This window comes from Cebidichthys violaceus, unplaced genomic scaffold (genome assembly GCF_023349555.1).
Source record: "Cebidichthys violaceus isolate CVI_PGR_0920_01 unplaced genomic scaffold, fCebVio1.0.p SCAF_17, whole genome shotgun sequence".
NCBI lineage: Eukaryota > Metazoa > Chordata > Actinopteri > Perciformes > Stichaeidae > Cebidichthys > Cebidichthys violaceus.
The window spans coordinates 8033499-8105587 of record NW_027176340.1 but is presented as its reverse complement, the minus strand read 5'-3'; the positions used below and the strand labels follow the sequence as shown (position 1 = coordinate 8105587).

General features: G+C 39.9%; 4 protein-coding genes across 6 annotated transcripts in view; 2 read left to right on the top strand and 2 right to left on the bottom strand.

Moving 5' to 3' along the window:
* The window catches only part of eya2 (EYA transcriptional coactivator and phosphatase 2), a 27139-nt gene extending 25997 nt beyond the window's left edge, over nt 1-1142 (bottom strand). The window contains exon 1 of the mRNA XM_068712445.1: nt 843-1142. The gene's annotated coding sequence lies outside the window, so the exon portion shown is untranslated. The remainder of the gene's footprint in view (nt 1-842) is intronic.
* Nucleotides 1143-31653: 30511 nt separating this feature from the next.
* Nucleotides 31654-50198, top strand: rtf2 (replication termination factor 2). Its single transcript, XM_068712444.1, has 9 exons — nt 31654-31826; nt 32224-32318; nt 32453-32546; nt 33220-33359; nt 33662-33740; nt 46723-46833; nt 47023-47077; nt 48526-48597; nt 48960-50198. Exons 1-9 carry the CDS (start codon nt 31758-31760, stop codon nt 49154-49156), a joined length of 912 nt encoding a protein of 303 aa, XP_068568545.1. The 5' UTR covers nt 31654-31757; the 3' UTR covers nt 49157-50198.
* On the bottom strand, nt 37950-44395 carry gcnt7 (glucosaminyl (N-acetyl) transferase family member 7). Of its 2 annotated transcripts, none has more exons than XM_068712443.1 (5): nt 43507-44395; nt 41532-41787; nt 40662-41403; nt 39167-39259; nt 37950-38587 (listed from the first exon to the last, which is right to left on the bottom strand). In XM_068712443.1, exons 2-5 carry the CDS (start codon nt 41736-41738, stop codon nt 38346-38348), a joined length of 1284 nt encoding a protein of 427 aa, XP_068568544.1. In that variant the 5' UTR covers nt 41739-41787; nt 43507-44395; the 3' UTR covers nt 37950-38345. The 2 variants fall into 2 exon arrangements, with proteins under 2 accessions (XP_068568544.1, XP_068568543.1); XM_068712442.1 differs by having other exon boundaries at nt 39167-39262; nt 43507-44393.
* Nucleotides 50199-55137: 4939 nt separating the features above from the next.
* Nucleotides 55138-63985, top strand: tfap2c (transcription factor AP-2 gamma (activating enhancer binding protein 2 gamma)). 2 transcript variants are annotated; one of them, XM_068711738.1, is made up of 8 exons: nt 55138-55541; nt 56196-56651; nt 57118-57169; nt 58463-58534; nt 59091-59313; nt 60534-60652; nt 61958-62099; nt 62333-63985. In XM_068711738.1, exons 1-8 carry the CDS (start codon nt 55494-55496, stop codon nt 62625-62627), a joined length of 1407 nt encoding a protein of 468 aa, XP_068567839.1. In that variant the 5' UTR covers nt 55138-55493; the 3' UTR covers nt 62628-63985. The 2 variants fall into 2 exon arrangements, with proteins under 2 accessions (XP_068567839.1, XP_068567838.1); XM_068711737.1 differs by lacking the exon at nt 58463-58534.
* Nucleotides 63986-72089: the final 8104 nt, after the last annotated feature.

The window sequence follows — 72089 nt, the reverse complement described above, 5'->3', positions numbered from 1 at the left end:
AAGGAGCGCGATGTAAGAGAAGGTGCCTCACACACTTTCCACCTCCACATCTTTTAAAGGTCTCAGGGAGAAACAAATAACTAATTTGTTGATGGTGGATTTGGGGGTTTTCTGCCCCTAATGAAGAATCGTACAATGATTTTAAATAAATAAAAGAAAGTTATCCTGAATAGTGAAGAAGAAAATGATATGATAGTATCCGCAGCTGACAAGAAGGTTTCCAACACACTGAAAAGGGAAAATATTTACTTTTACATTGGCCTACAACTATTTCTGCATTACAATATAATTTGGGTATACTGTACAAATGGATTCAACACGCGTTTTGTGATTGTATGAGGCCTTTATAGTTTATTTTCCCCTCAAGGATTAAGGTAATAATGTACGTCTGGTATTGTTGTCTCAAATACTCACACATATATGAAAACACATTTTTTCAATTATGGTCATTATTGTATTAGCCTAATATTTATATTAATTAGCTGAAGTTATTAAAATCAATTGGAAATGTTTGTACATGCAATACAATAGAATATTTAGTCTCATGTTTATTTTTTTTTATTGTAGACGTACTATGAGTTGATATTTGATTTGATGGCACATATAATTAAAAAACATACAGGAGTGGCAGCGATTTATTTAGAGGCCATTGTTCTGATATAATTGTGGATTAGATGTGATGTTTATTTACAAGATTATCTAAATCGAACACCAACACAGCTGAACACAAATATTTCCGGATGAGCTCGTGAGGATATTTGATAAAATATAATGCTTTGACCAGAAAAACAAACAAACATGCTATATATAAACCTTTAGAGGCTGGAGTATTTCCCACTTACCATTATTCAGAAAGCAAGGGGGGGAAAAATCCGATTATCAGTCAGAGCGGTTGTCTCTCCATGCCCAGAGGACTCCGCAGACTTCTCACAAGTGTCCCGGACTAAATCAGTGACAAAGTGAGCGCTCCCGATGACTCGCAGTTCCTGAGAATAAAGAAGAGGAGGAAGAGGACGAAGAGGACGAAGAGGCACAAGCTCTCGGTCGAGAGGCTCCAGGTGCTGACAGCTTTCTGCAGACACTCACTCACTCACTCACTCACGTCGATATCGCTTCTCTTCCTCTGCAGCTTCAGGAGCGTGTTTGCTTTCCCGGCGGTGGGGAAGTGATGTTAAGTAAATGAGGGAAGATTTCTGGTTCCTCCTCCTCCTCCTCTCGAGACTTGCGCGCGCTGCACGCAGCCTGAACGTCTGTATGTGTATGTGTATATGTGTGTGTGTGTGTGTGTGTGTGTGTGTGTGTGTGTGTGTGTGTGCGTGTGTATGTACGACAGAGCGTGCTCCCTTATCTCAAACACTCTAATTTATTCCGTCAGAAGAACTGCTTCGCTTCTCAGCGTCCTCTTCTACTTCTTCTGTACCTCCGCTTTAAGTCTTTGTTTGGTCAAGGGCTCTTCTTTGCGTTTGTTTACACAACGACCCGCAAACTATTCAGTGCGCCTTTCTGAAGCTGCGGATTCTCTGTATGCAGTCTAGATAGGAGGATTTGTTAGTTTGTGGTAAATAACTGCAGGCTATTGACAGTTTTATCAAGAGTGGCTGCTGTGAGTGTAGATGTGTTGGGGGGGGGGGGGGGGGGGGGAGACGACGACAACATTCATTATTTCCATTCCTCCCTCGCTTGATAAAACCTAATAAAAGCTAACTAACTTGGCAGGTGCAATTTCTGTGTTTGAACCAATACACAGCCACATTTTGCAGACATGTTAATCGTATATATGCACATATAGCAGCAATAGGCTAAATATCTAAAGTGAGAAGTAAAAAAATTCAATATGCAAAAAATCTTGCATTAAATAATTGTAATTAAGTAAACATGCCCAAAAAGTACACAGGCATTCAGCAAAACATACTAAATATTAAAATTTAACTTATTAGTAATGCAAAATGTTCCCTGTGTTAAATGATACCTATTAGCCGCTGGTTGTATAGCTACAGTAATTAATAATAATATAGTTTAATTGATAACAATGCATCATGTTTTAAAAGCTCATATATTCTGTATGTATAATCTCACGCAGTTTTTCAAGTAAATGTAGTGGATTAAAAAAGCTTAATACTTCACCGATCTACAACTATAAAGTAACACAAATTGAAAATACTAAGTGACTCAAAAAGTGCAGTTAATTATACTTTCCACTGCTGATTATTAATTGTTAAAAAAAGAGAGGCAGAAGACATCTCTTGAATACGGAATAAACAGCTGTATACTGTTTCAAATATTACAATATAGTCCAATTGATCTGAACTGCTCATGGAAGTTCCATGTCCATTAAATAACACATATTCATATGTTACTGTTTGTAAAGCTAAATCAGTCTATTCTTTAAAATCTGCTTGACATTAGGATTATTTTTCACAGCCCTAAACTCATCTGGAAGCTCCAATAATAGCTGTAAAATTATATTTTGACTTACTTAGTTTGAAGGCCAATAATGATGATACTGACACCTAGACGTTGTCCTTTTCCCACATTACCTATAGGCCTTCGTAAATATTTCACTTTCTTTCTGACATTTCCAGAATATATTATCAGGTATCAAATCCATTTTTAGATTCTATCTTAGATTCCCATTTTTAACCCAATGCCTAGAGCACATCACCTGCTCCTGGTTGTGTATATGGGAAATGTCAAAGATCTTTCAAGGTTGCCATAACAGGTCATGTGGTTGTGTAGTCCTAACAGCACCTGCTGAACTTAAGAAAAGCAATATTTGACAGTTGTGTCTGCCTGAGCGCAACCATCATTTTACCCTGAAACGGAGAAGGCACAATGCAGGTGTCTCATCCTCTGTCTGCCTGTTTGTTAATATTATGAGAACATATGTGTGCTTGTGCCTGCTTCATGTGTGCCCAACTCATGTGCCATTGTCTCTCTGTGTATTCTGTAACATGAGGAAGAGTGTGTCGGAGCTGGGAGCTGTGACTCAGAAGGAAACAGGTTCTCCTGAGCGGAGGGACAACAGGATGCCCTCGCTGACACCAGCTCAACACTCGCAGACATGGATATGCGAGGGCACCTGGGGGAGACTCATGCCACTATGCATATGGGCTAGTGTCGGCGTGACCTTTCCAAATAAGAGAAAAGAACATCCTCGATGATGATGTGGCTTTCAAAAAAGCTGGATAACAACACGTGTCCTGGATGAAAAGGTGTTTTCTTTTCAACACTGTGGAATTAAACTGGTTGCTTCCACATCTAGTTATTCATCTATAAATAACAACAAACCAGAGGCAAATGAGGAAACGTACATCTCAAATGTCTGTTAAACATTCATAGGCATCAGCCAGATAGCAAAGATGCAACTCATTAGGAGGTAAAGGAACCAAAAACATTACAATTGTTGCACAAAGATGGAGGCCTCTTATGAATTTAATGGAAAAATCTACTTTCTTATTCTAAAAATGATTTCCATGGGTGAATTCAAGTTGTTATTTTGTGCAGAAAATGGTGTAATTCACTACTTTATTTCCTTGACCCAATTTATCAAGAATTACTTCAGCTAATAAATTCCTAGTTTACCTATAATTACTTCCAAAATCTCCCAAAGAATGTGTCTCGACCTGTTGCATTTGGCACATGTCAGCTGTATGAGAGAACATCTTCCAGTCCAAGAAATTAATTACGGCGCTCACTCAACACACAGCATGGCTTGTGGGACGAGCAATGCATTCTGGTCTACTGAGGCTACTGTTATTGGAGAAACTGGTATCTCTAACTTATATAATGAGTAATGACAATTATCAATGTTATTATTATTATTATTATTATCATTACTACTACTACTACTATTATAATAAACAAAGTGTTATGATGACTTAATTTGACAAAGCTATTAAAGCTTTGTTTCAATATGAGTACGTTAATATATTTACAAAAATGTCCAGAACCTCATTGTTTATTTTTTATATATTTTATTTTCATTTCATGTCCTGATATAAAAAATGTTAATGTTCACTTTTACTGCACTGAAAAATCATATCATTTTCAGACATTATGTCATGTGATCATGTGCTGTGGCACATATTGGTAAAATTGCAATCATCAAGTAACCATCATCAACAAATAAACAATGGATTATTATATACAATTTTTGTCCTCAGTTCCACTCCAGTTACCTTTCAATACCACTGTGACACAAAACCTCAAACGTTTGATCTGACGATGAAAAATTCAGAGTAACAAAAATATGCCATAAAACAACGTGCGCCCAGAAATAGTTCATTGGCTGTAGAAGTTTCGGTTTACCATTTGTTATGCACAAAGAGAAATACAAATGTAAACAAAAGAGGCCATTGTTTTTGTTATAGGTGTATTTAATATCAACTGCCGTGACCTTATGAGCTCAGTTTCAGTGACATGACAACAAGGGTGTCACAAGAGCTCCGCCAATAATCAATACCAAACATTCACACTTTGCCAGTGATACCAGACTCAAAGTATATGTTAATGATGCATTTATTTAGGAGAAATGTGGTCTCTTTTGGTGTTAATTGAATAAAAATAATTAATGAAATATTTATATAGACATGTTGGAAAAACCCTTTATTGTGACAATACAGCCCTGAGGTGTGAAATGACAATGGCTCTGGGAAGTACCGTGACCCAGACACGATGAACTAGTCTGCCTCGGGTTCAAACAGCAGGCGGGCAGCCCAACGCCTCTCTTCCACTGGAATGTGTGGTGGAGAAACAAAAGCTGCCATTGTCTGTCTCTTCCTCAGTTGGGCTCAGTTGGCTGCCTGTCTCTCCTCATGCCAGCTGCTGATATCTGCTGACACAGAGTTACTGTCACGATGTGTCACCGGCGTTCCTCCCATCAGGATACAGGAACATTTTGCCTCTTGAGTTTGCGGAGGTACATTTGTACCTCAACTCTGCTTTCGGAGACTCTTATGAGAAGCGGTTCAAGATTTAAAGTTTAACATTTTGTTGTGCGGAGCAGAGATGTGAATGTCATATAAGCATTATTATTCCCATGCTGAGGGATACTGAGAGAACTCGGGAAAGGAAGGGAGAGAGATTATAAACACGAGGAGTATATTAATGTAATATTATACTTCACAGAGCTTATGTGAAAGGAAGCGAGAGCCCCATAACCACCACATCTGCTTTTAGATGCCCCTTTATACAACCCCCAAAAAGCATAAACCTCAGCTTGCCCGGGCGTTCACACCCCATCTGCCCCATGGCATCACCTCCATCTTCAAAATCATACACCTCTCTCTGCAGAAAACCTCTCTAAAGTCATACAAACCTGCAGCTTTCAAGTCTCCTTGACTCCACAACAGTCCTCAACATCTGTCCACTTGTTCCTCTTAATTCCCATCTCCCTCTTTCTCCCACGCTTTACTTTATATTACAATCACTTCCCTTGACACTACTGTTTTTTCTTTTTTTGTTCACAAAAATATGAGGAGCACTCACTAAATAATTTGTCAGCACTATGTAAAAAGAAAATGTTTGCTTTTTGTTACCTTCCATTATGTAGGAAAAATACATTTATGTTGTGAGCATAAGCATGGCCATGTCCACATCCGCTTATCAGTTTTGTATGTTTGCTTACGTTATCTGTCCACTTTACGTTGAAAGCCACAAGTTTGAACCCCAATTTTTGAAAGATGTTGAAATGCTTAAAAGGACTAGTTTGCACGATGTGTTGTCCGACCACATCTGACGGCAAAAGTGTTTATAGCTATTCTGACTCAAAGGCACAGTGACAAAACTGATCTCATAGAAAGGGCAAGACACAATATTGTTGAAATAAGATGCTCATTTCTGCATTCTCATGGAAGGCATTAGCAGTGTTGCACTCATGAAAAGTGACAGAAATAAAAAGGGATCTCAAGAGAACACTTTAAACCCTGGTTACTCTCTCATCTCTGCACGCCTGGCAAGTCACTGTGTTAAGTGGGTGTGAATGTCAGATGTTGGTTTCGTAAAGTTACAGAAATTGTCGGACGCAGCCCCCCCGCCCCCAATTCTGATGTTGGAAATGTGCTGGGGGGAGGGGATACCCGAAGCTGTTCCATCCAACTAACAGTTCTGATGGTGTGTACTGGTGTCAAGATGATTTAACATAATTATTCACATTACTTTGATAACAATTTCTTGGACATGACTTCTTTCTAACACAATTCTCCAATGGATTAGAATCCAGCATGTATTGTTTATCATGACATAGGAATGCCATACTAATGTTTATGTTTGTTTTTTTAAATAAAATAAATGTCAAAATAAAACTTAAATATCTAAAAAATGTTTTATCAGGTACTCCAGTACAGACTTTACGATGAGGGAACGGGAGGCAAATTCCCCCTCCACTCGTCTAAAAAAGCATTTCCCCTCCCTCTGTCTCTAATAAACACACCCAGCGTCCCTCCATTCTTCCCCACTGGGACCCGTGATGGAGCAGCCCTCCCTCCCAGTGAGACAGCTCTCACCCAGGCTGGTTATATGCTGCGCGTGTTATTTAACTGACCCTGGCCTCTCACCGTACGGCGAGGAGGCCCATCAGGAACACACGCATGTGCAGGGCTGGGAAGGGGTTGTTTTTCAAATGTAATATATTGCAGATCTCAATTTGACAAAACAAAAATAGATAGTATGATTCAACAGTGATTTAACATTTCATTTTAACTTGCAGTACGGAAACATATTGTATCAATACCCATTTTTGAACAAGTATATTTTCTGACAATTCTTTAATCTATTCAAAAAGGTCATGTATGAAATAGTTACTGTATTTTACAGATAATTACAGATTTTATTTTATATAACCACAACATTATAAAACAATTTTATGTAATCCATTCCCACTCTGAGTCTGCACAGGAATCTACCCATGAGGAAGATTACGCTGTATACTGTATGCATACTCACGGCTCTGCACCTCTCTCTGCCCTCCTCAGTGCCCCCCATGTCTCAGGAATGTGGGAATGATTGCCTTAATTTTATAAAGCGCACGGCTTCCTTTGGTTCAATTTTCACCAACACCATAAAAAAGAAGCAGTTGTAAGGTCAGCAAGAACCCATCTGGTTTTGCCATTGCTGCGGCTTTAATGACCAGGTAATAAAAGTTCAATTTGACAGAAATTACAACAGATGTTTCGGGCTGTAAGCCTCAGACAGAGTTGGTTCCACAGCGGGATGAAACCTCAGCCTGCAGGAGCTGCTCCACTGATGTGATATACTGTATTATATGACTAATGTTTGTGCGCAGCATGAGGAATAGAAATTAGAAATGCACACGTAACAATACATTGTGGAAGGTTCCGAGCTTTATTCACATCATTTATTAGTAGATGCTAGATGCTGAATCTGTTAGAAAATGAAACACGGATGTGACAATGTGGAAATGTAACTCTATTAATTTCTGTAATTAACCCAAAGAGGGTGGACACAATAACACAAATACATATATGCATGATACAACATAATCCATCAAAACATACCTCCAATAAATACTACCTTTGTCTCAGGTAGGTGATGATTCATCTCTGGAAACATATAAGTCTTTGGTTTGTGGTGTTGCTGTGTTGGACTGAATCATGCTGTAATAAAAGGCCTTCATGGTATTTTTTCTCCGCTTGTACAAACACCAGAAAATGTGACCTCAAAAAACTGTCATCATCAATAGATGAATCAGCTCCTTTGACGGTTTCAACAATGCAAAGCTATTGTATTGTATTGTGCAGGTGTTTACAGTGCATCCTCTGTATGTCTCAGTCAATGGAACAAATACAAAAAACGATTAAAACTCTTTAATGGACATAATAGTTCATACAACTTTTAATAAAAGCAGAAATCATTCGTCAATTAATCAACAGAAAATGAATCTGCACCTGTTCCTGCAATTGATTAATCATTTGGGATTAAAGTCATTTTTACCTACATGCAGTCATTACAGCAAATTGAATAGCTTTGAGGTTTGGGCTGATGAAGTGATGATGAAAATGATTATCAGAATAATGCTATTTGAAATAGATTATCTTGATTTTTTTTTTCATCCTGATGACAATTGTTCCACTGCTGCAGTATAGCAGACTTCCATGCACATCATCATGTCGTTCAATCCCATTAATACTCTCTGATTATTTACCCAGTAGGTACAACAAGAGTCCGCCCCTGGGTTTCCCTTTTGAACCGTGAGAAAGTGTTTCTCACCAGAACTGCAACGCACAACATTAAACTTTGAAAGGAATGTCTCAACGGATATGTGAAATTGAACATCCTCAGGGCAGGTATTCACCTGACTCTTCTGTCTGTTTTCCCATGCGTACAAACACAACAGTGGTTGTGTCAACCTGTGTGAAAATGCATTACATTTCCGTTCTGTATTATTCGGTATGTGACTCAACACTGGATCGACAAGCTGTCATTATTTTGAATCAGGTACAAGTTCTATCGAAAACAGAAAGGCAATTAGTACAAAAAGTGCAATTGCCCTAAAAAAAAGAAGCTATAAACTCCTGTCTGCCTTAAGAAAACTAAGGACGAAAACTAAACGAAACACACAGCTGCTGTTCAAGCAACAGCTCAGAAGATTGACACTTGTTCTCACTTTTGGTGATTTATAATTCCCTCCTGAACACAAATAAAGCAAAACCTCAGCCAGTCTCCTTACTCTCACATGATGGATGATCTCCTGAGAGAATTCCACAACTTTTTGCTCTTTGAAACCCTCCACCCGCACCTAGAACATACACTCAAAAACACACTTTCAACTCTTCCATTTCCTGCGCACGGGCCCAGAGGTGAGACATATACGTTCACACGTAGCTTTACAAGTTCCCACGACGCAGCAGAAATGTCAAACTTTAGAATCCATGCTTGAAAGCCGAGGGATTTTTAAAACTTTCTCTCTGGCAAAGACAAGGCGTGGTGAGAGTATTGTATTTCTGCCCTGTTCATGTGACTCAAATAGTTTCACAACAACACAACCTATTGTTTTGCTGACAATGTACAAGGTTTTGTTAGATTTCTGAGATGTTGGTGGTGACGGAAGAGCGACATCGCCGGAGGATGATGATACTCCACTCAATGGTTTTCCTTTGGATAATGTCTTTTAAGAGGAACATGGAAAAAAGAAGAGCCTTGAGTCAACTACACCCTTAACTGTAAAGGAACAAGCACACAATGAGGTCAAGAGGCTGTTAGTTTACAGCTCAAACCAAAATGTGATTAACCTTAATCATTTTGAACAAATGTCACTTTTCAATTCAGGGATGATTTCAGCGTTTGACATTTCATTAAAAGCCAAAAAGTGTCCTCTGGGGATGTCTGTATACATTTTCATGGCTATTCATCCAATGGTTGCTGAGATATTCAGTCCAGATCAAAGTGGTGGCTAAAAGAATAAAATAAGAAAATTTGTATTTTCACTAAAAATGAACTAGATTATTACAGCTGGATACATTTGAGCACATGTTGGCCATGTTGAATTGAAACAAAACATGCAATTCTTTGGCACTAATAACACTGAACTTACTGTTCATCCATGCTCTTGCATCAGTAAAAATGATATAAAGGTGAAGATGGTTCTCATGCTTGTGATATCTTAAAAGATATATCTCACAAATATTAAATTTCATTAAGTATTGTTCTTATAATTGCACTCATATTAACTGCCCTGTGGCAGTTGCATTGAGCATGACGACTGTTTCTTCATTGGATATTCTCCATCTTACTCATCGCATCACAATGCGAGTATTGCCAAGTGTAATTACATTACATTACAGTCATTTAGCAGATGCTTTTATCCAAAGCGACTTACAATTCAGTATCTATCTATACACCGTAGGCACAGCTACGGGAGCGATTTGGGGTTAAGTGTCTTGCTCAAGGACACATTGACATGCGACTAATGGAGCCAGAGCCGGGGATCGAACCGCCGATCCTCTGATTGAAGGCCCTGCTCTCCACTTAGCCACGGTCACAATCACATAGCATCTGCTTCATTACAAGTAAAGAAAGAAATATGACAGTTGGTAAAGAAAGTATCAACCAGCTGCCTCGTTGTGGCAGAACAAAGCAATCAGCAATTTGATTACTGTTCAGCAAACAATAAAGCTTAAATGAAAAACATCAGTTGTTCTTTTTAAGTAAAAGACACAACTGACATCAAAAGCAGAAATTATTTCATCCCTTTGTTATTTGTCCTTTATTGTTGTTGTATAGTACTTTATGTTGCATACGTTTATGATCAATTGCCAACAGAATAACAAATCCTTTTAGTTTCAGTGTTTAGTGTTTAAGTGTTTATAATATTAAGGGTTCATACTTGTGACCTGTGAGTGTACAGTGTGATGTCATCTCTGCCTATGTTGTACTTGATTCCCATGGCTGGAAGGCTGAAGGAAGCAAGGGTTCATTACATGACCTGTATGTGCATGTCTGCCTTTCTATCAGAAGGCAGGATGAAGTTCAGCTGAAGGAAGTGAGTGGTAGGAAATAAAGAGTAATAAGATTGGGAGAGAAGAAATAACAAAGAAAAGAAAGAAAAGGAAAATTATATGAGGTGCTAGAATATGAAGATACAGAGGACATAGAAAATTGTTTCTCTCTCCTTGATTTCACTTGCTCTTTGCAAGACAGTCAGAAATTCTCGTCAATAGAAACAAACTGAAGCATCTCCTGCAATTCCCTAATAAATCCTGCTTTGAAGACACCTCGTATCTTTACTGAACAGACACTAAGAATACAAACAAATAAGATGTAGGGGAAAAACACAGAGTGATTCAGAATAACAAAGAGAGAAAATGTGAAAGATTAGAAGCAGAAGGAGGGTGTCTTTTTTAAAGGAAAGGGGACGATATGAAATACTTTCTCATGGCTTCCTGAGTTGCAGAAGCCCCGTTGCCTCAGAATCTGAAACAGGTTTTAATCTGAGAGAGAAAACCTTCGGAGCGACTGCTCCTTCTCTCCACTGGATCATACCGCACCAAGGTTAAAGGACAGTAGGTCAAAAATAATGTCAACACTAAGACTCATATACTGTAAGACGCGCCCTCAATAACTTTACAGACTTTTAAGATGCTGTATAGACCAAACAATATTTCCTACCCAACATGTAGAGGTTTAGCGTACAAAATATATTTTTCTTTGAAGCTTCTGCTTATTAACATACTGTTTCTAGCTTGTGGTTGTGAGTTGAAATTAAATTCACCCACAGGCAAAAAGTAAAAAAAAATAACATCCAATTTATTTTCGCATCCCTTCTGTTCATTGGAATAGAATGAACTGTACTGTCGGTCTGAAAAATATGGAAAGAGACTATTTTAATGAGGGTAATATAAGACCCTGCAATGTCTGAGTCAGAGAGGCTGCAGCCTACATCTCAGATGTACAGTGGAAAAGTAGACAAACAGTGAAAAGCAAGTTGTTTTTTTCATGTAAAATCGTGGTTTACACATAACGTAGCTGCTTCATGTTTAAAGTCTGATGCTATTGAAGCACTGGAGAAATTCAACTCATATTTATTAAACGAGGAACAATGTCTTTAAATGACTTAATGATTGAAAAAGACAAATTGCTGTCACTGGTAAACCTTTCTGCTTTGACTGTATTAATATTGACTGAGTCTCAATGAAATGTGGGAGGGTACCTTCCCTTGACCTTTCACTTTCATTCCTCCCACCTAAAGCTTACACAAAAACCACAGAATTTATCCCTGCAAATCAATGATTTGAAAAATGATAGCTGAGTGGGCTAATGGATGAAGGAGACACTGTTAGGTTGTCCCTTTTGCACAAAAGAAATATTGACTTACAAGAAGGAAAGTGTAAAATCTTAAAAGTTGATCAACAATAAAAAAAAAGTGTGTCTTTTATCTGCATATCATTATCTTCTCGTCTTTTTTTCTTTGTATACATTGATATAAAGAATCAGAGACTGGAGTAGCGTGCAGTTTAATCACATCACTTTACATTAAGGGCCGAAGGAAGTTGCTAGGCCAAGACTAGAAAAGTGCACTTAGTAGATTGCAGATTTCCCCAGGTGTGTTTGGGGAACGGGGAGTGCAGGACAGTCTGTGTATGCAGTGTACATGCACGACACTTAAAGTATTTTTACCTCCAAACTGTACTTAGCCAATGTACTTTTGTATATTTATTTACTGTAAACTTGTTGTGTTGTCACATTAAACTGTTCACGGTGTAACACTTTGTGTTGTCTGTTTAACGCCTCCTCTGGACAGAAACTGTCAGTCCTGTGTGTTTAGTCTCGTTCGCCGTTAGCTCTGCTAGCCGTAACTAGCTCAACAGCTAACTAGGTCTCCTCTTGCCGACATAAGAGGCGCTCTGTTGTAGTTAGTGCTCGGTTCAGTTTGTCATTTGCTATGCAATAGTTATACAAACAAACTCCGTTTTATCGCTCTCAAAGAGTACAGTACTCTGTGTATATAACCATATGTATTTCAGTCGCTTAATAGTCTGTGTCACCTTTTCACCTTCACGACTGAGGTAAAGGATCTTGAACAAGGAAATGATGTGGTAGAAAATTGCGAAGGGAAGAGGAGACACTTGTTTGACTCCCAGTGTTACCTGGCGATCAGGACTGAAACTCCCTCAGGCTTGTTTTGTCTTTTTCTTCTCAACGTAGAGGAGAAAGAGAAGGGAGGGGCGAGAGAAGGAGGCCACAGGTGACCTTTTGGATTATCAGTTTGATGCCTGGGGTGAATGAGTGAGAGAGAAAGAGGGAGGGAGGGAGGGAGGGAGAGTTAAAGGTAAAAGTGTGAAAAAAGGAGCGATGTGTTAATTTCCTCTCCGGTCTGCTTGGTGGCTCTAGGCAGTGGATTTTCAGTGAGGCCTCACCTTGTTGCACATTGCCTTGTCACTGCAAAGTGTGTGAAAACTCCGCCCACAAAGAGCTGAGAGAAAAGAAGAGGAAGGCTCAGCGTTATTACCACTTATGAGGTACACAAAATCCTGAGTAGCTCCTAGTGAATGAGTAAAGAAGAAATCAGGAACCAGCTACTATTTAATACACAGCATCAGCATACTTCATAACTATGTACTCACATGAACATAAAATGAAAGAAGTGATTGATAATGCCCTAATTGAGCCAATTAGGAACAATTAATAAAGAAGTTTGCTGATTTCCAGATACCTAGGAACTTATCATTGCACACTGATTCAACACACTGATCCAAGACTCATATTTTATTCTTGCATTATATTCCCAACAAGGACAAAAAGTCCAACTGCTCAGAGAAAATGGAAACTTGACACATTTTCATGATAACGTGTTAAAGTTCATCTGCTGATGAAGAACATGTGATATGATCAAAAGCAACTTGGCCAATATGTTCAATCAAATAACTTTTATATATAATCCAACATGTGACTTGAACCTTAAACATTGTTGTTGTGTAGGAATGTATGTTTTGTATGTATATCTGTGTGTAAATGTTTGGATTTGCCTGTCCTCTGTTAAAATGTTCAATTGTCTTTTAACCCACATTCAATTTCAGCGTGAACGTTAACTTGGTTCGTGGGTTTGTTATCATAGTATCTAACAATCTGTTCTTAAGTAGGCAATACTACCTAAAGTCCTTGATTCAGAGCAAGTCAAGTTAGCCATTCATCAGCAGATTTAAAACTGATTTAGTCTTAATTAATTTATTGGTAACTCGTCAGGGTTTTGTGAACCACATTCTAAAGTTTCAACAATAATAACATAGAGATAGCTAAGATGTCATTATTTCAGACTTTATACATCCTGTAAGCACTTAAATATGAGGATGTCACAAATGTCTTCCGGGCGAAAACCGAACATTGGTGGAGGGCAGTTTGTCAATGTGTCAGTTCAAAGCGTCAGTCCAGTGCATCATTTTGTAATTTTTGCAGACCGCATGGAAACCAAAACCAGTCAGTAAGATACCACAGATTGTGCTAGGACACCAGTTAGTGGCCATAATTGAGCTCCAGTTGCAGAAAATGACTGTAATTTCTTAAATGTACATCTATTACACGGCATAGCCTACAGATAAGAAAATTGAAGGTTTTTCTCTTCTAGGTTTTTTTTTACAACTTTCTTCTGATTCTTTATAAACTAGATATTAAGAGGAAATTCATCACACAATTGATCAAGGAAGTCGATATGGAGTGAAAGTTAAAACTGTGACAGAAAGGGATTTCTTTAGTCAAAAACAGAATTCTACGGCTGCTACACTCTGCCTCGCTTTCATTTTTGCAACAACATTCCCCTGTGATTGTCGTGTATTCGTTCCTTCCGCTCAGAAAGAAAACACAAGAGAAAAGGCATTATTGGATCATTCCCTGTCCTGCGGACTGTGCTGCGAATCCACAGAGCGCCGAGGTCCAACGTGTTTATGGTCATGTCTGTGAGCAGTCGACAGGCGCTGGAACACCGCACACAACCACACCTAATTAGAACAAGACTGTTTGACTTACTGCATTACCCTGTTATTACTCAGACTGGGTACTGAAGGACACAAGGCTTGGTTTTAATAACTCTGCACACAACTGAGGGAAAAAGTTTGAGCAATCAAAGTCAGATGAGCAATCATCGTCATGGTTGCTGCACTTTGGCTTCCCCCGATTGTCGCTGCTGATTTTAAGGTCTAAGAGCATGATGGATTCATTGATTGATGGATGTGAATGGTGGATGAATTAACACACACACTTAGACATTAATCCAGATGGAGTCCATCAATTATTGATAACCCCCAGAGTCCCTACATGAGATACCATTGGCTCATCAATAATTCATGTATCTGATCAGGAACAGATTCTCTATTGGTTGATTTAATTATCTGACAAGTAAAAAGGCTTTTAAAAGGCACTGTTCTTTCTATTAAGGTAATCACTTTATTGATAAACTACCAGGATGGGAAGTAAGCCAATTGTCTTGGGACCAAGGGTGATGGACGCTGAGTGTTTTTTTTTAACATTGTGACCGACCATCCCCCCTTTCTGGTTTTACCAAGTCTAGTCTTACCATCATCAAGCTGTGGTGAAGTAAAGTATGACTCAATGGTTAAGCATGGCCTGTTCGGAAAAAAAACTACAAAGGCATGCATAAAAAGTTAACTACATAGTGGTCCAGTGAGAGTTCACACAGTTATGATCGTGTAAATCTAAATTCAGTAGCATGATTTTCAACATTTAGCGTCAGCTGAACTTCTTCAGCTGATGCAACAACCCAAATCATATTTGTCACTGGAGCGCAACACATTCCCAGCAGATCGTTTGCTCAAACTGTCACTGTGTTGCACTGCTCCAGTCCATCTTTTTCGCGTCTCCCATTCATCTTGCTTATCCTGAAATGGTTTTCTTGCTGTGTTTTCACTCTTGTGATTTAGCGCTGGCTACAGAGAACACTGCTCCAGTCCCTCCCAAACTGAGATGGTGGTGAAATCACACAGTGATTTTGACAAGTTTAAACAGTTTTTGGAGCCATACAGGCACAGTGGAATAGGCAATATTGAGCCTGAGTCACTGGGCCCAGTGACAAAGCTTCGGAGAATATGCGCTGGAGGTTTGTGATAATGAGACTTTTGGGATCCATAAAAACTGACGGCTGAAGGGGTGTCTGCATGTCTCCATGTGTGAATCATGTTTTCTGCTTCTGAACGCAGCATGAGCTCCACTGTACGGTTTGAATTTGTGAGAATTTTTTCTGGTTGTCTCTGTCTTTATTATAGTCTTCAGATGGTGTTAGGGAGCTGAACACAGGATCTATAGCTCTATGCTGTAAGGTCTGAATCATTGTAAAAATTTCATGTTTTGCAGTCACAAAAAAATTATAGCAGTGTTTCTGTGTTTTGAATAGTACAACTTTAGTTCTAGCTTAAACTAAATTTAAGAAATACCTAGTATGCTGCTCTATAGAATAAATTGATTTTGGTTTATGTATGTGTCATGATCATTTGAAGGATATTCTAACTTTTTTATTGCCTAAATAACCAACAATTAAATGATCTGATTAACAAGTGTTGCCTGTGTACCTAAAGCCGGATATAGCTTGTTCCTCTTTGCCAAAGACATCCATTGTTTTTCCAAAACTAGCGCATTTAATCCACAACTACAAATAGGAGACTGTTCTTCATCGAGGGCCCCAAAACACCATATGTTTACGTTCAAGGGACAAAGCCCTTGATATTCACAAAAAAAACTGTTGCCCTTTGAGCTGAATCCTCATCTTTTACACAAGCAAAGTGTCCATATGTTAAACCTCACTAAGGAATGCCTCTCTACTCTTTGCAGTTCATATTCTAGACTGAAGCTCTAAACAGCTGCTGCTACACTTTCTCTTTGTGATGTAGTTGGGAAACCTGAGCTGTGCTATTGATCAAACTTCCACTACTGGGTTATTAGCTAGCAGCCTGATGTCTCCATGTTCACTTCAAGACCCTCTTCTAAAAGACAGTGGGGGTGTGATGAATGATGGACAAAAATATACCACATAAATCTTCCCAGTAGGATTTCAGCATAGAGACTCTCTGAGGAACTGTGTCCACTTTTCTGTTAATGATTTCCTTTATTCCTGTTTCTCATGTGACCATTTGTTTCATTTTCATGATGTATATTTAATCATCATTTCATAATAGATGTCTGCGAATTCTACAAAGACTTTGCACCAAAGGCAATATACAGTTGAGAAATCTATTGCTTTCTTACTGTCACTTTGAGTGTTTGAGCACATTGTTGTGCCTTGCCTGAGACAAACCAGGCAAACTTGGATTTATTATTTCATACTTTAATGATTATCTGGCTCGCTGTGTTCAACATAATTTTACTAGCCTGTCACTCCGGCCTGGAGACATGGCTGTTAAACTTGGCCTAATCCCGCCTCAGGAAGAGGAAAAAAATAGAGTAAGCCAGACCAGTGAAAAGATAGGCATAGTGCGGGGGGATGCTGAAGAAAAATATCTGAACGGCATTTTGCAAAAGCACCTCTTAAGTTAAGAAAACATAGGAGTTGAGGAGAAACAGCTGTGTGCACTGAAGCCTGGCATCCTGAGGATGAAAACACAGGCCGTTAATAATAAAAATAATAAGCCTGCTGAGTTCCTAATAAAGGGACCCTGATGAGATAATTCAGTCAAGTGAGGGGCCCTCACTGCATCGCAGGCTGCCCTTGTCACCACACCAGCTCCGCCACCACAGAAGAAGAGAAAAGGGAAGGAGCTGGCAGTGGCAGAGGGATGCCGCTGGTTTCACTCTCTGGTGCCACACAGCAGCTTTACCACAGAAGAAGAAAGTTGGCTTACTCCACCGTGCCACACGAGGGTATGGACTGTGCCATGTTAATGTTGGATCAGAGCCAGCAGTTGGATTCAGAGTCTGGGCTGAATACTTCAGCATTCATGTGTCAGTTCATTTGTGTGTGTGTGTAGTTTGTGCGCACGTTTGTGTTGCTAGCGTAATGCAGAATGCCAGGGGAACCCCAAACCACCCAGTTTTTCATCCTGTCCTTTTGCTACCTTACTCTTTTCAGCCATTTCTGTCATCCGTCTCTCTCTCACCCCTTCTCTCTTTCTGCCATCTGGCTTCAGTGAGCAGACCTTTGACAGAAGCGCTCAGACAGCTCAGTCATACTGGTTTGTGTGGTGTTAATGGGGCTCATTTTATTTACCCAAATCTCACATGCAACTTCAGTGACTGCTTTGCCAATACATAGTTGGAGGCAGGCAGTAAATATGTCTTATTCTAATTTATTTATGAGTGAAGAGAAGAATATAAAAAGTTTTAGATGATCAGTAATCGTCATTGAATTTAATATAAAAATAAATAACTGGACGTTGACGATATTCAGGTACTGCTTGATTTGTCTTTTATGCCCCCGTGCTTTTTAGCCCTCGCATGTCCCTTGAGGAGTGTTTGCTGTGGCATGAGTGGCATGTAGCCAAGCCGGGCTCCATATCTGCACTGATTTATGGGAACCCAGGGAGCAGGAATAAATGAGAGAGAAGCGTATTAGAGCATATATCATCATCATCACAATATATGCCATCATAAAACAGCAGCCAAACCTTTGGTGGAGGCAACAGGGAAATCCGTAAAGACAACAGAAAAATGAGAACTGTGAGAAAAACGAGGGAGACCAAAGACCAGATATGGCCCGTAAACTAATATGGCCATGATTAGTCATGCCGCCGATGGCCTTTTGAAATAACCTTGCATGCCCGACACACCATATATATCTACAAGTGAAGGTTTTGTCTGTCTTTTCATTCATTTTAACAAAATTAAGCTACAGATATTTTCAAAAAGCAGAGCACTTATATATTAAATCTATATTATGCATTTAAGATCATTTAATGGTATTGAATGTCTCATTTTGAAACACACTTTGAAACTATGAAAAAACACAAAAACATTGCTGTGAATATCCTTCCTGATGTAGAGCTGGAACTGATATGGCAATAGTGGAGTTGAATGGCCAGTTCATGCTCTGTCCTTGGGCTGTGATGGTATTGTTGCTGTGAAGACAGTACAGGGAGTTGGCCTAGGTGGAAGTAAAAACAACATCCATCCACACACAAGCTGCTGTACATAAACATACACACCAACAACTTTACGCTGCTCTTGTTCTCGGTATCTGTTTCATGATGTCCTTTAGTGGCCACTAAACCCAGATGGTTTGTAACGGCTCAGGACAGGCCAGGAGGGAAGGTGTTAGTTAGTTAACACTGTTTACAGCTCCTCAGGGCAAATTCTGTAACTGAGGAAGAAACATGGTTGCTTATGGAAACTCTCAGTGGCACTTAACAGGTAGAATTTTCAGAGCACCGCCCCCCCCCTTCATTACAGTTGCTATGCTTGTCAAGCATTCTGCTCTCACATGAGTTTTGACTCTTGAAAAATGTTTAGCAACCTATAGTAACTACTATTTTTGTGTACCATATTGGGAAGTGTATAATCATTTATTAAAATAAGCTTTGCTTATCATTTAGAACGTGCTCCCATCGATGACGGCTGAAATAGAAACTGTTGCTGGCAGATTTATCAGGCGTAGCTAATTAACTCATTAGATTCATGATGCTGTCATCAGCTGGCTTTTTATATGTTTCCAGCTCACTTGTATCAGAACCCTGTAAATGTGGTATTAAATATGGACTTCATGACTACATAAATTATATATTGCTAAAAGGCTAAAGCGTGTCCAGCAAAAAGAGTCAGCATCCTTCTTGTGCTTCAGTGTAGAGCTATTATTATAAAGAGATGAAGAAAAATATAAATCAGATGGTTCTAACAAAACCTGCCTTAGCCGACAGACCTGTTCATATTATCAAACGAACAGTAGTTTTCACATTTAATATTACAAGAGAAAAGGTTGAGGACCAACCAATGTGTTTGGCAAACGTAAACTATCTTGGGTAACTTTGGCTAGGGTTGCTGGAACAAAAAAGAAAATGACAGAGCTCTTAACGATAGCGTCCAAGAGGAGCTTTCAAACAGTGGGGAGACTCTACATGAAGTGTAAGGACTTAACCTGCTACCGCACAAATCAATGAGTTGATGATATGCCAACTCATGGCAGTAGTAATGCTTCGCTATAACCGCAGGCAATAAGTGTAATGTCTGCAGCTTTTATTAAAGCAGACTAACGCCCTGTTCCATTTCATTCCTTACAATTTTGCTCTGTTTTGGGAAAGGCTGAATCCCCTCCCGAGTTTATTGTTTATCAAACTTGTAGCCTAAATGTTATTTTCACATTAAGGAGCAGCTATCAGTCCACATTACTGCAACACATATTTCTCCACAGGCCCAATATATAATATATATTATGATCATGTGGTGTTGTCTCAGGGTATAAAAACATATCCTCAAGCTCTGTGTGTTTCGTCTGATAGCCTGACCACAATGTGTGATGTCAGTGTTTGGAGAGCTTAGACTGGAAAGCTGCCTTCCCGTCCTCCCCCTCTTTGCTCCTTCATCCCGTTTCCCCTTCGTCATATATGGTTCATGTGTTGCTTATTACCCCCAAGTCCAGGTCTGGACCCAGAGCTTCCACTTTCTCCGCTCATATGGTTTGAAGTGGTGCGGCTTCCTCGATGGAAATACCCTAACACACTACCACCTCAAAGCGATCTGCACCCGCATGCGTGTGCACAGGTACGTGATGCTTGCAGTTTGTGCCTGCAATATCCAATCCCAAATGTACTGTATGCAAACACACATATACCCACACACACACACACATGCACACGTCTCACCCTGCCCTCCTTCCCCTGGGTCCTTTTGATTGACAGTGCCCGCTCCTGCAAGGGATTATGGTGGAAACCGGGGGGTGGAGGTCCCGGGGAGGGGTGAAGGGGTTTGAGGCCGGGGCGAGGGAGAGTGAGAAAGAGGGCTGAGGATTAGGCCCACTGAGCTTCATTAACCTGAATGTTTACACAAGCTGATCTCTTGCAATGAGACCCCCTTTCCTTCCCACAAGTGTCCCCTTCAAGAATCTGCCGCCCCTTCCTCCATCCCCTCAATCCTAGTGAAGCACCGTCCACAGTCAGCAAGTCAGCCTGATAAGAGCAAGGATTAGGGACAGTGTAGTTGTGAAGTAATAGTCATCAGTAGACCACAATTTTGAGTTTGTATATGCAAATATGTTAATTACAATGACTGTTTTATTTCGTGAGGATTCAAATACGCAAAATTCTAATTGAAACATGAATATTAGATGAAGCTATAGTTTAGATTAGCTGATTCTGACAATGTTTCCATACAGATTTGCACAGAATGGTTGGGTTTCTGAAAATGTGATGGTTGTTACGCTTTGCAGAGAAAAAACAAAGTCTGGAAATGATAGAGGAATAGGCTGGGGGAAGTCAATCTGCTTGTATTTGAAATAGGCTCCATCAGCCTGTTTCCTTTTCCAAGGCCAACACTGGTAAAGTATTGTAGTCAACATTCATTTTAATGGTACAGTAAGTAAAAAATAAGTGGAGGGCACACGTGACCCTTGCTACTTTGAAAATGTAAAATTAAACTATTATTATTATGAAGCTATTGTTCATAATTATGCTTGTTGCACAAAACTAAACTGATACTTTCCCGGTGATGAATGTGCTAAAGTAGAGTTTCACCACTCTGCATTAAACCCTTGCTTATGTTTCTAAACTTAAGGCCCTTACTAAATTAGTAATTGTTGTGATTTGCTACTGTAAAGAAAAGAAGGAAGAAATTGAGGAAATTTCTGATTTTGTTAAACACTCTCTGTGGTTTCCGTAATGAATTACTCTGAGGAATTCATCTAAGAGCAGAACATTTGACGTTTTTGACAAAGCAGTTCCTGTTTTTCCTGAGCAGAATAAATCACAGCTAATTCTGTAATGCATTACAACATAATGTAATTCAAAAAGTTCAAAAGTACAAAGAGGGTAAAGAGCCAGTATATTAGTGCCAATCACAAGGCAGACTTCAAACACACCGACTTGTGCTTTTGTTGCTACTCTCCACGGACCCATTGAGCCTTCCAGAGTTGTGCCTGAGCTCTAAGGACAACACTGGGGGCTATTTGCTTCTCAGATTAAAGAGGTTGAGCAAGATAGCCAGTTGAAAGCAGCAGCAGCAGCAGTAGGTTGGCGAGCTCCAGAGCCCCCCCCCCCCCCCCCCCCCCCGAAGAGCAGTTAGCAGAAAAGCACTGCCTGTATTGTTTAGCATCTCCGGGAAAGGGTGTTTTCTCTCGGCACTGAGGTGGAAAAGTAAATTAGCGTTCACTCTGAGCCTGGCTCCGGCTCCGACGAGCTGAGAATGGTGTGTCGACAGCCACAAGACTGCTCTCTTCAAAGAGCTGTAACCAAAGGGACATGGCTCATGCTAAAGTAAACAGAAAGGAGTCTAGAGCTCTTAGCTAGACAGACAAGCTGTGGCATGTATTTCAAAAATCGCCATTACATCAAATGGGCAGGCCGATCAACTGGAAGTTATTCTGCAAGAGGCACTTCTTTTGAGGCGTCTGCCATGTGGGTCTAATTTTTCACCTTCAAATGATTGTGAATGCTGCGGAGGGTCAGCGTGGGTCCATGCCTGCTTGACAAGACACTGACTCTAGAAACAGAAAAAGAACGAAGGGGAGAGAAAGAGAGACAGAGAGAAAGAGAGACAGAAGACAGAGAGACAGACGGAGAGCCGACAAGAGAGCCAAATCACGACTGCTGAGGACCAGCCGTCTACGCAGACAGGAAAGGGAATGTGGGGGGAAGAGAAGGGGAGAATGAGCGATTGGATAAAGGGGTGCAGTGAGGAAGGAGAGAAATAGTTTTTGAGGAGACATCTGGCTTTGATTAAGTGGACAAGCCAGCCTTTGCTGCTTGTTTTGACTGGGCTTTTCAGGGGAAGTTGATGTTGTTTGTTTTTGAATAGCAAGTGGCTTGTTAATTGATGAACACGAGCCATGGACACAATGACTGGGCAGGGATCGGGCATTTCAGTAGTGGTCGCGTTTACCTGTTTGTGCGTTCATATGCAGTTTGTGCATGTGCAGGTACAAGTGCACTATGTATTTGTGGGAACGGGTGATGACTGCAGGGGAGGCTGGAATACATACAAAGCATACATTTTTCCTCGAAATGTTTTCAGTGTTAGCTTTGTGATGTAAGATGGACATGAGCTTTATTTGTTATCAATTATTTTTCTCTTAGAAGCTCACAAAAACCCTTAGGAATTCAGGGAGTTGATGCCAATGAAGAATAGACACTAAACTACGCTGAAACAGATGACACTACAACAATCGAAAGGAACTGAAATTAAGAAAATAAAACAAACAGGAATAATTCAGAATCAACAGGGAAACAAACAAATCCCTGTTTGACAGCTGTAAAACATCTGCCTTTCAGGGGAGGAAGAGAGAAAGTCTGTGGTGTTGGTCGACTTTGAAACTGATCGCTGCTCCAATCTTTAAAACGAGAGCAAAACATTTGAAACGCCCGTACAGCAAAACTGGGACTCAGACCTCCTTTCTGTTACTCCTTTGCAGACATATTGAGTGTGAGAGGAACCTCATGGCACAGCGTCCCGCACCGCTGAATATGAATAAACCATCAAGTGCAGAGACTCAAGCCAAGCCAAACTCAGCACGCAGGCATCACAGCAGAACAGGGCAGGAGGCCCTGGAGCTCTTACTGGCAAGCACAGACGAACTCCACCACCACCACCACCCCTTCCTCGCCGTAAACCCCCGCTCCCAAAGTCAATTGCCCATCAAAAAAAGATAATGGCTTGAAAAAGATGCAGTGATTTTTTTTTTTCTGCTCTCTGATTTTCAATCATCGTTAGGGTGAGAGGATATGCATTTTAGATGCTGCAGGTCAGAGTGAATGGGAATCTGAGGAAATGGTGAGGCCGGTGGGGTTTTGAAGAGTTTTGGAGGGGAAACTGGAGACCTTGAGACAGCCTGCTTGTTCATGGAGGGCTCAGAGGTTGTGATGATGATTGGAGGTGATGTCTGTTTGGTAGCTGCTGCTTCTGCTTCAAGGGCAGCTGCATAAACGTCAGAGAGGTTTGAACCTTGGTCTCTGGCACAGTTAGGCAAACTTAAACACAAAACTGTGCGGAGGATTGAAGAATGATTAAGAGTGGCATTTATCAGCCAATGCGGTCTTAAGGCCAACCAGGTAAGCCTGCTACTTTAACAGTGCATTAGGCCAAGTTGAACTGGCTAAGATTGGGATGAAATTCACTAATTATTTCTCCTTAATTTCTCGAAATTTTTCAGACAAATAATTATCTTTTAAATTCAGAAGATATTGCTGCAAAATGCTATTTGAAGAAAAAACTTCTAAAATTAATTTGTTGATATTTCAAGTATATCGCAATTTTTTTTCTGCCAGTTGATCTTAAAAGTGGTCCTCATGCTGGAGCAGATACATACACAGTGGCACATTTTACAGTTAAGCAACATCAGAATTTCAACCATTGCTTAAACATACAGTATATCACTAGCAGCAACTTTGGCAGCAAGCTACTGTACACTTTATTGTATCTCTACTATCAAACGAATACAGTAATTCATTGTAATACAAGTATACAGAATACAGAACCCCCCCACAGAAGCTACCTTTACTTCATAACGTTCACTGAATAACTAGTGAATAAAAACATATTTTAGTTTTTTTAATTAATCAAGACTTGGTTTTAGATTAGTTATTTTAATGCAGGACTTTACATGCACTTTTCCATTGCAGCACGTTCAACAACAGGGTTGAAATGTTAACACCTCATGCAGTGGACAAGCTTGTTATCATGCGCTGCGTTTAATTGGCTTAGAGGTCTTGAACCCTTGGCCACCACGTCTTGGCAGCAGCGGCGCAGAGTGTCAGCGGATCAGTGAAATATTATCCATGGGACGGGAAACCAGCTGCGGAGCAGAGAACAGGAGCGACTCGAGGATGTTCTCTCTGCTTACCAAACAGAAACTCAAGAGGGTCTGTTCCAAGGGTGAGGAGGAAAGTGTTAAAGAAAGTATCCATATCCTGGAACTTCTCTCATATCTGCAGGGCCTTCTGTCGTGTTTGTGGTTGTGCTTGAGCCTGTGTGTGTGTGTGTGTGTGTGTGTATAAGAGAGACCACACATGTTATGGTAGCAATGATCACAAAGATGACACTTGATATTGTCAAAAAAGTGTTTTTATCTTTATAGTATGAGCACTAATGATGATCTTTGGCTAAGTGAACACACTGGTGGGTGAAGGAATAAAGGGGAATTAAATCCATGTTTTCTTACTGTTATGTCTGATGACTTAGAGGTCTGAAATAATTTAATTTCCTATAGTTGTTATTAACAAGAGAAATAAGCGGCAACAGGTTAAATGCTGAGTTATTATTTTAAACACGTAGTTATTGTTTAATTTTACACCAAGATTTATTTCTTCATCCAATCCACAAGTTACATGAGGCCTTTTAACATCCAACTGGTTGCAAATCCAGCAATTATCCAGTGTCAGTTTAAGGACAATTTGACATTCAATATGCTAATAGAAGCAAATTAGACCTGTCAAGAATAATACCACTGATAATTATAACAATGTGGGTCAAAAGGTAACAATGTCATCATTACACACTGTAAAGACTGATGTATTTTGATTGGAACTTGATATGACAAAGCCATGTAAAATTGTCATTACTACTCTTTCTTTCTTCACTGTAATCTTGTTGTCAGGCTGACCTTACTTTTTACAGGTTTCTGGAGGATCTGCCTTAACTAAAAAAATGAACCAATCAGAGTTAGAGAACTAAAACAGGCGACCGCAGGTGAGTCCTGTGGCTGTCTGTCATTTATCTAATCAACCCATCAATCATGCGGATGCACCGCCCTGAGGGTAGCATTTGCCAATAGGCACACAGGTGAACCCTTAAATCAGCTTTAATTGGGCTGCTGGGTAACAAGCGAGGTTGAAAGGTGTGGGAAAGTGAGACTGGTGTCGGTGATCTTTATGGAGCTTTGACAGACTCCCCATCAACAACAGAGGCAGAGCTAGTGATAATAGTCTGTCTATCATCACTTGTTAAACGTGCAGTGTGTAAGAGCTGGCTAAATACTCCATATTTGAATGCTGAAATAAGGTTCAGCATTTTACATCTACTACTTGGTCACAATCTAAATTTGCTGTCAACTACAAACAGCAGGGCGATAATATATGCGAAATTCAGCCAAACTGTGGAAACTCTGAGAGCCGGTCGAAATAATACTGCTCTCTTATATTATTCACATTTTATGGCCTATAGCCTATATTGTGTTTACTGTGCCACTAACTGGGGCGTGTTCAGTCCGTGTATGTTTTGTTTGTTTGTTTATTGGATTAAATCCAAAGAAACAAGAAAACAACTCTTATTTTACTCCATCTTACACATTGCAACTTTAACCTGCCTGAAGAAAAAAACTAAGCAATGGATTTATCAGGAGAGGATGTTATCAATCTTGAACTCTCATCCCAAACAGGTATCCCATTTTCTGTTTTTCTAAAGAAGTGCCACACACTTAATAAATAAATTGATATTTGATAAGCGTAAGTGTATTCATCTCCAAAAGAAATACAGAAAGACAGTTGCATGTCATCTTAATCTTATTGATACATCATAAATTACATTTTTGAGATCTTGCCTTTCAGCATCTTGACAGCATGAAGATTGATTTTCATTTAATTGACCTCTAAATGTCAGCTGGGATCGGCTCCAGGGAGTGGATTGGAAGGATGGATGTATTGTACATGTCAAACGGTGATTTCGATTCTGGTATAAATCTTTCATGTTTCTGTCTCAAACAGCAGCAGTTTCTTTCAAACATTATTTTGGCACTTAAATTGCTCTCAGCCAATAGACTATTAACCAACAGCTCCCACAGACAAGCACCCACCCAGAACAGGAGCCCAATCTCCTTTGGCTCTGAATGTGGATACTTCTTTCAATTCAACGCTCGACATTTATTGACAGCTTTTAAAAAATATTTACTACCCCACTTCCTCTCCCAGTGGGCATCCAGCCTGTAATCTCCCTACCCGTTTATTGGATCATTTGTCAAAGCCTCTAGCTTTTCTTCTCTCTCTTTTCTTTTTGTTTTCATCCCCTCCTTTAACTCTCTGGAGGGGGGAGTTTACGCACTATATGTGCATCTGTGCATGAGAGAGAGAGATGGAGAGAGAGTGAATAAAGGGTGAGACAGAGGGTTCAATGGGCCTTGGAGATTAACTCCTTCCATGCCTTCCTTTTCCTTTTTAAAACAGAATTTACAGCTGATTAGCCTCCACTGTAAAGACAGGCCCCAGCTCCCAGAAGGAACGCTGCTAAACATTTATGCAAGGCCAGACGTAAAGACCCTTATTAAAAACATGTGTTCTTCCAAAGACCCCTCAGGGAGACATCTATAGAGGGGACTGAATAAAAAACGCTGCCGCCTGAAGGCTCATTTTCAGCACATCATTGAAGAAATGTGAGTTGTCCTGAACTAGACACATGGACGTGCCAACAATGACACATCCTAAATTTTTAAGAGCATAAGAACATTAGTGTTCAGACAACGTGACAGAGAAAAGAAGTTCAAAAAAGGAATAGTTATACTAAAGTGATAGTTCAACATTTTTGGAATGCGTTTGTTTGCTTTCTTGCCGATAGTTCAATCTGTTCAATACAGATCTAGAGCCAGTGGCTGGTAATCTTAATTTAGGAAAAATACTGGAAATAAGGAAATAAAACAGCCTGTCTCTGTCCGAAGCTAACAACAATCTGCCTACCAGCCCCTCTAAAGTTCACGATTAAACACGTTATTTCTAGTTTGTGTAATCCCTACAAAAACCAAGTAGCAGAATGTTAACTTTTAAGGGGGTTAATGTGCCAGGATTATTTCTTTGACAGGAGCAAAAACTTCCTCAAATGTTGTCCTCACCATGAAGTTGCCAGGCAACCGCCAGTATTTTAGGAAGTTATTCAAGAAAAACTCAGGCACATAACACCCCGTAAAACCACGTGTCATTTTTACACCAAAGTTTTTGCACGTATTACATAAACAAGATATAACGGGTCATTTCGTGAGCTTTAGAGGTGCGGGAAGGTGGATTTTGTTACATTCAGACAGAGCTAGGCTAGCTCTTTACTTCATTTTTCCATCTCTACCCAAAGCTAAGCTAAGCGGCTGTTGGTTGTAGCCGAATATTTACCAGACAAAACATTACAGTGCTATCGACCCCCTCTTCTAACTCTCGGCAAGAAAGCGACTGCTATTTTCCAAACTGTCAAACTATTGCTTTAAAGACTAAGTACTCTCTGAATTTAAACCATAAAGTCAGGTGAACACACTCGAAATAACAACTCCACTCCAAATTGATTCTTGGTTAGCATTCAAAGTTAGCACTGAGCTCATCATGGCACAGCGGTATACAGAATCACCCACAGTTTCCCCTCATGTCTGTGTAATGTGAGTGTGTGTGTGTGTGTGTGTGTGGGAAGGGGAGAGTGAGAGAGAGTATGATATGGTGAGAGTAAGAATAAAAAAAACAACAAAAAAGTGAGAGTGAGTTTCATTATTGCAGAAGACGTGTATGGTGAGGCGGCAGCTGGCGTGGACACCCAGAATCTTACCGTTGCTGCCAGTCCTCGGCTGCTACTTGTGCTTAGTCTTCACCACGTGCCCACAGAGTACACAAGACAGCCACAGGTATGTCCCCATCACCCTGGGCCACACCAATCACAGCCAGGACGCTGTCAGAACCTTTCGGGTATCCCGTTAAGCTAATGAGATGTGACTGCGTTTGTGCTGCCAGCGCACATGCAATTGTTCCATTTATATAGCCTCCACTGATGTATGGAGACTGTCCTACCCCAGTCACAGACTCCCAGGAGGGACCAGGATCACGTGTGTGTGTTTCATACAGTTGTCTGCTTATACACTGTGTGAATATATACATATAGTACGTATCTTAGCCATATGTGTGTGTATGTATCCGTTTAGCTGTTGTGGGTGGGTTTGTGTGTGTGGGTGTTCAGAACTGGTTTGCCACAGTGGAAAAGATAATCATGAACTGGATAATGGTAAAAATGCATCCAGGTGGACTCTGTGTGTGTGTTTCTGTGGGTGCAAGTTGGTGGTACATTTTTTTTGGAGATGTACACTTCATTAGCAGCCAAATGGATAGAAACTGTCACACAGCAGGCTGCTGCAACGAGGAAAAATAGTCTGCAATCGTCTGCTGGAAGAATCACAGCAACATTTAGCGTGTTTTTGTTCACCAGTCTTACCCTGGAAGCTGAGAGATAAAGCCTGATTACTTTGCTGCTGACTCATCTAAAGTGCTTCCAAATCCAATTGGAATCACCTATACTAAATCATAATCCTCTGAATTTGGAATTTTATCTATACCATGTTATAATCAGAGAGAAAAAAATAAACTTGTGTTCAAATGCCCCCTGTTTATCACTCACTGACAGATTGGGTGTGTTACAGTACAAGCTATCAATAATCTGTATCAGTTCAGCTCTAGTGGGTTAATCACACTCGTACTGCTTGACCAAGAGGATAGAAAAATTAGTTATGGGCAATGTTTCCAACTGGCATCATTTCAGCTCTGTGAGTTTCAACATAAACAGAAAAAGGAATGAGAAAATAATTGTGGTCGACTGGTGTGTGGTAACCCGTTTGCAGTCTTCATGTTGGATGTGGGGTGCTTTTTCCAGGGTTTTGGATTTCTCATTATATGTTAGGTATGAGCTTGCATATGGCTTGATACATGGTGTTAGAGCTGACTGAGTGCAGCGGTGTTCCCTATTCAGCTTAAAATCACAAATAAAATATTCTTTCATATAGAAGTCGTTTTATTGAGTGGAAATGTTGTGGCAACGACAGAATTTGCAGCTAAATTCTAATACTTGCACACGGCATGGTGCCACTTCATCAACTGTATTGTTACAGGAAATTACAAAAGGTCTTCTCAACAACTTGGATCGAAGGATTTTTGTGCTCCGGGGCTTGACTATAGATTCGTGCAATAGATTTGTGCAATAGGCAAGATTAGGGTTGAAAAGATTAGTTGATTAATCAATTTGCCCATAGATAATTATAAGAATATGATTCATTGACAGTAATTCATGCTACTCAATCCAGCAAAAAAACTTGTTCCAGCAGCTCAAATGTCAGAATTTGCCGCTTTTTCCTGTTTTGTATGTAGAATTATTAATTAATTATCATTGGGTTTTCCCTCTAGTGCACACTAAAAAACATTACCCTAGTTGATCAAATATAATTAAGTAAATATCCCTCTACTCATAATTTCCTTCCAGTTCAGCTTCACAATTTGGTTTTTCTCCTTCAGAGGACTTTAGCCCAGTTGGCTGGGGGGATATAAGGGTCCAGCTCTATCAACTAGGGCCAATGTAAACAAAGCAATTCCTTCCCAATTAGAAACGCTAAATGCATTGGACTCGGTGCACAACCAGGGCTGGTCGTTGCAATTAATGCAGCCTTGGTCTCCACTGGCTGCCTCGGATGGCTGGGATGGTTAAGATGTATACAGTTTCAGTTCAAGGCCAGTCCGTGGAAGTCTGATTGGGCAGGTTGGACTCATCATGGAAGTATAAACATGAGGTTGGATGGGTGCTTGGTGGTTGGGGTTTTCTTTGGGTCAGCCGTGCTGGGTAGCACCACAGCAGGCCAGGAAGATATGTGTGGTAGGGAGGTCAATCAAAGGGGGAGATATAAGGAAGTGAAAGCTGCATTTCAGCTGTGCAAACTCAGATTTAACTGTAAAACAGGAGAGAATAGACATCAGGGCAGTTAAGATCTACTAGGCATTGGCAGTGACACATTCTACCTTTGGATTGCAGTCACTTCAACTGTGAAATGAGTCTGACACCGGTTACTTCACTATATTTTTGCTACAAAATACAACAATGTGTCACTTTTTTTTTTTTTTACCAAGAGTCAATTCACTTTCCTCTAAAGAGATCTTTGTAATGTGTTTTATGATTAGGTGCATCAGGTACGAGCCGGCATGAATACACAAAACTATAATAAATCACGGAACTCTGCAGTTTGGAAACAGCAGAATATGTAGGACAAGGATAGAAGACCATTGTTCTAGTCGCCTTTTGTCCAGTGGCCATTGTGCATTGTGTTCCTTAGGTGTTGGCTTGCACTATCAGCCTAGGGCTCTCCACTCTCTCAACAGATAGTTTGCTAACAGAGCTTTTACTCCATTGTCTCTAATGAAAATCCATACTAAACATTTAGCTCTGTGTGAGAAAGGGGGGAAATTCAATAAGACACATAACACAATTTATAGATTACAGGAAGAACCAATCGAACAAACAGGCAAAATGGAGAAATGTTTTTATGTTGATATTTGTTAATTTTGCTACATTTTGGCAACCACAGTAGCAGCTGCCTGTGTGTGGTGAGCGTGAAGAGGTTGAAATCTATTTTCCCAGGCAAAATGAAGTCCAATGCTGTGTTTCTATTCAGTTTTCTCCTCCACACAGATGATCAGTCATGCCGCCAGAGATGTCTCCACTGAGGTATTCCCCAAACTAATGGTCGCTCTTGGACAGCGCCATCGATAGTAAACTAATCTGCAGCCTGCAAGGCACAGGAAACAGATCTAATTAGCACTCATTGAACTATCTTCCAAGGAAACTTTCATCTTTAGACCACTCTGACAACAGGCCTGAAAGCCAGACTAATGTCACTTACTAGTACTGGGTTTAATGGCTGACTGAAAACATCTAATAGATGGATGAGCAGTAAACTGGTGAAGTAATCTGGGTGGAATAGTTTTTTCATATTTACATGCATGGCTACAATAGTGTAGAAAAACTAAGAAAATCACTGAAGAAAAGGCGTACTTGAAGCATTATTAAAGGTTCTCATTAGTAATCAGTTACTTAGGCTATTATGGTAATATTTCCCCATCGTTCTGTTAATTAATTTGTTTGTTTTTTTAAACATTTTTACTTGCTTGGCATTCCTCTGGCAGCTCCCATTTGGGCTGCTTACTGAACAGAAACTAATAAACTGAAATGTGAGGCGATGCTTCCACACTGTGGCTGATGCTACAAAATACATGTGAAGTGTTCATTCAGCCACTAGAGGGCGACATCAAATTGGCCGCACATCGCGCGAGCTTTGTAAATCTCTCGTTGTTTGTTTACAACCTGATAACTTCCTGTCTGTCGGTAGCTTTGTACACAGTAAGCTAACCGAAGCTGTTTGGGTGATTCAAACTCAACTTTACAAGTCAGCCTTCAAGATGGGATGTGATGGTGGCACGATTCCTAAAAGACACGAGTTGGTGAAAGGCCCCAAAAAAGTTGAGAAGGTGTGTTACGCTTATTTATTCTTCCTTTTCAAAGTCACAACGGTTAGCATTGTGTCGTCAGCTGCCAGTAGTTATTTATGAGCTTATGGCTATTTGTATCGATAATAATACATTATGAAGTGGTTGATTCACTTATTTTAGATATATTATTTACTTATAAGGATATATTAGCTAGCTATTATGCTGGCGGCGTTATGCTACGTTAGCTTACACGAAGTTTGGTAAACTACTCGACAGCTAGCTAGCTAGCGTTAGCTTTTTAAAAACAGACCGGGTAACGTTACACTCGCGTCTTTAGGTTTAACTAATCGTCACAGACTGAAGAGGAAGGCAATTGACTACTATGAACGTTTTTTTTGTGTATGGCGTGCTCTTACATACCTGTCCATGTATCCAGGTGGATAAAAATGCCGAGTTGGCTGCCAAATGGAAATACTGTGCCTTGAGCCAGGAGAAACTCAGACGCCCCATTGTTGCCTGTGATCTGGGAAGGTGAGGGTTGTTTCACAAACCAACAAGCCTGACATGACCAGTTAACATTGCCCATCTATTTACCACCCATATTTGAAATACCTGCTTATTCCTGAACACTATGTCCTAATAGTCTGGTCTGTGTTATGTTTCAGACTCTATAACAAAGATGCTATCATTGAATATCTTTTGGATAAGACTGCTGAGAGACCCAATGCTGAGGCCGTAGTTCATGTCCGTGGGATCAAGGTGTGTTGACATTGAAGTTTTCTACTCTCAAAGTCCAAGCTATGCTGTACAATGTGTTTCCATATGTATTTGTGTGGGTGTGTGTTGACACTTGTGTGCACTTGCAAGGCTGGGCGAAAAGGAGAAAATGCAACAAAATTGCATAGATATTGTAGGGTTAACCATAGGTGCTTTCACAACATATTTACAAAATGCAAGTTTTGATAAATACTCAGTAATGTTGATATAGTGACTAAGTGGGTAAAGACAAATAACAGAACAACTAGAACACTAAATCAGTAAGTAAATCAGGAAAAGACAACACTTATATTATGATATCTAAAATCTAAGATCTAGGGTGACTGTGGCTAAGTGGAGAGCAGGGCCGCCTTTCAATCAGAGGGCCGGCGGTTCGATCCCCGGCTCCTGCTCCACTAGTCTCATGTCAGTCTCATGTCAATGTGTCCTTGAGCAAGACACTTAACCCCCCAAAAAATTGCTCCCGTAGCTGTGTCTACTACGGTGTGTAAATAGATACTGAATTGTAAGTCGCTTTGGATAAAAAGTGTCTGCTAAATGACTGTAATGTAAAAATGATGATGTATACTCTCTTATTATAATATCGATATCATTGCCTATGCACTTGATATCATATATAATGTTTTACCCATTAATCCATCCACTCCCTTTACAGGATATAAAGGAACTGAACTTGACTGATAACCCTGAGTGGAAGGGAGAGAGAAGAAATACCAAAGGAGACATATATGAAGACATGCACTGCGGCATGTTCATTTGCCCTGTTGTTGGGTTGGAGATGAATGGCAAGCACAGGTAACAAACAACAAACAAAGGGTCCAAAACTTAAGAATAGTAAAAAGGCTGGTGCTCTACTGCTCCATGTATAAGTGTCAAGTATAATCAAAAGATTCTAGTTTTATGTTGATCACATCTTTCTATAAAAGTTAATATATGTTGGTAATACAGAACTCTGGTTGAAAGTTAATACTGGTGATGAGAACAGCAAACGTTTAGATCAAACAATGTTAGAAGAATGCACCACACATACTTGTATTGACAATTGACTTTGTGCAGGAAATGGCACATATTATATACCCCAATGTTTTCATTTTCAGGTTCTGTTACCTGCAGACCTGTGGCTGTGTCTTTTCTGACAGGGCACTGAAGGAGGTCAAGACAGAAATCTGCCACAAGGTGAGCAATATTTAATCTTATTTTCACCAGTCCGTCTAATCAAACTTTCTTCAATGAACCAATGGCCTTCAAACTGTTTTTTTTTTTTTTTTCATTCTTTTGAATAGATTTTTAATCTTTCCTTCCACTAAACCTCTCCACCAGTGACCTCTTAATGTTTGGCAGTGATTCTGCTTCTGCAGTTCTCTCCCTGCTAACGCTTGGTAAATAAGCAGCATTGTTGTCAATGTAGATAACACATTAGCAGTCTGGCATTGACGTAGTTCCAGATGCAAAATCTGTTCCTTAGGTAAATAAGGATGTGTGTTAATAACCATAGGTGTAATGGTGTACAGCTTCCTTGGGAGGTTTTGGAAATCTCAAAACATTGTACACTAGTTGAATAAATTGTGTCAGCTATCCGGAAAATCTGTGTAGCTTGAAAAAAAACAAACATTATTTAAGGTATTTAGAAGACTACTAATACTCAAAGTTATATAAGAAAAAAAGAAGGTACCATACAAATGACAGGCAGCCTATTCCAATTTGACCCCATTCTGATGTGTGATTGTCTTTGGCAAATATTTGGTTACCTAACTAAAATGGAAGGAGTCTCCGTATGAATGCCTTCATTTCTGTCCTTCGATTTTCTCAGCAATCATTCACCCGATAAACACATTGTGGGTGTATTGATGAGGACTAAAGGAAATGTGGTGTTGAGTGCGAGCTCCTGAGCTCTATGGGACATATTTATTATTAGTGCGTTATGAGAGGGGACACCTATTAACTCACACCTCTGAACGTTACGCTGGATACAGCTCGCTCTCCGTTGTTTGCTACAATATTTGATTTCATTTTGGCATTTTTTCTGTCATAATTGTTAGAAAGGTAAACTATTGTCACAGGCCCAGCTGTCCTTAGGACATCACTTATTTTAGACTCTTCTTCATCCAAGTGTCTTTAGGCATCTTTAGGGTTTACTGTTCATCTTTTTTAGCCGTTCCTGACAATGACCCAAAAGGAGCCACATGGAAATAAGATGCGGTGTCCAGCGTCAAATCCCAACTCGATCTTTTGAGTCTTCTCTTTTTATTTTCCCGTTGAGCTATCCTCATTTCCACACTCCCCTCCTAGCTGCTCATGCCTATTCATTTCTACACACACACACATTTTGATCTAACAGTGTGTACGTCCTTATATGATCAATGCTGCATGCTCATATTCTGACATATGTAGCACTTCCTTTTTTTGACTCAACTGCCTAAACTGTCCCAACGTCCTGCTTTTATGAGGAGCGTTTACAGGACCGAGAAACCCATTCCTGTAACCACCATCACTTCCCATCATAGACCCTCTGCAGCACGCTGTATGTCAAACCCTATGTCAAATTTAATTGCAGTCCCACCTCCTGCGCCTAACTATAAGCCTGTTAGTTTTGGCCTTTCAAATATCAGATCTCTAAAGAATAAGTTGTTTTTAGCTCAGGATTTTATTACTTTTAATAAATTAGATTTTTTTTTTTATCACCACAGAGACATTGTTGTCTCAGGGACACTGTGGTTCTCTAATTGAAGCAACCCCCCCAGATTTTACACATCTCCATCAACCCCGGCTGTGGAGGAAGTACAGAAACCTGTCAGACTGTCCTGGACTCTGCCCCCTTTAAAGACAAAAGGCCAAATATAACACCTCAGCCCTGGCTAAATGAATCCACCCATGACTTAAAGAGAGATTGTAGAAGAAAGAAAAAAACAGGTTGACGGGTCGATCAGGTATACCAACTACATTTCTTAATAACCTCTTTAACACAGTTGGTCCCAGTATTTTATTGATTATTAATAGTTCATTAGCAAGAGGAACTGTTCCAACTACTTTTAAACATGCTGTGGTCCAACCTCTTTTAAAGAAACCCAATCTTGATTCCTCTGTTCTTAGCAATTTTTGACCCATTTCTAAACTTCCGTTTTTATCAAAAGTTTTTGAGAAAGTAGTTTCAACCCAGCTATTATCTTTTATGTGTCTTAATAATGTCTTTGAGAAGTTTCAGTCAGGTTTTAGAGCTTTACATAGCACAGAAACAGCCCTCCTCAAGATATCCAATCATCTCCTTTTGGCAGCCGACAGAGGGGAGAGCTCCATTTTAATTCTTTTAGACCTAAGTGCAGCCTTTGACACAATAGACCGTGACCTTTTAATCAACGCTGCACTTGGTTGGATTTATTCTTACTGTCAGATAGAACCCAATTGGTCACCATAGGTAATTACTCATCCTCTTCATCTCACATTACCTGTGGTGTACCCCAAGGTTCAATTTTAGGTCCAATTTTATTTTCCATATACGTACATGTACAACTTCAAGGCAGCTCTTCTGGGATCTCATACCTACTTGACAAGGCCTACCAACAATTTGGGGACCTGACCTATTTTAAGTAACTTTAAAGCTGTGGTTATAATTTCTCATGCACAGGCCATCATGTGGTAGCAGACAGCCGATCATATCCAGTCCCTGTTGTATTTTCTGTGGAGGTGAAAGCATCTTGGCACGGATCAGTTGTTTTACTTTGCCATAAATAGTTCCTGAAACCATAAGAACAGTTACAGTGCCTCTTGTGGGAAACTGACTCTCTGCAGAGATGTTTGCTTAGATAGACTTATTAGGCAAACCACAATTTCTTGTATTTATAGCCACTGATATTTAGGCGGAATTTGTCTGCTTCTTATTTAATCTCACATTTGGCTAGCATAGTGTGGACATGTGAGCATTTAGTTATTAGATAGACCTTTAGCAAATATACAAAAAACGGATAAAGCAGAAATCCACCATGATCATGTTTAGTTCATACAATGAAAAATTTGTCAAATTTTCTGGACCAGTGCTGTGAAAAGTGATCTTCATTGTGGGTTTTCCCTGCATATACAGGGCCACTTTTCTCTCTATCCTAACAATCTGTAACATGACATGACACGTGCAACTGTGAACCACTGGACCGGTTCAGAGCCTACGTATATAGGATGGGCATTGAGATCTGGCCTCGGGGCCTTGAAGCAGCGTGCCCACACTTTTGCGATCCCCTTTGTTTTTAGTGGTCTGAATACACACTAAGGCTGTGTGTTTTACCTTAATTATGTGTGATAGAGGTTTGGAGTTTACCTCAACTGATCAGAGCCTGCAGCTCTTTGTCAGAGCGAGTCACTTTTGTAAAAAAAAAAAAAAAAAAATCCAAATGTTGAATAACCACTATTATTACTAACCTTATTCCTGAGACTATGACTTAATACTTCTGTTTAAGTGCTTTAAAGTAAAACACCTTGACCGTGACTTTCTAGATAATACCATTAGGAATACAGGAGCAAGTACTTTTCATTTTCCTGAGCCTTCTGCTGGAACTTGTGTTTTGTACTGATTAGAAAATGTTTGTTTTCCAACCTGCTAATGAAAGACGGTGAACATTAATCCTGCTCAATATTTGCATGTTAGCACTGTCAATGTGAGCATGTTAGCATGCCGATGTTAACATTTTGCTCAAAGCACAGTCTCACAGAGTCACGTTCATGGCTATGGACTCTTGGGGCCCATGGTGTAAAAATGATGATGCATTTCGGGCGTGTCCAACTCCTCTTTTGATAGGTAAACGGTGCCTGCACCTGGGTCATTGCTATTTAAATGGCCAACTCTGAAAATTGGAGATGTAGGTGGTTTTCTGCAGTGGAAGTATTGTTTTTGAAAGGCCAATAGATATGGTGACAAGCAGACTGTTTTTTTTTTTTTTGGAGAAGATGACATCTTTTTTTTTCATTACAGTTTGAAGTTTATTTTTGGACTTTCCGCTCTGGAGTTATGGGAAATGTTTGGATCCCATGAGTTTGAAAGAATTCTACGCAGCCACCACTGGAATCTAATTTAAAAATAGAATAATACTAATGATATTAGTGTCAGTCCGGCCTGATTTTTATTTCAACATTTGGAATGAAGCTTTGAAGATTCCAACTATTTGGTACGGCCCTAGACTTGTCTTTTATTGATGAGTTTACAATTTAGTAGTGCACTTTGTTTACTATTTGACGCTTTCCATTGACGCGGGGTGCTGAATTAATGTTGGCATATTGTGGAGGGAGGGAGGAGACGGGTATGGTCGGTAAACCTTCTGCCTCTCCCTCTCCTCTGTGGCATCATGATGTAAAATAGGGCCCTTAGTCTTTGTTTTAAAAAGGAAAGAGGGAGATTTTTTTTACATCGTCTTTATTTGTTCGTGTACACCTGCTACACTTTAATTAAATAAAAAACAGTTTTTTAAACTGGAACACACACATTAAATTTAACATCAAATATTTAATTTAATTAAACGATATGAAATTCATATTCAGTTGTTAAATACCTTGTGTAGTGCAGTTGTCTCAAATAGTGTGTTATATACTCGTATATTTAAAATAGAATTCATTGTACTTTTGCTTTACTGTACTATAAGTTATTTTCGTCACACTCTTCTGATTATCAGGACAGCCGTCACAGTTTCATACATGGACAAATATGTGCGTGAACGGTAGCCTTGTCACAGAGGAAAGGGATCGCCCGTCCTCCAGTTTTTTTCCTGCCCACATTTTTGACATTCACAGCCAACAGCGATTTCATGCTCCAGCGGTGCTGTTGAAGTAGCTGCGGCTTGAGTTGCTCTGTGTGGCCAGAAGCCATGATGGCTCTATGGAAACAGTCGCCTGGTTCAACACCTTGGTCCTGTGCCACTGCTCCAGGCAGTCCAGGGCCTCAGGAAAGGTGTCCCTCTCAAACTTATTGGCAAACATGCTGTTCCTGTTGATGATCCATGGCAGGTCTTCCATGCCATAGATACAGATGTCTCGTACGTAATGCCCTGGAACACGACAACAACAATTTTGGTCTTTACTTAGATAGAAGGTCTGAGTTTGTTTTACCGCACATTGTTACATAAAAATCCTATTTTTTTTAAAAATTGTTAACCAGTTAAAGGTCATTTAAAACACAGACAACCTACTGAAGAGCATGTCATATCAGATAAACCCTCATATCTGTCCTTTTTATCAGCTTTTGTTCCGGAAATCTTGTGTTGCCTTTGCAAGTAATTGGTCCTATAATCCTGTCTGGAGCCAAAGAGCCAAACATAAAACAAAGAGTAAGGAGCAGACAATGTTTTTGTCGTAGGAGAGAGAAAGAGTATGAGGTAGGTTAATGTGAAGGAAAAGTTATTAATTAGTACTAGTTAGTATAACTATATGTGTAGTAGTGGGTTTGGCTGAAAAAGGACTATTGTGATAATTTATTTTTAATTTGCAACGACATTCACTTAGTATCAATAATTCACAATACACACAAGACAAGTAGAATTTAAGCTAGACCATAGATGAGCCCTGTGATACAGTGATTAATCAACAAAGTAGTACCTCATTATGACACATGCAGCTCTGTACTGTACCTTTGCAGCCACTGTGTGTCGTTCCCTCTTGATCCCTCCACTTGATGGACCGGACGTCTCCTTCCCAACCTCCATCTAGATGGCTGCCTGGAGCTTCTTCAAACAAACAACCAGACAAGACTAATTCTAGTTATTGGGCTTAATTGAACTTTTAGTTCACTTAATTTACTTCCCTCTTTCGAACTGTCACATCCACTGTGTGGGAGATTGTCCCAGATGCTTCCCAGAGAAAAGCTTTGTGGGGAAGTGACTGCGTGCTCTGATGTGAGAAAGTGAATTTGCCTCCCAGTAAATTCTCATCCTTCATAAGCCTTCTCTTTTGTAAAACTTAAAATGAGCTGTTTGAAAACACTTTCTCAAGCATAAATGTCATCTTTGTGAAGCTTGTGCATGTACGCTTTTCAGTACGGCTTCCTCTTCACCTCATTCACATGTCTAGTTAACTTTCCTACCTCAGTGCACAATAGCAGTGCACAATCACTTCCCTAAGCTTATCTATGGGAAGCATCCAAACAGGCCTAGTATTTACCCATCACTTATAAATACAGCCCTGTGAAGATCAAAAAAACAAGTCAAAGCAAAACCAATTCCTAAAGTATGTCTATCTTTGCCATTATTTTCACAATAATCCTGAACAGAGAAATTACACAGATTTTAAGGTATTGCTAATGTCTTGATGAAATCGTCAATATTGACATCGGTTAACATCTGTGCAAAAGCCATAGTTAAGACATTAAGACTAGGCTTTTTCCTAAGATAAAGTGTGCCAGATAAGATAAGATAATCTGTGACAGATTTGTTGCCAATTTACTTAATTTCTTAAAAAGGGGAACTAAGCCCATTGCATTTCAACTGCCTCTTAGGGAGTACCCGGTGACTCATTTAATTTCTTCGTTCTGTTTCTTGGTAAAGACCAAAGGCAGTATTTCTTGAGAATTGATTTACTCGTCTTTTGAATGTAGGAGGAAAACCGTAGTTCAGTTTCAAATTTGACTCCTGATAATTGTTTCTTGATGATTAATATGGCTAGATATTAGTCATGACTATTAATGTTTATACAACTCATTTTAGACAATATCCGTGATCAATAAGCTCATATGCTGTAGTTTTTCCTTTGTGCCGTATGTGTGCGATGAAAATAAAGGATACGCGGTACGTCAAGAACACATAAGTGCCATCTTTGCAAGTTGTTAGTAATGCGTAAAAAACATTAAAATTTTTCCTCAAAGGGATTTAACTCAGGTGTTACCATCATATTGCATTAGATCACAGCTCATGCAAATTTGAAATGTTGCCATAAAAGCAAAGTCAATGAGCCTGTGTAAAACGTTTGAAAACCAAATGTGCTGTTTGACCTTGTTGCATTGATTGTTTCTGTACCGCACAACTCATTGTGTTAATACATGATAATCACACAAGTTAATAATTAATAGTTCTTTTCTGGGATTTGTGCTGCAGCACTTCGGCCCCTGTGTTTCCGTTTGAAACACTTTACCTTTGATGTGACTGAGGGTCACCCAGTAGTGCTCGTCTGGACTGAACGTGTCTTTGGACCACTCCAAGAGGTCCCGGGCTATTGGGCTTTTCAGAACAAAGTCTACAAAATCCCTCGTGAGAGCGTAGTACGCCGTTCCAAAATAAACTTGCAGATTGTGTGGAGGCGGACCCTTCTTCAGTCCCAGCCCTACCAGAGCTACATTTGAGCCCATTATCTCCCTGTGCTGGAGCTGTGTCCTGTGCCTCATGGACTCCGGCTGCTTGACCCCGGGCGTCATGTTTCTGTCCCTCCACTCTTTGCTCTGCATGTACCGCACCAGTTCCAGGTTGCTCTTGACGGGGAAATCCTGTCCACACAGATTCACCACCTTCCTCCAGCCTACCTTGGACTTTGCTAGATCCTTCATGCAGTGAAAATCTGCTTGCAGGCGGGAAAACCCAGCGTACGTCACCGTCTCGCTGTGGCTGGATAGGAAGGTGTTTTTAAAGCAGCCGACTAGCTTCAGTACAGCCGCCTTGTACTCCGATGAAGCCTTGTTGTCCACATGGATGCAGTAGACATTTTGTGGATTGTAAATGGCCCGCAACAGGCGTACAAACAGCTCCAGCTCCTTGTGAACAGTCACAATGAAAGCTAAAGGGTAGTCCTCCTCCTCCCGACTCAGAGGTCTCGTGATGAAGTGTAGGTCTCCGATCAATTTGGAACACTGTATGCGACTATTCAGAATATAGCTTTCCACCTATAGACAAAAAAATTTATTAACATTAGACCTGTCATCAAAACATAGTTACCCATGTAGTGTTTTTTACTAGAATGTTTACTTACATTTGTGATTCTCACTTCAGTTTAACTTGTATATCGACTTACCTGGCAGTCACGGCGGTACCACTCCACTCCTTCCTCCATGCCGGGCAGTAAAGCTTTACATTCAGTGGAGAAGGGCCTGCAGCTTGAAGGCTCTAGCAGCTTGGGCTCTGTTGGCATCCTGGCCCTCATGTAAATAACTGAACAGATAATGATACTCATCCCCAGGCACAACAGGAAGCTGCATTTTGTCCCCTCAAGCTGGTACATAATAGCCCTGCTTCACCGTATCCAAACAGCACCACCACAGATAAAACTCCTGCAATAAAGACATCCACGTTGGTAATTCACAGTTAGGGTCTTGAACTCCTGAGGGATATGAAATAGGGTTAAATATGTAGGTCAGCGCTAATTGATGGAGCAAGTTTTTAGATCAAGAAATGTAGTTTAGTGTACAGAATTTGGTCTTTTAGTAACTGTTGAGATGTGACGCATAACTGGCAACACATTACAGTAATAAATTCCATCAAATTCCTGGCTTTTTTTGCACTTTGTCTTCTCTTTCCTTTCGTCTTTAAATAAAAAAATATATATATATTAACAATAATGTTATCCTTATGACTATGATCATAATTATAAATATTATTTAAAAATATATTTATAAATAAAAATGTTTTACTTTCACCAGTCCACAAAATATAGTATTAAAATAAACCTTTTAAATGCAGTCATGGCAGTTTTTGATATGAATATGTTTATTCCTGTAAGGAACATGCGTCGACAGTAGTGCTGAAATGATTAGGTAGTTTAATAATCAACGAGTTGATCAATAGAAAATCTGTCAATTATCACGTAAAAATAGCTTTCTTTTGTTTCATATTATAAATAAAACAAATTTTGCAAACACAAAAAAAAACCTTGAGTAATTGAGAATGCTATGTTTTGTTATTTCATAGATTTAATCAATTGATTTATATAAATTTTCATTCACTAAAAAACAATTGACAAATAAATGTTAGCAATAATGAAAGTGATTACAGCTTTTATTGAAACTTGATATAGAGAGCTTTGGCAGATCATTTTGAAATCTGTACAAACAGGAATACCTCTGGAACGTCATGTGCAAGGTACAACAGATAGCAACAAGTAAACAAACAACATTTTTGTGAGATATGAGGAAAGGTTGCAGACTGACGGGACATTAGTTGAGAGAAGAGCAGCACCTTGGTGATACGTGTGATACCCTGCAGTCTACCTGTCATGTAAAACACAACGTTCACAAGGACCCTCTGAACCGTCCTAGCTGACGAGTAGTATTTGATATAGAGGCACAAAGAGCCTGCCACTTTGGAATAAGTGATAACTATATTAATATGATTTTTTATATGTCAAGGTCTATTTTTGACTAAAATCGTAATGCAAGGCATTCTCAGAGTCAGTTACCATCCAGTCTCTAAAACAAACAAGATTGAGTTATGGCGGCTGTCCAAGGGTAGCATTTGTATGCCAAACTCCCAAAACCTTCTCAATACTTGACATAAATCTGGCTTTCATTCTAAAAGTTAGTCACAAGTTTCTCTTTGGAGAGACTGTCTCTGAGGACTATTCCTAATCCCATGTCAGTGAAGTGTCCTCACTTGAGTCCCCTTGCTGTTCAAGTTCTGCTGTTCTTGGAAAACAACACCAACGATACAGATTTCCATGGGGGGGGGGGGGGGGTCATGGAAATATGCACGTTTCTAATCTTCTGTCAAGATGCCACCAACACCCACCCCCATTCACACCTTCTTTCACTGAGTCCAACCCGCCATGTAAATGAGATAAAAGATGTAGCTTGATTTTTTTTTTGTTTTTTGCACAGTCAAAAATCTGTTGTTTCTGTTTTTAGATAGTAATCATTTAACATTTCTAACATTTGTTTTATCTCTATTTTATGTTTGCTGTCTAAATCAAACATCTAAAGCTTTATCTCAACACATACAAACACGCATGCAGGCAGATACAGAATGCCAACGACGGGGCAAGGTGAGCCATTTACCTTCAAGGCAGTTCAGTCTGTAGTCCGAATGGTGAAGAAAAAGACGTTAGACATCAGCGCCTCGTCTGATCATCGCTACCTGGACAGCTACTCCGAGCTTGCTACTACAAACCGCCCAGAGTCCCGTGGAGATCAGAAGCCATTTGCACCATTGTCAGTAGTAGTAGTAGTAGTAGTGGTAGTATTTCTGTCCTATGTTTGACCTAAACTTAGTTGACACAGGATTGTTTTGTACGGAGAGTGTGAGATTGTGCTAGAGTGAGATCGAGTGAGACAGAGTGCTTTGATTCTTTCTTTTTTTTCTTCCTCTTGTTGTATTCATTGCTGATTAAGTCGCTCCCCCCACATCCCCCCGAGACGAGGTCTGTCCCTGCCTGGTTACCAGCAGCAGCGCCGCACACCTCTCACACACACACACACACACACACACTCTCACTCTCACTCTCACTCTCTCTCTCTCTCTCTCTCTCTCTCTCTCTCTCTCTCTCTCTCTCTCTCAGGTTTTCCACTCTCCTCCCACCCCTTACAGTTTTGTGCTCACTGGTGTGTTGCATCTTTCTTTTTTGTCCTCTTGCTTTGCATAATGTTTTCTCTCTCTCAAATGGACTTTCATCCCAGTTCCTCTGCCCAGTTAGAGGTACACACACGTTGAATCATCCACAGTGTCCCTCTGTCTTGTTCCCCTTCTTGTTCGTTGCCTGTCAAGTAGCTGGTTCAGTGCTGAAGCTGGGTCCTGATCGACACCTTGTTCGCTGACTTGATGATCCGGTTCTCCGCTAAGCGGTGGCCGGTGGCCTTTGTGGTAGCGGCAACAGCAGAGTGACTGACTTCAGAGCAGCACTCACAGGGTTTGTTTGCTGCCTGGTCAGCTTCTGAGATTATCCCTCTTGTGTTGAACAGAGCACATGGCTGGAGTCCACCCCCCCGAGCCTGCATTACGGCAACACAATAGGTCCCCTGGTGGTTACACAGGGGTTTAATATTTGTGTTTGTATATGGGTGTGTTTTTCCTTTCTTTGAAGCAGCCATCGCTGCTTATCTTAGTATCTTTGAGTAATACACAAAATGAGGAATTAGAGATTTTTGCAATTTAGTCTTGGGTCAGCCTGTCCAGGAGAAATGCACCGATGTTTAATAATTTTGGGTTTCATACAGAAGTGGCTGGTCGACACTTTGTTAACAATTTAGAAACTGTTTTAGATAAATCCAATGCACTAACGTATCTACCATTTTCAGTGCAGAATAAAAGTGGAAAGTTGTCCACAACTTACCATTGTCGGTTTAATTCCAATATGTTATTCCCATGGCTTATAAATTCAATCAATATTTGTGAGCTACTCTCCCTCAAAGCCAGAAACTGGAGAATTAAGTCTCCAACTTGTAATGTCATCCAGTATTAAGTGTAGAGCTGCATAGACAATGAATAGGAGACTGGTGTTGTGTACCCACAGAATGTTCCTTTGTTCTACCCAAATAAGCTTTATTCTGTTGTGGTGTTCTCAGGTCTGAAACAGAAAATGTACTCAGAACATTCCCCTGGGCGCTCTGTGTCATCTACAGCTTTCCCGTTTAACTGTCTATGGAGCAGTTCCAGACTTTATATGGTTTTTGGATTTGGTAGAGTTTTTCATGGTTACTTATATTTTTGGACTGTCATGTAGGTTTTTTCGAAATGATTGTAGTTGCCCTTTTTAAAAGGGAAAGTCCTGTTGAACAGGTTTTAAACATGTAGATTAATTCATCCACCCTGGTATTGATTGTTGTGTATTGTCTAGGTGGTAACTCTAGAGTTGTGCAACTGCCAGAGAGATGGTTATGGTAAGGTGTTGACCTCGAATGGTTAGGGTTAGGATAGGTCACTTTGCACTTTTTTGCAAATTTAGGTTAACCTGGACATGACCCAAAAATACACTGGTCCATTAAAGTGTATTTAACTAAACACAATTGCAGTAGAATAGACAGCATTGTGATGACTGGCATTCATCTTTATTTTAGTTTAGTGTGTTTCCATGTGCTTCGTTGTGTTCTGAGTTTGGTTTTCCTCTCAGAGTACAACAAATGCAGCCTGCATGCAAATACATTTAAAAGTGAATTTCTGTGGCAGGGAGATGTTCTTAATGTTCTTCCATAATTGTGTTCAAACCAATGTTGCTTATAGAAATATCTTGATTTATTTTACGATGCCATTTTAGTCTACGTATTATGCCACAGGTACCTCATAAACATCTATTGTGATTTGCATCAAGCTGGATGAACAAATCATTGCTTTGCAAGTCAAAGTAGGACTACATCTCCTTGTCTGTTGTGCACCTGAGCCTTGTTTAAGCAGAGTTTGTGGACCTTTCACCGAGTCGGTATTTGTTTTTACAGAGGTTTGCACATTTGAATGTCGTGATGTGTCCGGGGGATGCGATTTAGAAATCAGGTTAACCTCAGAGAAATGCATCTTTAAACTAGCTTAACATCTAAATATATATTAGTTAAATGTGTCATGGGGACACTTTAAACGCTTTTCTCAACCCTTTGTAACTTCTGGCCCATTTCTGAGTGTTAAAACATTTAAAAACAGACTCAATAAGTAAAAACAACAACCATAACAACACATAAAAGGATAAAAAATAAACTGAGATAATGTATGTTTAATGTATTCAGGTTCATATTTTTTCACCACACGTTTGGGAGCTTTTACGAGTGCAGGGTTGTTCCCCACATCACAAATTACCAAACATTTTTAATTGTATTTTAATCTAACCATTTGGCAGTACCTTTTTAACCCCCTAGATGGCACCCTGAGGGCCACTGGTTTAGAATAGCTGCTGTAAATATGTTGCTAGAAGAATTTACTTCGGGAATGCTCAGACAGCTTTATTAGACAGTCTCTCAAAAATACAAAAGCCAGTTTTGGGCTGGACTAGACACTAGATAATGTTTTGAGATATTAATTTGTTCTGATGCGTTTAATTGACACTAAAATACAACAACTCTGAGCAGGGAGGGGCGATACAACACCATGATGCTGTCTTAGTCCATTCTCTCAGTGTACATCATGATGTAACAAATACATGCATAGACATATGTAAAAGGGTCAAATGGATGTTCATTACAATCAGCCTTGTTCCACTGCTCACTTACCCTTGCTTTTGTATTTGTTAGAATATTTTTCTTTCAGACTGTCAGTCCGTATCTCTTAACTGAGCTTTCATGTTTTTGTTTTAGTGTGGCGAAACGTTTAAAATGGAGGACGTTGTTGTTCTCAATGGCACTAAGGAGGAGGTGGAGAAGCTGAGAAAGAGGATGGAAGAGGGGCGGGCCAAAGCCAAAACTAAGGTGAGTTTGTTTTTTAAACAGAATTGCTGATCTAAGACGATGATGTGAGAGAGTGGGTTGTTGTCGGGTTTGAATAAACTATATCATATTTTATTGGGTTGGATAGTATCCTGATTGCCTTCACTGTGAAAAACTGATTCATTTTTGTAAACGGATTCATCCAATCGATACATTTCCCTTCATTTTTAGAAATCAAAGAAGAGCAAAGCAGCTGAAACAGTGTCCGCACCGTTGGAATCAAAAGGTTTGTTGAAGCCTGTTTGAGGCATCATCCATCTTGTTCAAACAAATCTGTTTTTACATAAACAAAACCAAGCAGCTAAAAACAACTTGACTTCCTAATTTGAGTAATGTTTTGAATTTGCTGTTTTGAGTTAGCCGGGTTATTCAAACATTAAACTCTCAGGAAATCTCCTTACATATGTATTAAACGTATACATAAAACAAACTGTTTTAGAATAACACTGTAGAGTGTGACACCATCACCTGCTATAAAAAACTTTGAACCACTTGAGTCTGTAGATATTGTAGCTATCTTTAGACTTTGCTGTGAGACGTGGATGACGTATATAACTTTCCCTGAGCCAGTAGATGAGTCTAATGGTTACAATCATTACATATTTCACATCTGCTTTGTGAAATGTCTCATCGACAGTCACTGGTTTCTTTCATAAAAGTGTTTTCATTTGTTATGTTTGCTTTGTTTCACTGGTGTTACTAACAGAAAGCAGACTTTATCTTTATGTTCTTTGGTGTCACAAAGAGTTCTCGAAGTAACAACTGATCATAAGCATTACCAGTAGGCTGTTATTAGTCTGCAAATCGTTGCATGTTGAGTGAATAATGACTAACAGGTAGAGACAGGACAAAAAGGAGGTGTCGTCAACAGTAATGATTTGGGGCTTATTACTGTCTGAGCGCTTCTTTGTCAATGGTCTTCATGAAATGACCGGGTACAATTATAAAAGATTGTTTCCTGAACCGGTTTCTCCATTCGATTGTTCGGTCCGCACACGGGTTTGACTGACAGCTTTCACACCAGCCCCAAACGAACAGTACTAACCGTGCAAGTGGATACATAATTATGGAAAATGTTGGATTAGTCATAGTTTAGTCTCTTTTTTTTTTTAACAGTAATGTGGATTACTTCTATCCAAAATGTATTTTCATTCCCGAGTCTCGTCGTGAAAATCAAAGAAATGCGAACCCTATAAATGGAGATTTTGGAACAGGTACTGTGGTTTTACAGTTTGGCTCTGCGTTTATTTATCTTGGATCAGAGACCTCCAGTGTTCCGTTTCCTCGGAAAGCATTGGTTTGGTTTCCTGTTTAGTTCTCAGAACAGCACAGGGTTCTCGCCTCACAAGTGAACAGGAAGTTAGCTGAGAAACAATTGATGTTTATATGTTTTACTCGAATCAAAAGGTTTTGATGGAACAATTAAAAAAAGCCTAAGTGCATTTTTTCTCTTCCTGCTTGTGTAAAGCCTATTTTAGATTGTAAAGGGTTATTATCAGATGAAACAGTGAATGAGAAAGCGTTTATGCAATCTTTTGTAATTCATCATCAAGTTTTTATTTCTTACATATAATGTATAAAGTATATAGGTATGTACATTTTCTGATCGTTTATACTTGAAAAATGAAGTTTCCTGTCTTAATCAAACTGTCTGACTCTTGTTTCCTCCCACAGAAGACACACAAGCTCCACCAGTGGATCTAACGGAGAACTCGCAACAAAATGGTGGCGAAAGCAGCCAGTCAGGTAGCTAAGCACACGTTTCTTTGATGAATACAGACAGACAAAGTTTAATGTAGACTTCAAGGTGCACAATTCAATTTCATATCTTTGATTGTGGGATTTCCTCCATCTAGCTTTTTTTGTCGGGTTTTGCAGTCATCTGTTCAGTGAATTGATGCCACTCCAGTGATACAATTTATTATTGAACAAAATGAACATAAATTATAAAACTGTATCAGAATAGAAAGAAAGCTAGTTTAAATATTAGCAACAATCATTCCCCCTCCCTTTTTATGAATTTTGTCATTCTTTGCCTTGTTTGTCTTTTGTTCTTCTCTTCATCCTGCTGTTTTGTTTACCCTGTCATTTACCATTTTACCACCTAGCTGAGGCCGGACCCTCCGGATCCTCCAGCTCCTCTAAAGACAGCAAGTCTGCGACGTCTTCCACCACCAAAAGGTCCTTTCAGGAGATGACGGAGAAGTCAGAGGTCTTCAAATCCCTGTTCACCACCCACAGCTCTGCCAAGCGCACTAAAGATCAGACATCCAACTGGGTCACCCACACCCCGTATCACTTCTAGTAGCTTTCACAAAGATCACCATTTTTAGATTGCTCCAGAAATCGTGACCCATTAAAGAGCCATTACTGATAAACCTAGTTCTACATTCCCAGCCCTGACGTTACCCTCATGGCCTCTACTAATGTCACCAATGTGCGTACTCATTCCCAATATGTCTCTTCAGTCCCCAGTAGTTCTGTGTTTACGTGTTGTCAACATTTAGTTAATGGCTCCCCAAGCTGTTCAGCCTCTTTGTTTTGTAACCTTCCTCCCCCATGTATTCCCCAGCATCTCTGTTCCCAGTCACTGGTGCTCTGAGAATTGATGCTAGGGCGACTTTATTACCTCTGTCACTCTGCTGTCTCCTAGTGGACAGAGTGCAGGTTCTTTTTTTTAAGGGATTTCTTCATCAGAGAAAAAGAGGTGTCAGATCATAGGCTTAATTTCACTATTCAGTTAAGGCAAAAATAAGAAGCAAAATCTCTACATCTTTAAAGCAGGTCACACTTTTATTCTTTACTTGAGTCATTTTTTTTATGAGCTTGGCCACACTTTGTTTAATATCTAACGCATAGCACAGGATATTGAATTAATATGTATTCATCACATTGTTTTTTTTGTTTTCTTGAAAAGTTGGTTAAATTAAGACCGTTTCAAGCATCTTTCTTATTTATTGAAGCTTCTGATACTCATGAATCAACAAAATAGTGCACGCAGCAGAAAAAAGACAAACATATGTAGCTGATGTGTAACAGTGATCTTTGTTCTTGTGTCACAAGCTTCAATATTTAATTTTTTTTTTCTTCAAGGTGCTTATAACTATGTTTTTCATAAGGAAGATCTTTGACATGAAAAATATCTAAATATGTTATGTTAGCTTCCATTTTAATAACAAAATATAGTGAATGATCACATTTTCTACACACTCTTCTTCAGACATTTGTTTTTTTTAAAGGAGATTCAAAATGTGTTCTTGCTGTTTTCAATTAGAGGGTTGTTTCTTTTTTGATTTATTTGCATGTAACAAGCAAATGCCAAAAATAAATGTATATTCAGTCCTGTTGAGTTTTGCCCGCTGTGTATTTTTTCAGCCTGTATTACGAGTAAGACGCACAAGTTTGCCCAGAATATAAAGCTTGGTTACACAATATTCTACGTGCAACGAAGAGCATTAATTATCTTTGATGACAGATGCAACAATTCCCTTCTGTGCCCTCACAGGCAAAATTCACACCCAAAACAAGTTATAAGAAGCTCTTTATAAGTAAAGCAGCTTACATGTGTTTACATGTAAGAGGTGTGAAAATTGCAACTGTGAAGTTCAGTGTTCACGGTGTTGATCAGGACACCCAGTTGGCAGCATCTCACTCCAAATTAATATTACTAAAACAGACATCTGTTACTTGGTTTCAGTCACACATACTGTTTGGTATTGCTCAGTTGTCCTCCAATGACACAGGAGATCAAAACAACAGCTTCTGAACAGATAGCCCAGTGGTGCAGGAAGTAGCTGTGCAGAATGATGTATGTGCAAGGTTTGATAACAGAAGGGCTGTTTTCACATTGACTTTTCTCTGTTTAAAAGGTGCATCTGTATATGAGCAGGAATTTGTGACATAAGTTTAGAATCCAGACATCTGTTTAATATTTAACACGTAGCAAGTACTGCCGAACTAAAAGATTGGTTGTTTAGCTCAGTGGTAATGTGATGATGCGGCCACAAGGCGGCAGCAGAGTGTTTATCGCACCCTGTGATTCTACTGACATGAACTGCGGTCGCAGGGCAAAAAAAGAACATACAAAGGGGAGTCTGCCTGCTTCTCATTAAATGTAAGTTACACCATAAATATCCCAATCACTGTGGCTAAAAATTTAAATAAACACCGCGTCCTCTTGTCTTCACCCAGCATGCCATGTTGTTAGTTTTGTTGTTGATTTATATTTTTCTGCGCACATTAGATCATTGAATAGGTTGTTTACTGAAAAATAATGCATCAATAATAAGAACCACATACGCTCATGTACGTTTTTGTTTTTGTTTTAATTGAGCTATTGTAAGTTACCAAAGAAAGTCATTGTCTTTGCGCAGGAGCAGAGACAGCTGCATTTGCAGTCCTGCCGTTTGTTTTAGATATTTCAGTAGCATTTTATTCAAAGCACATACTCGGCTTTTTGTGGCCCCATCATTTTGGGAGGATATATTTTCTGATGTGAATGGATGTTTCTGACGATGATACATTTACCAAACCCTGCAGAAAAGAATGTGATCTGCATAAAAAAAAAAAGATGGACGCATAGATTTGTTCTGAATGTTTGCACTATGGGATGAATGCAGATGTGTAATGAATTACAGTAACATTTATTTAACATTCATGGTGAATTTAAATTCATTAATACCATATACGTATCATAAATATTTTTAAATATTCAAATTAAGTTGAAAATCAAAGCCCCATAGTTATTTGCAGTTGAATTGTCCGATTGTGTTTTGCTCAAGAAACAAAAAATCGTACAGCTGACCTTTTGCAATTAATACATCCATAGATATTGGAAATAGGAATTAAAATATATGTTGCTGTTTTTTTAAGAATCTGAATATAGGCCTATGGCCCGCAGGGTCTCCTTCATTATTTGCTAATTACTTGAAACTGTATTGTTTGATGAGACTTTATTTTATGGCAGGTGCAGATCAGAAAGGTAAGATTATTTTCTCAGAACAAGATATGTAAGCTACATTCTCAAACACATAGCGAAGACACTTTGATCTGTTCATTAGTTTAAGCTAAAGTATTTGAGAGATCAGATAACAACAGCCATTTTAGGCCTTAAAAAGCTTCAGAGGCTTTTGAAAGCAGATTCTTTTGGTCAGCCTGAGGCGATGTGGCTTTAAGGGTGGAATTACCTCATCTTGAAATTTCCCCACGTCTTATTTTCACCTTTTCTTACACTTCACCCTCTATGACATTGTTTATTTGTTGCTCTACAATAGCAGATGATTATTAGATTAACAATAATTGTATATTGGTTATATCTAGGTCTAATCTGGTAGGTCGTGCTTACTTTATTTAAAAAAAATAAGATTTGAATACATTTGCACGCTCCCTTTCTCACATTAATCAATGTACTGTAATATGTAATGTAATACACACGTTGTTTTAATAAAACATATTGAATGCGTGTTTTCATAGAGGAACTATAGATGGATTGTTTTGATTCATCCCGCTCAGGTGTACTACACGGGGTGGCGCATGCGCACTGCACGACTGTCAGGTGAAGTCGGCAACGTGAACCTCTCATGGTTTCACTCATTCGCTGCGTCTCAGTGGGATTGCTGTGACTTGAGCCTTGCAGATGTCTGTACTGGAGAGGATAGACTGGAGGGTGAGTTCTTTTCTCTTACAGCTGACTTAGTTTAACCCAACCTGCATCATGTTTATCGCCTTTTGCTGCTGAGCCTATATTTGTTTTACTACTTTCCACCATAATCACCTGTTTGTAATGGCGCGGCGCCGTATGAGCTTTTGAATAACCCGTGATTAATGTCATAAGGCCTTATTCTCTCAAACACTTCCTTTAATTTGGTTTGAAGCAACTGGATGACAAACCAGTGATGCTGTTTTTGATACTTGAATATATATATATATATATATATATATATATATATATATATATATATATATATATATATATATTTATATATATATATAGTTAGCCATATTTCTCTATCATGATTTCAACAAGATGACCACAGCAGATTTTTTTATTTAATTTTATTGAATTATAAAATGATATACGAGTTCTGCAGGAACAGATGGATATCATAAATGATTCAAATGCAGTTAGTCAGTAGGATACCACTGAGTAATGCAAACGTACTTTAATACACTTATAGGTCGTATCAAATAAAGTAGATCATTTACAGTATGAATAGAACCTGCATATCATACTGCCTTAATTGTGAATACATCATAAGTCAGCCTTTAATTAAAACATGATTATTACACCATATTGCCTCTGCGTATATAGCAAACCAATTGAAAAATCACTAAGCAGAACTTCTTGATTTGCGTGACATGTCTAACGTGTCCCGGCATGGATCCATTTAATCTTTACACCTGACATCAGCTGAGCCGGCCGTCACTGCAGTCGACTGTTATTAAAATGACAAGCTGAGCATCAGATTTGTTCAAAACATCACCGTCAGGCCAAGCGTGACTAACTCCCTGTAGGTCTGCTCTGCGTCTCCACCGACGTAAAATAACATTTAATCAGCGCGCATTTCGCTTCTGCTTCGCATCACAACGAGCCAAGGACCAACACACACAAAAAAAGATAATCCTCAGCAGTCCACGTCCTGTTGTTCCCATGCACAGCCGATCATCACAGCGTATGCGCACGGACGCCACATGCTGTTACCCTAAAATACAAAGGTCTATCCATTAATCTCCCACATTATAATCTGACATTTAGAACTTGTCAAATGATACAAAACCAATTAATGAAATTAGTCCAAACTACTGCACATATAGCCTATACAGTTGCTCACACTATTTTCTGTTGAGAAAGGAGATATTTTATAATGATTTTTAAAGGTCTAACGACTAAAATAAAATGGACTGAAACGTGACGAAATAATGGACAGTTAGGTCGTTATAAATAAACAAATAAAAAAACAGGAAAACAAACATCTTTTGTTCTCACTTTTGGGTTTTGATGCAGAGCTTCAAAGCAGCCTTGCTTCAGACATTGCAAAGCTCCACCAAAAATGTAAATGAAGTGAAGAAAGAGTTGTTTGTTGAGATCCTTTGAGCTTTAGAGTTTTTTTTTTAGAGAATGATGCTGCTACACCCCTCGGGCTTATTGCGGTTTGAAACAAGCACTTAGCCACCACTGTGAAACACCGACATCACAATGTCATGGGTTCATTCTAATCATGCATTTAAATCAAAGAGTTGCATTAACTTAATATCTTGCTGATTTGCAACAAAAATAATAATAATATGATTTAGTCAAGTAGTCAAGTAAAGTAGTCAAGTAAAGTGGTATACAGTAGTAAGCTATTATTCTATACTTTACTGTAGTGATTACATTATATGCGAATACCACCACTGCGAATAATAATAATAATAATAATAATATTGATAATAATAATTCTAGAACAGGAATGACGACCAGTTTAGTAGGCCTTACATGTAAAATAATCGATGATAATTGCAGTTATTTGTATTGATATTTGCATATTTAAACATCAGTACTAGAGTCAGTAAGTTTTGTTGACCTACTTAGAATCTCTGAAAACACGTAGCCTATCTTTACAGTATAATAGACAGAACATACCGCTTCCCTTCTTCTATTGTTAAATTAAGAACACCGTCAAAACATCAGAACATCTCGAACCGAGCACTGCGATTGGCCAAGAGGCATTCCTGAGCGTCATAACCTCACCATGAGGTACTCTGTAACCTAGCAACCCTACCCTGCAACACTACTTAATCCGAGTTTTGTTAGTTCTGACACAAAGTGTATGGCACTCCTAATTAAAGCATTTTTTTGACAGTGAAAATGTGTTATTTTTTTAATGATTGAAGGAATATTGTAAGAACTGTAATTCTGAATATCTAGGCTATGAGAATGTCTGTTAGGAATATAATCCTAAACTGAGCCTACAGGTGTCCTCCTACACGTGTAAAAGCCCTGGCTTCAAGTTACTGATGGGGCTTGAGGAGATAAAAACAAACACGGTAAAACACACTAGTAGGTGGTGACAGATTGAAAGCCACGAAAAGTTTCCTCGAGTAAAGTCAGTGAGTTTACACGTCTGACGCTTCACAGACGGACAGAGTTCTGATTGGCCCGATGTCCCGCCAATCAGCAATATTTTCATTTTCCTCTTTCACTGACATCACCGCGCAGGGTGACGCCCCCTCGGAGCGGCTGTGCAGATATAGTAGCCTTCAGTGCTAACGTGTGCACTAATAAGACTGAACATCGCTTTTTTTGTCCATAAGAGGGAGTCAAGTTTCTTAGTTGCACCGTTTTCGCCCACTTCCACAGCAGAACTACTGAACACATTGACCAGACAGGGGGGGGGAGATATCGCTTGACAACGATTATTTTCTCCCATAGTGGCTGTTGGGAACTCATATCTGTGGTTGGATAGTCGGTCGGTCGGTCAGTTCGCCCCTTCAGCCTTCACTCACAACTTCGCCTCTTCGCAGCAGCTGAAGAACAAGGTGGTTCATGATCACCAGGAAGCTTTTGATTTGTTCATACCTGGATTAACTCGCAGACGACAAGATTTTTTTATTTTTTTATTTACAGGTTTTTTTTGTAACAGAGAGCCTTTTTCTCTGTCAGAATGTTGTGGAAATTAGCCGACAACGTGAAGTACGAGGATGACTGCGAGGTGAGTTTCGATAGTTACAAAACGAGGGATACGTGCCTTTCGATTGACATGTAGCAAAAGTTTGCAATTCAACGACGAGGGTGACTATTGTTTATAATTTATCATATGCTAATGTGAATGATAAGATAAACGAAGATAAAAGGGAAATCATCGATCAATTCTGAAAGAAAGCTGAGACGCCAGCTGTGAAAGAAAAACACAACAAACAATTTTCAGAATAAATGAACAATACTTATTTCGATGACAGCAACAACAGTGATAACCTGATAATGATAATAATAAAAATAATAATACAAAATAAAACATATTTTCCAAAAGGCATAGGCTTATTTATCACGCCAATAATTTGGGTCATTACTAACACGGGAGAACATTGTTATAGTTCAATCCAATAATTCAATAACCAATTCAATTCAAATAATAAAGTAGCCTTCTATAAGCTAATAATGATGATAATAATACTAATAAAATATTCGTTAATTTTAAATGCAAAGTCTACATATATTCACGCTCGTCTCGAAACCATTAGGCTATCTTTAGTAGACATCATGCCGGTGGGTAACACACACTTGATTCCCTTGAGGGATAAATGTCACCACTACCTGCCATTTTGTTGTCAGCTATATCAGTTGACCTGTATCTTCTGTCCCTCAGGAAAGGCACGACGGCAACAGCAATGGGAACCCCCGGCTGCCTCACCTGCCAGCGGTCAGTCAGCACCTCTACAGTCCGTCTCCCTCCCTCTCACACTCGGCCAGTTCGGACTTCCAGCCCCCGTACTTCCCGCCTCCTTACCAGCCCATCTCCTACCCGCAGTCCAGTGACCCTTACTCCCACCTCGGGGACCCTTTCAACATCAACTCCATACATCAGTCGCAGTCGTCGAACCAGCAGCAATGGCCCGGTCGGCAGGGCCAGGAGGGGCTCGGTGCGCACGGGAGGAGCGGACTGGCGAGTCAAATCCTGGGCCTGGAGGGCTCGTCCGGGGTGAGGAGGGAAGGCTTCCGCCGGCCTGAGCTGCTGCCCCCACACGTGCACAGCATAGAGTCGTCAGTTATTGGGGACAGCATGGGGATGCACGACATGGGGCACGGACTGGAGGATGTTCAAGTGAGTGGATATAATTGACGAGTACTTGAAATTGCACCGAGGCGATAAGGTGTGTGGAGGTCGCTGAGGGGTGTGCTCGTGCATGCGCGTGAGTTGTACTTGCTGAAACAGATAGCCAAATACCATAATACATTTTGGGATACCATCCAAGCATACAATAAAACTTAAGTTAATTACTTAGGTTATTGTATATAAAACAAGGACATTATATTGATCACATAATAGGTTAGAAATACAATCAAAGATCACCACTACCATACCATAATTAATTAATTACCTTAATATAGCTGCCATTCTCGCTATAGCTACATTATTTTCTTTGAGAGAGATTCATTTGGATAGACACTGAATATTTGAACAGAAATTAATTTCAACTTGCTATATCTCTATAATTGGTGTTTTTTTTTTTAAACAATACAAACAATTGCTTAATACTGCTTCTGTTCTTTTTTTCTTTTTTTATCAGCATGTAGATGACCACAGTGTTATTATGGCAGACCAGACAGTCATCAAAAAAGGTAAGTTTATTGCATGTTTTTGACTAATCTAATCTTTAGTCCAAAAAAACCCAACAACCCCCAGTTCTCTTAATTTGAGAAGAAAAAAAGACCAAACACCTTTTATGGAAATGCTGCCTGGGGTACATTTGTCTTTGTTCAACCAAATAAATATGCAGTAATTACTGGCAAGGGCTGGAAATTTACTGTAAGGATCATATTTTTTTCTCTCTCTCTACATACTTGGAATTGTCATAACAATTACTATAGTGGCATGTCAGGGCATTCAGTACAGCAAAAGAGGAGTGTTGTATTTGTACTTGCACTGCATACACTGATAATCCTCATAGCCATGAGATGCACTTATCTAAGCTGGCTGTGATCCTTAGCCTATTCTGTTGGTGAAGGTGCTTGAATGGATGCCCAGTGGGAAAGAACTGATCCCTTTCAAAAACGACAGACTCTAGCTGACAAGACATGAAAATTGAGCAATCTCACAACCTCGGTGTTGACTGTGAGAGAAGAGGAAAGCTTTGGCTCATCTTTAGGCTGGCTAAGCTTGCAATTGCAGCTCTTTTCAGTTCACGTTAACAGGAAATTATGAGTTGATCTTGAAGCAGTGTTTGGCTCTGCAGAACCAGCTTTTTGGCGGGGTGTGGCATTAGGCTTGCATGTGAAGGACAGTTTAGTTATTTGTCGGGACATGAACTGTTTTGAGGGAGAACTTATTCCCGCTGTTTTGTCACCAGGTCTTCATTAAACAGACTTTGAGTCAGAGATCAGCTTGAGCAACATTATTCTACTGCTTAGCTTTCTTTCTACATTTATTCAAACCATACACAGGCAGATAGATAGATGCAATAGATAGATTCTGCAAAAATGTACAACATACTTATATAAAATGCAAGTTTATAAATACAGGTTTTACCTTTCATTTAAAAATGTAAACCTCATATTTTAGTTTGTCATTATCATGCCTGACAAAGATCACAGTGGTGGGGTTAATACAATGACATTTATGTGATATAGTACAGTGAATATTGTGTTTTTTTGTTTTTTTTAGAAATCATTATAGCAAATATTGTTGCAATGTTACGACGCATAGTTACAAGCAGAAAGCCATTAGCACAGTGCAATAAACCAAGAATTCTCCATTTGCTACGGAAATATGTGATGGCTCGTTATGTTCTCATGCTCAAGGGCACGCTATGGGCAATGTAGGTTTTCCACTTGTAAACAATGGCATGTCACTCCCAGCCATGTGCCCCAGAGGAGCCGTAAAGCACTGATGTGACTCTGTGATTTTTGTCTCAGTATTAGGACTACGAGGTGGCAGGAACCTTGATCGCTTACAGAGGACTTATTATCAGGGGGGAATTCTTGCGGGTGAGATAGCTATGTTCTGTAGTTGTGCTGTACTGTTTTGTTTGTCCGATGACTGTAACTGCTTTTGTGGGGGGGGGGTTAAAAACGTCCTCAAACTTTTAGAACCAGCAAAAGAAAAACACACACACATTGTCTACCTAGAGCCTTTGAGACCAAATAATAAACAGAACTGAGGTGTATCTGTGGCTTAGATGAGGGGCTGTATGTGTGTATCTGTTTGTGGATGGTGTTTGGCATGAGGGCATTTTGGATGTTTAACCATCAGGCAAACAATGTTTGGAAAGCCACATAATATTTCCAAAGTCTTTCCCTACAGCAGACGCTGGTTTTATCAGTCGTGCAGAGCTGCATACACACTCTTCCTTGTGATTACGTACAAGAAAACACAGATTCCCTGTTGCACAGAAAGGATTAGGATGATTAGAGTTTATGTACATACACAGGAAAAGTGCATATATAAACAAATTCTTTTGCACAACCAGGATCTTTTTGCCTTTCCTTTGTTGTTCTTCACTTCTTCAGCTTACCCACATTTTTTTCCCCCCTCACCCTCCAGGGCCTGTCACTCTACCCAAAGGCAACGTGCTGGGTCTTCCTTTCCAGAAAGAGTCCCTGCTGGGCATGGTATCAAACCCCACAGAGGTATTCTGCTCCGTACCGGGCCGCCTTTCCTTGCTGAGCTCCACTTCCAAGTACAAGGTTACCGTGGCCGAGGTCCAGAGACGTCTGTCACCCCCTGAGTGCCTCAACGCATCGCTCCTGGGAGGTGTTTTACGCAGGTCAGAACTCAGACTCATTCAACATGACAGCAAGTTGGATTTGATAATATTTCCCTGTTGCTGTTTGTGAAAGTCTTCAATATAACACATGATTACAGTTGCACTGATTCACAAAAAACAAGGAAATCTAATTTCAACATAATTCATATCCTCAGTTTTTTATCAATATCTCTATTACCTGCACGCTTGGTAAGGTTGTCCGATTGCCTCGGATAGGAATAGTCATCAAACTGAGGAGTAACAGCTCTCGAGATCTGTAGACTAAAGCTCAGCAGCCCATGGGTAAAGCTTTTCTAAAAGCACAGCTTGGCTCAGTTGCTCTGGCTCATCATTTTTTATTTTTTTCTGCATAAGGTTCGTGACATTCTTTGTGTGGTCTGCAATTTTGGTTTTCTGCATCCTCTGGGGATAGATTACATCAACAGTTAGTACCAATCTTAAGACTGTGGGTGTGTGCATTTGGGTGTTTGTCAGGGGTTGCAGCATGGGTAGGTTTATCTGTGGCATCGCAGTTGACCTTATGGCACATATGTTAGTGTGGCAGTCTGTTGAGGGACTGTGATGTTACTGTATATAACACCCCTGACCGGAGCATTTTGTGCTTGGAGTGCACGTTTGCCACTTCCCATGTGCCTGTGTTAATGCTGACATGCACACACACGGGCGCAATCAGACATTTTTAAGTAGGTCATATAGCACTAGGAGGGGGATCGTTAGCAGAGGGGGTGGGGGCACTCGTACACACATGCCTCCCTAAAGATGCTCCCTCTCTCACCCGCCACGGAGAGGGAGAGCTTGCCCTCCAGCCATGCGTAAAAGTGAATCGGCCATTGCAAGTGGGGAGTGTAAGTGTTTCTGCGTGTGCGAGTGATTTCTCTGCTACGCTTTTTGAGTGGGTCAGTAGAGCCTGTTTGTGTGAATTTATTTGTTATCACGAGTGCACAATGAGAACTTCTGCAGGAGTGAGTGCAAGACCTCTGATGGGTTGTGTCTGCAGAACGTTATGCAATCTCTAGATCTTAGCTGACAGCACAATAATCACACAAATCTTTTCCTCCTAATTTAATGCCCTGAAGCAGATACCAATCAACAAAATATTATGTGTGAAGAGATTGGCAAATGCCATATTAATTTCATAATCGCCCATTAACAGGTTTCTGTGTAGACAATAACATTTATATTTAATATATAATATGCATTTTTGTGTTCTTCTTCTGCAGAGCCAAGTCAAAAAATGGAGGTCGCTCTCTGAGAGAAAAGCTGGATAAGATCGGGCTCAACCTGCCTGCAGGAAGAAGGAAGGCAGCCAATGTCACACTACTTACCTCACTAGTCGAAGGTATGACATGTCACTCAGTAGTGCATTGCACCTTCTCAGACGTAATTGCTGTTTGCGGCAGCTGGAATGTCGCCGTCTACGAGTGAAAATGTCAATCTCTACAGGCAGTATGTGTGTTCTAAGCACCGCACAATATCTCAAGCCATTCTCCTAACACTTTCCACTGTGGAAATACTTGATGACATAAAGGCAATGCGAGCAACGTTTCATTTTCTTTCTCGAGCAACTTTGTTTCATTTGAACGGCTGCACGTCCGCTGTCCTTGTGTTCCCATGGCGATTCTGTCTGTTTAGCCAAAATCAGAAGTTGTTTGAAGGCAAGCTGGTTGTCCTTGAAAATACATTTTCAACTCGGTCTTTGATATTCTCAGCTTAGTGTCTGCATAACACTAATGGTGCAGCAGAACAGCTCACAAAACTTTTCAGCACCAACTCTACCACTGTACTACGGTACTGTAAGCTATACACTGTCTGACCACAGACCGTCAGTTATTTAACATCAGGGAGTTATGTGGTTGTAAAGATGAACCTTTCCTTGTCAATGCGTTGCATACTAGCCAGACAGTGACGCTTCACGATGAAAACGTTATCACTTTAATCACATCTACCTGCCGCGGGCTGAGGTAGAATATTTTTTCCTCTCTTGCTCCCTACACGCCTAATTCTTATAAATGGGCTGATGATTCTGTGCAGGAGAATGACTAGAGGCATGTGTTATTTAGAGACCTTCAAAGCTGAATTAAGCCTTGTTATCTTGTGTTCGTCTCGCCAGGAGGGCCTGCTGACCTTAAAGATTGTGCTTCTGAATAGCTGCCCGCATCCTCAAGTGATGTGCGTGTCTATCAATAAGCGGAGCTGTAGGCGCCGTGGGCACTCTCTGCTAGCATTTATCCACATAAGCCCATTATGACCATGCAAGTCAAACCACCCTCAAGACGGAAATATATTCATCTCACTAGCTCTTCTTCCCCCGAGCTAGAGCACTGAGCACAGCTGATTATTCTGTAGTTCAACTGCTTCAATTCATGTGCCTTGATGCTTGTGTGTATCAGGTCCAAAACCGGGCTGCTCCTATAATGCTCTAAATTGATAAATTGCCGAAGCCGGCCAGCTTACCATTTGATCTTTGCCCAGTGCGCCAGAGGACATGCAGTGATAATGCCTGTGTAAATAATAATAATCTTTATTCTTTCATAAATATACAGTCTTGGTTTGAGACCATGAGCCAAGTGTCAACTTCGGTCGTGTCTTAGGTTTAGAGACGATTCTTCCTTTTCTCTTACAAGGTTTGTTTTTCTTCTCTTAGGTGAAGCTGTTCATTTAGCAAGAGACTTTGGATACGTGTGTGAGACAGAGTTCCCTGCAAAGGCAATTGCTGAATACCTGGGCAGGCCGCACGTGGAACGCAACGAGGTTAACTCTCGCAAGAACATGCTCCTAGCTGCCAAGTAAGTGTCTTGTCTGTATGGTTGCCTTTAATTCGCGTGGAAATATACCTCAAGCAAAGTAGGATATAGCTTAACTAGAACTTTTTCAAATTTTTTATGTTGGTGCTATAGCATTTTATTGATTACTGGAGAATTTTGCAGACTTCATTTCTTGCAGACTCATGTTGAAACAGTACATGTGTTAATGTCAGTATTTTCCCTCTTCCTAAATTATTCTTGTTTTCTACCAACAGGCAAATCTGCAAGGAATTCACTGACCTGCTTACTCAGGACCGTTCACCTCTGGGCAACTCTCGGCCGGCCCCCATCATGGAGCCTGGAATCCAAGGCTGCCTGACCCACTTCAGCCTCATCACTCATGGCTTTGGCTCTCCTGCCATCTGCGCCGCCATGACCTCGCTTCAGAACTACCTGAACGAGGCGCTCAAACAAGTGGACAAGATGTACCTGAGCTCTGGTAGCGACACCCAAGGATCCTCAGACAGTGGAAGCAAATCTGCAGACAAAATGGACAAGCACAGGAAATGAGAGCTCAGAGGAGAATCCTTATGAACTTGAGAACCCCAGATTCCCTTAATCGTGCCGCCCTGTCTGCCCTTTTTGGATTTAAAAGAAAAAAAATCAATATTGATTGATAAGTATTGTCATTTTGAGAGCTGAATTTGTATGGGAGTGTGTGTGTGTGTGTGTGTCTGTGTGTGTGTGTGTGTGTGTGTGTGTGTGTGTGTGTGTGTGTGTGTGTGTGTGTGTGTGTGTGTGTGTGTGTGTGTGTGTCTGTGTGTGTGTGTGTGTGTGTGTACTTGCACTGTTGAATTTATATCCTATTTTTTGAGAAGTGGATGATTTTTAAGAACTTGTCACTCAAATCAGCACTGACGACGAACGCCTGTGTGAACTGGTCCGAATGGGAGCCCACCTTGTGAGGGCATTAAACACATCATATCATACTAACCACCATGCAGTTTCACATAGTTGTCAATATCCTGATGCTACGACTATCGGACCTGCTCCCTGTTGACAAGAGGAGGAAAAGAACAAAGTGTATACTGTTTTTTTTTCCTCCCCCATCTAAAGGACATCATTTCAAGATGAGTTGCTGTGGCTGTGAATTCCTCTCAGCCCCCCCCGCCCCCCTCTCCCCTTCGTCTGGAGGCAAATCCTCTGATTTCCTGTGTCTCAATGGACTTGCAAAGGACAATTTTTATATGAGAAAGAGAGAGAAGAAAATCCACTTCATTTTCTTTCTTTCTTTTTTTTGTGCTTGATTTGTACAACCACTTCAAAATGGATCCAGTGTTATTGTGCTTTATTCATGAAAGATGATTTGAATCTTATGTAGGCCGAAATGAGAAAATAAGATTTTTGGTTTTCTGGTCTGTGTTTGGTCAGAAACCAGAGACTTTACAGCCTCTTCAGTGTTCATGTGGATTACAGGCAGCAATGCTTCCATTGTTACTCTATCTTTTAAACCTGGCAGCGCTCTTTTTGTGACTTTACGTATTCATCATTCTTAGTATTTAAAAACCCCAAGTTACCACCCACCTACCAACCACTTCAGTTTTGCCAGAGTGTATGTTTGTTGTGAGAATGTGTGTAAATGTATATATTTCTTTCTTTAAAAAATTTTAATTAGACATTAAATTCCAAACATAGAATTTTATCCAGTGTCTCGTCCTGGATGTAAATATTTTCTAATTTATGTTGTAATTTAATGGGCTTGTGTAAATAATGGTATCATTCTGGTGTATGGTTTCACTTTTTATGATAATGTGTTTAACTTTTATAAATGGGTTAGTTTTTTATCGAGTAGAGGTTAGGAAGTGGGCATGATATACTTTTTTGAAAATATGTAAAAAAACAACCAAAAAAACCCAACCTGTTTTAAAGTTTCAGGAAAAAAATAAAAATAAAATGAAAGACTCAAGCCTGATTCAGTGAGTCGGTGATGTTGTCTGGGCCACACCAAACCACACAAACACACATTTTTGTGCACTATTGCTCTGTTGCCCCCTTTTCAGCAGCGTTTCACAGATGATGGTTGAGTCATGGGTTGGAAGATTTTCCTATTAATAAACGGCAAAGAAAAAACCCAAACTAATGGGAACAGCAGCCATCATTATCTGCTCTTACTTAGCTTCACAAATAGGCTGTGTGGCTCAGCGAGGGGCAGAGACCTCAAAAATACATCATGTGATGAACAAAGATGCACAGCTGAGAGCAGACAAATGGCTTTTTATGTTTCAACATAGAAAACTTTGAACATATACTGATTGCTCCAAGAGCCCATAGTCTGCTTGTTTGTCTACTGCTCAATCTTTTTCTTTCCTATTTCTTACTTTTTGAACAGGTGGGCCCCGACGTAAAGTGTAGATCTCTATCTAGTTTCAAGGATGCATTTCTTCTACTGGAAGTCAGTGCTGCAAGTTTCACACCGTTGACGATTCCTTTGATGTCTGTTAGAAAAAGTTGTTATGCTTTGAACCTGCAGAGGAGATTTGCATGTGGCTGAGGGTTGCTTAATCATCACTTGCCTAGCCAGTTCCTGCTGATTCATGTGGCCCATGTGTTTCAGGTAGTTTTGGTGTCATAGTAACACCAAACCAGTGTTGAATGGCACACATTTGTGCATTAGCATTGGACACATAGATTTGGATTCATGTGTAGTATCAATTTTGAATCCACAACAATATATATGATACAGTATATTGCCCCAACATTTCTCCTCATACAGTATGTGCTGCATTAGCCTATAGCCATATATCCAGCACTGGAGGTCAATAGGTGAAACCAGTGTTTCACAAAGGCCAGACTGCATGTTAAAAGAGGCATCAGCAGCAGCAGCAGTGTGCCATACCTATCAGTTAAACAAGTATCAGCCTCTCCCCTCAGAACCTGTTAAACCAGACCTGTCAACCTGGTGGCTCACGGCCACTCAGCAGTTGACTTTAACTGCCTTCAGTTACTCGTAGCTTGTACGCTTGGCCCTGAGAGAGTATATAATAGAAGGAGGAGGAGGAGGTAGAAAAGGAGAGGAAGGTTGTGGTGGAGGGAGAAAGAGGCGGTGGACTTTGAGTGTCTTTGATGACCGGTCGAACACGGTTGAGACATCAACCTTCCTCTGTCTGAGGCTCTGATTCTAAGTTGTTTGCTCTGTCCCTTCTCTCACGACTGTCTTTCATGTTGTCACTCTGTCAGTCACATGGCAGGGCTTTGTTTTGGCAGCCGTGAGCTATTAAACACATGCACCTCTCACTCACTTTCTTTACCTTTACCGTCAGCTGAGGCCCCCCTCTGGCCAACTGTGCTGACTTAGAGCTTGTCAGATGAGTATCTCAACAAAATGACCATTTGTATCAATAGCTCACCGCGTGTAACCTTGAATTCTTGAAGAAAAGTGTGTTTTTCTCACATGCCTCCACGGCAAGCGAAAAAGCTGTGAAGGGAGTAAATCGATGAATTTAACTAAATGGAGGCCAGGTTTAACAACAGCAAAAATGGATATCAAATATCCATTTACAAACTCTCTCAGAACTTGTGCAGTGTAATCCAAGTCTCATTTATCCAGTATGCTCATACAATTTTGGCGAAAGATTTGCTGTTTTTAAACCTGGCCTCCATTGACTTCATTTACTCAAGGATTTACTCAGTTTTTGGCTCTTTTGTTTGCCGTGGAGGCATGCGAGAAAAACGTTTCTAAAAAAAATTCAAGTATAATGCAGTGAGTAACTGATATACAAATGGTCATTTCAAGGATGAGGTATTCATTTAAGTATCCAACATAAAGTTGGACACAGCTGGCTGTCATTTTATGAGCATTTACAAATGAAGTATCGGTCAAGGTAAACCATGTATACAAGTATTATAAAACATTTATGAGTTGGAAAAAACATGAATACCTGTAACATTTAAGCATTTACATCCTACCAGACAGTTGTTTTTAATCAGGCCACAAAGCACCTGTTTCATATGTCTCATGCCCTATCACATATTTTCCAAAACACACGGTAACTGGTCAAACATTTTCCTTCTATCTGTGAGACAGTGTGAGTAATACACCTCTGACACACCTAATACAGCTGGGAAAAGGAGGCGAGCATAGACTTGTTTAGCCTACCCTGTACCTTCGCCTCTTCGTCTTTAATGAAAAAACAGAAACTCATATAGTTCTATTATTTTCAGAGATTATATCTGACGTGCTAATATACTCTTTTGATCTCATTAGGACGCCCAGGGCTCCTTGTCAACTCCAGATTCACTGAAGTGTAGTTGTATTTCATGCCAGCTCTGACTGAATGACCTTTCTATTTAGGTCACCTCAAGTCACATGGCAAAGCTGTCAGGAAAGAGGAAAATGGCGGCAAAAAGTAAAAACTTCATGTTATGTTCACTTTTTTTAACCTCTCATTTCAATGTGACTGTATTTTTGAAATCATTCTTATTATATTATTAGCTAGAATTACTGCCTTGCAGATGTTTGCCTCCACCAACCAGTCATGTTGCTGTTTACATCCATGTCTCTCCATAATGGCATAATTTTATCTTATTGTAAATTTGTCATAATTAGTATATGAATCCTTAAGTTATGATCAAAGAATGTGTTTGAGGTATCAGTGACCTCTGAACACCAAAATCAAATCAATTGAAACGTGAGTCCAAATGGATGTTTGTGCCAAATTTGAAGAAATTTCTTCAAGGAGTTACTGACATATCGCGTTTACAAGAATAGACCAGATGGACAAATGAACATACGGACGGACAGACGGACGGACAACTCAAAAACATAATGCCTCCGGCCACAGCTGTCAGTGGCGCAGAGGCATAAAAACTGAGAAACCAAGAGGAAGCGACACAGAGACAGAGAAAACAAAAAAATCAATTTCTCATTCAAATCTGAAAATATATTGACTTCAATACTTCCCTGACTGTAACAAATGTCATTGAAGTTTATCCAACATGTTCCCAGATACTGAGCACTTTACTCTCACCCCTTCCATTTAGTCCAACCACTTCCCTTCAACGACTGCCTTTAAAATCTGTTGTACATTAAGACTCATTTGCAGTCAGACTAATCGCTTGGTTGCAGTTCCCAACCACTGAAACCACTTTATGAGTTAAACTACAGTCTTAACATCCCATGTCACAAGCGACAAGTCATACAGACGACAGTTGATTCTCATGTGTAAATCAGGAGTTGAGGTCATTCAGAGCTCAGTACGCACAGGAAGCAGATGATCATTAGAATTCAAAATATGTTTCTCACATTTGGAGAAAAAAATAAATAAAATGAAGAGCAATAAAATCGCCCAACCCTGACTCCTATAAAATAACGGTCTCATACAACTTAAATGCACTCTTAATTATTTTTCGAGAGAAAACTACGGTCGCAGCTTGAAACAGTTTGATAAAGGTTGTTAAATCTAAAAAAAAATTATACATACATTTTCCTTCAAAATGTAATTCATAATACAGTTTTGATGTATGGGAACATCTTTTCCTGGCTGAATCTCCAGCTAATAGAAGTTGCCATTTTAGTGGCTCTCTGAAATTATATCAAGCGATGAAGAGAATAAATGAAATGTGAAATGTGAGGAGATGGTTGCAACTTTATTGGTACAATCCAATAAAAGTTTCAGCATTTTCAAAAGAAAAGGAGGAGAAAGTACTTTAATTTCATATTCAAGAAGTACTTTTACTAAACTTAAATATTGCTCATGTTTACGTCATGAAAATTACATTAAATCCTGAAATGCAACGCCACAGGGGAAAATGGCTCTTTTGTGACCAACCTGAAGTGCAGTATTTAGCCTTAATCTTCGCCATTCATGCAGGCCACCCATACAAACTCATCAACATATTCTTGTTCATCACCACCTTAATTTGTTGCCTGCTCCTCTCTCACAGGTGAAAAAAGTGGATGGGGACACCGTGTGTATTTTGATGATCTATTTAGCAAGCAAGTAAACTTAATAATTCACATTACCTTTTCACATGCCCATTCCCTACATGTCCTACAGCAATCACTGTCATCAGGCTGAGTCAGGCCACCTGTGTCTAGTTAGGCAGCGGGTGGAGACATCAATTACTTGATTTATTCCTAACGTGATTATTAAGACATTGAATAAAGTAAGTTTTCATTAACCAGGTTTATGTGCTTGTGGATGCAGTGTGTATTAACTTCTGTGTTTGCTTGTTTTCTATTTGTCATTTTCCCCTTTTTCTCATAGCGTCATTGTGGTCAATCTGGGCTGAAGGATGGGGGAGCATGAAATTCATTATAGGGGGAAGAGTGTATCAATAATTGTTCACCTTTAAATATTTTTTAAATTCATTTGCTATATTCCTGTTAGGAATATTTTGGTTTACTTAATCACATGCATGCAGTAGTTCAGTCCCATTAGGGTGGGGCCAGGAGGGGTATATACAGTAAAGCCACTTAAGCATTGACTATGGGAGAGTTCATGTTGGCAACTTGCTGAGGCAGCTTAACGTCAGTTATTTTCTTAATGTTCCATCGACTCTTGGTTCTCCTCTGTTTCATTGTGATTCATTTCAACATCTTTTTTTTCTTCTTACCTCCAGTGTCATTCAGCCATACTAAAATCCTTCATTCATGTAGAATAAATACCAGCAATACTACAATAGCACTGTTCAGAAGTTTATTCAGTAAAAATAAAATGGGGGTAACAGAGACAGAGAAGACAACCTATAAAAAGATGCAGAAATTGGTGTGAAATTCACTGAAGAAAGAAAAAGCCAAAGAAAATAAACGAGTTTCAAGAGGCTTTTCAAAGATATTCTGCTTCTCTGAGACGTCATCTCCACCAACAGCTGGTGTTAACTACACAAGAAGGAATGCAATACACGAGAATTAGCTACTCAGTTTAAATTTGGCGGAAAGAGGAAACTGCAATTAAGAGACAAATATTAATTTACAAGTCTTTGCTTTGCTGTCTTGGATTTATACTTGTTGTAGTGTTTTCGTGTTGTTTTGAGAAGGTTTGAGTCGCGTCTACTCCCAGTGTGACTCGCTCCTGTGTGGCATGAAACACACCTGGAGTTAAAGTGAGCGAACTGTGCTGGTATTTGCCCGCTGTGCTGTACTTTACAGCAGTCAGAGAACATGGCGAGTCAGATTAGCCTTACATATGCTCACTGTGAAGAGGTTGTTGTAACATCCTGACAAATATTTGATTACCTCTTTCCAATTCGGTGATGATCAGCAGCTTTTTTAATTAAAAAAAAAAAAGCGTCATAATTTGAAGCCTAGGAGCACTGACCAAGCTGAAGTATGTGACACATTGGGTTGAGAATGTGTAGACAAATAATACATCTGGTGACAGTATTTGAAAGTTGCTTATGATGTTAACAATTTTACCTAATGAAGTTAAATATGACATTGCATTAATATGATTAGTGGAATCATTTACTGACATTAAAAGATTGACACTCATCAGAGCTGAGAGTTTTGTATTTCTGTTGTGTGTGTGTGTGTGTGTGTGTGTGTGTGTGTGTGTGTGGAGAATGGGGGTGGGGTGTAACTGTGGGGAACGCAGTTCAATAATGAGAGCATTAGGCAGCTATAGTAGGGGTGAGCTGAGTGTGTGTGTGTGTGTGTGTGTGTGTGTGTGTGTGTGTGTGTGTGTGTGTGTGTGTGTGTGTGTGTGGAGGGGGGGTGGCTTGGTGGGCAGCCTAATCCCTGAGGAAAATGTGGAAGAAATTAATCTAAATTACAAGGATGAGGCTAGTCTGGAGTCTGGGTCTGGAAGGGCTACAGAGGGAAGGGAAGGAGGGTGAGAGAGACAGAGGAGGAAGAGGGAAACAGCCATTACTTCTGTCCTTTTCTGAATTTTGGTCACTGTTTTTTTTTCTTTCTTGTTTTTTCTTTTCTTTTTTCCTCATCCTGTGGGAATGAGGTGGCCTGTCTTCCTTCCTCTTTGGCTTGCCACCCAGACGCCCCTCCTTCACTCACTCACGCATAGGCCTCTTACCAATTAGTCAGCATTGTAGCCGCTGCCGGCGTGGACAGGACTGTAGGGACCTCTCAATCCCTGCTCTCCTCCCTGTGCTATCTTCTCACAGACAACAGATGTCTTGGTTTCTCAGGGAACATGCGTCTCTTTGCTGGCCTCTTGCAGCCTCTGCCACAAAATAAAAACCCTTCCCCTCTCTCTTCAAACCCGAGCTATTAGCTAACAGGAAAGAGATTAGCTGTTGAAGAGGCCAAAATAGTCTCTATCACACAAATAAGAGCACATTCGCACACAAACACAGTCCAACACCAGGAAGAGCCCCTTCTTCTTTCTTATTTACCCTGACACAAAAACAGATAAATTACACAGGATGGTTGCCGCCGTTGATCTATCTAATGAAAAGCATCTGGCGTCTCCCTCTGCTAAGCAACATACAAGCAAGTCTTGTTCACCTAGGTCTGAGCACAGTAATGGGAACAAGCTGTTTGGTCAACAAACAGGACTGTAAACACAAATGTACTGAGCTTTACACACAGTACTCTTTTACTCATTTACCAGAGTCAGAAATCATGAGTATAAAGTATACAACAACAAAAGGATTACATACGTGGTGTCACCGGTCACTCAGTTGTTTGTTTCTCAAGAGGTCTAGCACAAATAACTGTCCATCATGGATCAATAGAAAACGGATAAGTCTCGAAAAGTAACATTTGTTGCTCATTGTTGTTACTGTTAATGGGATTATGGATTAGCAGGGATTATTGATCTGTCTGTGTCTCGCTGTTCATCAGTGCTTCGTCTCATCATTGACCCACACATGGTTGATTCCCAAGCTCAGTGAATGGCTGTGACTGTACGGCTAAAGCAGGGGTTAAGGCCAGAGTAATGCCACGTCACATTGATGAAGCATTAAAAAGAGTTTCTCCGAAACCACCTGCTGCCATTATCGTGCTGTTCACACAACATTCTAATGTTAATTTGACAAAATGCTCAAGGAAGGATGAGAGTGTAGAGACCTTCTGCCTGATGGCAACTTTTGGTTGGCAATCACTCCACTGAGGAGGACACGCTACAATACAATACATTGTTTCCCTCAGCAAGTTTTTTAGCAGAGGATTTAAGCAACGTAGATTCTGGCACATCTCGTCTCCTGATCAATTCATTTAGTCAAAGTATTCTCACACAATGGTTCGTAAAATATCTTGCGAATAGTTATTTTGTTGTTTTTGTGTGCGTTTTCCTACGAATGTACAGCGTTCTGCATTGTTTAGGTAACAAAACAACTTGGTTAGGTTTAGGAAAAGATTGTGGTTTTGGTTAAGATAATTACGAAAGTGGTTTTACTTAGTACGGAAGTTATGTAACAAATAAATAAACGCTTGGGTTAACATAACGATGGAAGTGTCGCTACTTGGAAATTTCATGAAAAATAAGTCAACATTGCCTTATAACATTGCAATGGTGAAAGTCTGGGGATTTTAGACCCACCTATTCACCCTGACCTCCTCCCTATAGGCGCTTTTATGGATTACATAGGAATTGATTATGTGGGTTGTATAGAAATGATAGTACATACGTAGGACATCAAGAAAGATGTACTGAATCAAACAAGCAGTTAATACAATTTTCACTCTTTTGCCTTTGTCTTTTATTTCCCTTGTAGAGTGTCATGCACATTGTGTACAAATGACATGCAATTGCTGGGGAAGAGCAACAACAACCACAAGACTTGACTGTAACGACATCAAAAGCAGCACAAGTGTTCACCTCTTCAGTCACACTTACTCGCTGAACTCGCTATATGTCTATTCCCCATTCAAAATTCATCCTTAACTCATGGTGCATCATCTCCCTCGGCATGTCATCAGGCTGGACAGTCTCATGAGGCTTTACAGACATAACATCTCAAACATTACACTTCTCTGAAGAGTGAATGCCTTCACAGTGCACACACTAAACTCTGTCAAGAGTCAGTCATGGTCACTCAACAATTAAACCCCCCAACAACAACAACAACAAC

Coding starts and splice junctions, on each gene's coding strand:
- rtf2 (XM_068712444.1), top strand. CDS start 31,758: ATGGGATGTGATGGTGGCACGATTCCTAAAAGACACGAGTTGGTGAAA. Junction 33,360..33,661: donor GAGATGAATGGCAAGCACAG/GTAACAAACAAC, acceptor TTTCATTTTCAG/GTTCTGTTACCTGCAGACCT. Junction 48,598..48,959: donor TGGCGAAAGCAGCCAGTCAG/GTAGCTAAGCAC, acceptor TTTACCACCTAG/CTGAGGCCGGACCCTCCGGA.
- gcnt7 (XM_068712442.1), bottom strand. CDS start 41,738: ATGTACCAGCTTGAGGGGACAAAATGCAGCTTCCTGTTGTGCCTGGGG. Junction 39,263..40,661: donor GACCCTCAGTCACATCAAAG/GTAAAGTGTTTC, acceptor GTTTGTTTGAAG/AAGCTCCAGGCAGCCATCTA. Junction 38,588..39,166: donor GACACACAGTGGCTGCAAAG/GTACAGTACAGA, acceptor GTCGTGTTCCAG/GGCATTACGTACGAGACATC.
- tfap2c (XM_068711738.1), top strand. CDS start 55,494: ATGTTGTGGAAATTAGCCGACAACGTGAAGTACGAGGATGACTGCGAG. Junction 57,170..58,462: donor CCAGACAGTCATCAAAAAAG/GTAAGTTTATTG, acceptor TTTTTGTCTCAG/TATTAGGACTACGAGGTGGC. Junction 62,100..62,332: donor AACATGCTCCTAGCTGCCAA/GTAAGTGTCTTG, acceptor TTCTACCAACAG/GCAAATCTGCAAGGAATTCA.